The sequence below is a fragment of the Tachyglossus aculeatus genome (assembly GCF_015852505.1).
Source record: "Tachyglossus aculeatus isolate mTacAcu1 chromosome 12 unlocalized genomic scaffold, mTacAcu1.pri SUPER_6_unloc_3, whole genome shotgun sequence".
Lineage (NCBI taxonomy): Eukaryota > Metazoa > Chordata > Mammalia > Monotremata > Tachyglossidae > Tachyglossus > Tachyglossus aculeatus.
In genome coordinates this window covers 739220-811308 of record NW_024044830.1, presented here as the reverse complement: position 1 = coordinate 811308, position 72089 = coordinate 739220, and the positions used below count along the sequence as shown (strand labels likewise).

The 72089-nt window shown below is 47.7% G+C and overlaps 1 pseudogene; it reads right to left on the bottom strand.

The window, feature by feature from the left end:
* Positions 1-47554: 47554 nt before the first annotated feature.
* Positions 47555-54907, bottom strand: LOC119921545 (annotated as a pseudogene).
* Between the last annotated feature and the right edge of the window lie 17182 nt (positions 54908-72089).

Sequence of the window (72089 nt, the reverse complement as noted above, 5' to 3'; positions counted from 1 at the left end):
CCGGCCCTCACAACCTAAAACACTGCCCATTCCCATGAGGTTCCCACTCTGGAACTCCTTCTTGGTATGATGTCAACGGACTAATGATCACTTCACAGGTGGACCTGAATAGAAACTCATAATAATTATATTAATAATAATGGTATTTGTTAAGCACTTACTATGTGCCAGGCATTGTTCTAAGGGCTGGGGTAGATTCAAGGTAATCAGGTTGTCCCACGTGGGGCTCATTGTCTTCATCCCCATTTTACAGATGAGGTAACTGAGGCCCAGAGAAATTAAGTGACTTGCCCAAAGTCACACAGCTGACGAGTGGCGAAGCCGGGAATAGAACCCACGACCTCTGACTCCCGAGCCCCGGCTCTTTCCACTAAGCCACGCTGCTTCTCCATGAGGAGAATAATGAGGCTGGGGTCCCAGGCTGACCAGCTGCACCCAGCCAAAGCTGCTTTGCATGCTGATGACAGCAGCGAAGTCCGAGGGAGGAATCTATGAAAAGCAGCGTGGCTCAGTGAAAAGAGACGCGCTTTGGAGTCAGAGGTCATGGGTTCTAATCCCGGCTCTGTCAATTGTCAGCTGTGTGACTTTGGGCAAGTCACTTCACTTCTCTGTGCCTCAGTTCCCTCATCTGTAAAATGGGGATCAAGGCTGTGAGCCCCCGGTGGGTCACCCCGATCACCTTGTAACCCCCCAGCGCTTAGAGCAGTGCTTTGCACATAGTAAGCGTTTAATAAATGCCATTCTTATTATTATTATTATTATTACCTCTTCTGTAAAATGGGGATGAAGACGTGAGTCCCACGTGGGACAATCTCATTATCTTGTATGCCTCCCGTACGCCTAGAACAGTGCTTGGCACATAGTAAGGCTAAACAAATGCCATCATTACTATTATTATTAGGAAAGTAGAAAAGAATCCTCTGTCCTCCACCAGTTCCTCTCCAATTTTGCTGGCCAGGTCCTCCTCGGCCTTCCATCCTGTAACCCTGGGGGTCCCTCAAGCTTCAGTTTGGGGTACTCTTCTTCGTTGACTGGTTGAATGATTTCCTCCCAATCTCTCTCTCTATCTATCTCTCTATCTCTCTATCTCTCTATCTATCTATCTATCTATCTATCTATCTATCTATCTATCTATCTATCTATCTCTCTCCCTCTCTCTCTCTCCCCTCCCAGATCTTCCCCCACAGCATCTCCATAATCCGTCCTTCCTTCTCCATCCAAACTGCCTTTCTGCTGGTGCAAATACTAATCGTGCCTCCTCTCGACTACTGTATAAGCCTCCTCTCCGACCTCCCTGCCACCAGTTTCTTACCTCTCCAGTTCATACCAAGCCCTGTTGTTTGGATGATTTTTTTCTAAAACATTGTACTGCATATATCTCTCTCCACCCCCGTGAAAATCTCACTGGCTGTGCATTCCCAACTGCAGGAATTTATGATAATCGGTTCTTTCTTCACAGTTCATCCTCTGCCTCCCCCACTACATCCCAAGAACCACACTTTACTACTCTCAATTTAATCTGCTCACTGGGACTTATTCTCATCTCTTTCATTACCTGTTGCTTTCCCACACACTCCCTTTTGCCTGCCCCTCCCCTACCCCCAACTACCACATCGTTACTTCCCTGTCACCCTAAGCACTTGGATATCGACAATCTCCCTCATTGTTCTTCTATACATATCATTATAATGTTTCGCTTTCCCCTACCTGTATTTTATTTTAGTGTTTAAATCCACCACTAGATTGTAAACTCTTTGAGAGCGGAGCTCACGCCTACCAACTCTATCATACTTTTCCATGAGCTTAGTATAGTGCTCCACACAGAGTAGCCACTCAATAAATCCTACTGATTGGTTGACTGCGATTCAGAGTGGGGGGTGTTCATTTTAAGCATCTGAGAGTACTGTAATGTGCAGGTGGTTGCTAGGAAATGAGTGGATTTGGGAAGGAAATAATCATTCATTCATTTAATCCATCGTATGTATTGAGTGCTTATTGGGTACCTTGCATTATTTCTCCCATGAAAATCTAACAGAGATCGAGGAAAGATATCTAGATCCTGATCATGAAGAATGGCCTTCTCTGCCACAGCAGCTGTAAATCTGGGCAAATACGTGGACAATCCTTATGACAACGGCTGGGATCATTGGCACGGCATTTAATGCCAGAGAGGGAGCTGGGAGAGTGCACCCTTAAAGACTCTCCCCTGGGCAGATTTCACATCTTTATTCCTCAGGCTGTAGATGAGGGGTTGAGGGTCGGGGGCACCACGGTGTAGAACGTCGACGACAGCAGATCCAGCGTCGAGGGGACGTCTGAGTGCTGTTTGAGGTAGGCGAAAGACCCGATAGAGAAAAAAGCAATGACGACGGCGAGATGGGGCAGGCAGGTGGAGAAGGCTTTGGCCCGGCCCTCGGTGGTCGGCATACTCAGCACAGCCCAGAAAATGCGGATGTACGAGACGACGATGAACACGAAGCAGACGACGGCAACCACTACCCCTAAGATCATGCTCATGTCCGTGACGACGTGGTCCTCGGAGCAAGAGATCTTCAGCAGAGCGGGGACGTCACAGAACAACTGGGGGATGACATTGTACTCGCAGAAGGACATGGAGAAGGTCGAAGCTGAAAACAAGAGCCCAATCAGCCCTCCTCCGAGCCAGGAGGCGGCGGCCATCTTCCCACAGGCCCCTCGATCCATGATGACCTCGTAGCGCAGGGGGAGGCAGATGGCGGCGTAGCGGTCGTAGGACATCACCGTGAGGATGAAATACTCAGAGCCCGCAAACATGATCCACATAAAGAGCTGTGCGATGCAGCCTCGGAAGGAGATGGAGTTATTATTGGTCAAAGAATTGCGGATGGAGTTGGGGACGATGATGGAGATGAAACAGAGGTCGAGGACGGACAGATTCCTGAGGACGAAGTACATGGGGTGTGGAGGTGCCGGTTGCGGGCAGTGATGGTGTCGATGAGGAGATTCTCCATCAGGGCCGCCAGGTAGGCCAGGAGGAACACCGCAGCATGGACCAGCTGCAGCTTCCGAATTTTCGAGAATCCCCAGCAGCAGGAATTCTGTCTTCATGGTGGCATTGGTCATTTTCTGGGAATTGACACTGACTGACTAAGGACGTTAAGAAAAGAGAAGTAGATTCAAATATGGACGAGAATGATCCAGAGAAAAGTGCACAGAAGAGGAGAAAATCTTTGTGTTGGAAAGAATCTCGGGGGTTTCTTTATAACATTTGTTAGATTCTTACTATGTACTAAGCAGTGTATTAAGCGCTAGGGTGGCTAGAAGCTAATCACACTGTTCATCTCCATAATTGAGAAGCAGCCTAGCTCAGTGGAAAGAGCACGGGTTTGGGAGTCAGGGATCATGGGTTCAAATCCCGGCTCCTCCGGTTGTCAGCTGTGTGACATTGGGCAAGTCACTTAAGTCTCTGTGCCTCAGTTACCTCATCTGTAAAATGGGGATGAAGATTGTGAGCCCCACATGGGACAACCCGATCACCTTGCATCCTCCCCAGCGCTTAGAACAGTGCTTTGCAAATAGTAAGCACTTAACACATACCAAAATTGTTATTACTTCTAGACTGTGAGCCCATCGTTGGGTAGGGACCGTCTCTATATGTTGCCAACTCGTACTTCCCGAGCGCTTAGTACAGTGCTCTGCACACAGTAAGCGCTCAATAAATACGAACGAATGAATGAATGAGTAAAGTTCACCTGCCTGTTATCAGGTCAGCACAGAAACCATTCCTGACTCCTTGGTGCCTATTCCAGCTGTAATTCTATTTATTCTGACAGTTTTGACACCTGTCTTACATGTTTGTTTTGTTGTCTGTCTCCCCCTTCTAGACTGTGAGCCCATTGTTGCCGTTGTCGCCTGTCCCGCCGTCGACCCCCGGCCCACGTCATCCCCCTGGCCTGGAATGCCCTCCCTCCCAACATCAGCTAAACTAGCTCTCTTCCTACCTTCAAGGCCATACTGAGAGCTCACCTCCTCCAGGAGGCCTTCCCAGACTGAGCCCCGTCCTTTCTCTCCCCCTCGTCCCCCTCTCCATCCACCCCGTCTTACCTCCTTCCCTTCCCCACAGCACCAGTATATATGTATATATTTTTGTACATATTTATTACTCTATTTATTTATTTTACTTGTACATATCTATTCTATTTATTTTATTTTGTTAATATGTTTGGTTTTGTTCTCTGTCTCCCTCTTCTAGACTGTGAGCCCACTGTTGGGTAGGGACTGTCTCTATATGTTGCCAACTTGTATTTCCCAAGCGGTTAGTACAGTGCTCTGCACACAGTAAGCGCTCAATAAATACGATTGATTGATTGTTTAGGGACCATCTCTGTATGTTACCGACTTGTACTTACCAAGTGCTTAGTACAGTGCTGTGCACATAGTAACCTCTCAATAAATATGACTGAATGACTGAATGAAATATCTGCAAGGATCGTATTCACAAAATCCCACATCATTTGAGAAGCAGCACAGCCTAGAGGAAAGGGAATCAGAGGACCTGGCTTTTAATCCCCACTCTGTTATTTACCTACTATGTGATGTTGGGCAAATCAATTCACCTCTCTGGGCCTCAGTTCCCACATTTGCAAAATGGGGATTCAGTAACTGTTTTCCCTCCTATTTAGACTGTGGGGTCCATGAGGGGCCTGATTATCTTCTATCTACCCCAGAACTTAGTAAAGTACCTACCACATAATACATGCTTAAAAAATACCACTAATATTCTATTATTAGTATTATGAACCAGTCAAATCTCTTCTTATCCTTTTATTCCTATTCAATAGCCTCTTTACCTTTCATATCTATTGGCCTCACCTTCTATTCCCCAACATATCATTTTAATTCATCCCTGACTAATCTTCTAGCGTTGCTTCACTCTCATTACTCCTACATCTTTCCTCTCCCTCGGGCTGTTCCCCCATCTTAGAACTCCCACCCCTTCAAATAACAATTTCACTATGTGCTAAGCGCTCACTATTGCGAAGCGCTCACTATGTGTGAGTCACTGTACTAAGCGCTAGGGCGGATACAGGCAAATCTTGTTGATCCCACGCGGGGCTCACAGTCTCAACCTCCATTTCTCAGATGAGGTAACTGAGGCCCAGAGAAATGAAGTGACTTGCCCAAGGTCACGCAGCAGAAACGTAGCGAAACTGGGATTAGAACCCATGACCTTCTGACTCCCAGACCCGTGGTTTATCCCTTCCATCATGCTGCTCCTCCTGACAGACCACACCTCTCCCACGTTCCAAATCCCGCACAAATGCCCTTCTCCTCCAATGAGCTTTTCCCAGTTAACTCTCAGGAAGATAAATCCATCCACCATCTCCACCCATCATGGACGGACTGGTACTCTTCCTTGGCATGTATATTATTTTACTCTATTGCACAGCCAACTCTCTAGATTGCTCTGCTGTAAATGCTTCTATGTCTATCTCCCCTTTCCTTTATTTTTATTAATGTCTGTCTCCCCCTTTTGACTTTAAGCTTGTGGGCAGGTAACATGCCTACCAGCTCTGCTCTACTGTATTCTCCCAAGTGCTTAGAACAGTACTCTGCACCCGGTCAGCGCTCAATAAATGCCATTGATTGATTGACTGATCAGAGTCTCAGCTCTTTGTGGGAAGGGAATGTGTCATTATTGGTCGTATGCTTCCCAAGGGCCAATACTTAATTATGACTTCTTCCTCGTCCCTAAACCAGTCCTAAACCAGAAGACAACCTTAACCAATCAATGGTAATTATTGAGCATTTACAGGGCAGAACACTGTACTAAGCACTTGGGAGAGTACAATACAACATGGTTGGCAGACAACTTCACCACCCACAATCAAACTATTAATCAATCAATGGCACTTATTGAGCACTTACTGTGTGCTGATCACTGAACTAAGTGGCTGGGAGAACGCTATATAACGGACACGTTCCTGCCCACATTCAATCAGTCGATAGTATTCATTGAGTGCTTACTGTGTGCAGAGCACTGTACTAAGCGCTTGGGAGAGGATAATGCAACAGAATTGGTAGATTCCCCTACCCACAATGAGCTCTGTCTAGAGACCAGTTTAACTTAATTCTATCTCTCACCCTAGGCTCAAACCTGCCCCTTTTCTTTACTTTACAATTTGCAAAACAGTAAGATGCCTAGAGGATTTTATAAGCACTATAATAAGAATATATATATTAATATAAGATATAGATGATATAATAACAATAATTGTGGTATTTGTTAAGCAGGTACTACGTGTCAACAATTATATTAATTCCTGGGGTAGATGCAAGACAATCAGGTCCTTTTTAGGGCTCCCAGTCTCGGTAGGAGGGAGACCTGATGTTGAATCCCCATTTTGCTCCTACTGTATGCCAAGAAATGGGGTAGGTATGTTGGACACAATATCTGGTATGCCTGAGGCTTACAGTCTAAGAGTGAGGGAGAGCAAAAATGATATCCTTTCCTTCGAGGAGTTTACAATATATTGGATTGTTCGATCTCTGCCCAATGATATCTAGTGAGCACTTAACGGGTATTAAGCACTGTACTAAGCACATAGCAGATAAGGAAACCGGAGTACAGAGAGATTAAGCGGCTTTCCCGAGGTCACACAGTAGGCCAGTGGCAGAGATGGGGGTCTTCTGAGTCTCAGAACGTGGCTCAGCCACTGACAACTGATTGGTGGCTGAGTTCTCTTCACTCACAAAAATCCCCGCCCCCTCATCTGGCCCTGGTGGGGGTACTAACTGGAATGGTTCATTTCTCCTCAGGGAAGTAACGTAAAAGAATAGGAGAAATTCTAACTTTGATCCTCTTATTCTGAGTTCACATTGACAATTCCCTTCCCTGGCCCTCACCTTTCTCCTGCTCCTCTCCGGAGTCACCGGGCCTGTCCTAGGCTGGGGTGCACTGAACTTTGCTGAGAAAGAGGCTTACTTCATCTCATCGGTCCTGGACGCGGGTGGGGGTGACAGGAACGTCTGGACGAGGGATGGGGGCTGTCAGTATCCTCCCTCCCCCTCTCTGCTCTCCAGATGGCTGCGCCATCCCCTCAGATAACGGCCGGGCTATTTCCTGGGAGATTCCCCGTGGTGGGGGGACGGGCCCAGGGCTCCACTGAGATGGCTGACCGTCAGGGAATCTCGGAAGGCCGGGATCTTGGGTTCTCTGTGGTCCCGATCCTCATACCCTAAATAAACCCTCAGTCCGACGTGGTTCCCACTTTGGGACTCCTTCTTAGAACAACCTCAACAGACTCATCGTTCTCTTTGCATGATTAATAATAGCTTTCTGTTTCAACTCTGGGAATTGGAGAGATATTGTGGTAGGGAGAATAGTCACCCTAGCCCATTTGGTTAGTCATGGTTGAATCCATTAATCAGATTGGCTTGGCAAAAACAAAAAGAAAAGGACCCCAAGATCTCATTCTAATTTTGACACTGAATGACTGGAGGTCGCAGGCAGCTGTAACGTTTTTGAAAGGTGTACACTCTTTGAGTGCAAAGAATGTATCTTGGCCTTCTGCTGTACTTCAATTTGATTGATTGAATTAATACTTAAATATTGAAGTTCATTATATAATAAATGACAATAGTAGCAACGGTAAGAGTAGGAGGAGAAATCAGTGGTTTTTACTGAGTGACAACTGAGAGCAATTAGTGGTTGGAAAAATTCAACCTCTTCTCCTGCTCCTGGTTTCTGGGGCAGATTTGAATATCAAAATTAAGTCTAAAACACCCTTCAGAAGCTAACGCTTCAATTGTTATTAATGGTATTAAGCACTTACTACCAGGCACTGTATTAATCACTGGGATAGATACAAGCTAATCAGGTTGGACACAGTCCATGTCCCACATGGGGGCCACAATATTCATCCCCATTTTACAGATGAGGGAACTGAGACTTAGAGAAGTGAGGTGACGTGCCCAAGGTCAGACAGCAGACAAGTGGCAGAGACAGGAATAGAACCCAGATCCTTCAGACTCCCAGGCCCGGGCTCTTCCCTCTAGTGGTGATGAATTAAGGGGATGAATCCAGGTGCAGGGATCCAGGCCCAGGAATGGGAATTAGATTTAAACACCAGTCAAGAACAGCTGGATAAAAACTCTTCTACCAAACTAGTCAAAGCCACTGATAATAGGCAGCCAGGAAAAGTCTCTAATGACAAATATCTCAGATCTTTGCAGGCCACCCAAGTCTGTATAGAGTCAATCCACGAGGAGAGAAGTAACATGTCAGAGCGTGAATTGAAATTTTCTATCTCTGGAGAAAAGACCCACAACAAGAACCCTCCCGATCGCCATCTTCACGTCCTTGTTCCTCAGGCTGTAGATGAGAGGGTTCAGGGCAGGAGGCATCACCGTGTAGAACATGGACACCAGCAGGTCCAGAGCTGAGGAGGAGCCTGAGGTTGGATGTAAGGTACCGAAGGCAGCCGAGGTGAAAAACACGGTCGTGACGGTGAGGTGGGGCAGACAGGTGGAGAAGGCTTTGTCCCGGCCCTAGGAGGTCGGCATCCTCAGCACGGACCGGAAGATGTGCACGTACGAGACGACGATGTAGACGAAGCAGAAGACACCCGAAAGGGCCCTGGTGACTTCGATCACAGCGATGACGAGGTGCTTTACGGAACAGGAGATTCGGACCACGAAGGGGATATCAAAGAATAACTGTGGGATCAGGAAGGACCCGCAGAAGGGTAGTAAGAAGACCCAGAGGATGACATCATTGCAAACACCCCCCCGCCGAGCCATGAGGTGGCCGCCACCTTCCCACAGGTCCCTTGGTCCATGAGGACCTCGTACCTCAGGGGGAGGCATATGGCGACGTAATGGTCGTAGGACATCGCTGTGATGAGGAACAGCTCGGATCCGGCAAACAGGACCACCGAGAAGAGCTGAGTGTCACAGCCCAGGAAGGAAATGGATCTCTTGTTGTTCAGGGAGTTGTGGATGGATTTGGGGACGTTGATGGAGATGCAGCAGAGGTCGAGGACAGACAGGTTCCTGAGGAAGAATTACATGGGGGGGTGGAGGCGCCATTCGAGGACGGTGACAGTGACGATGAGGAGATTCCCCATCAGGGCCACCAGGTAGACCAGGAGGAACAGCGCGGCGTGGACCAGATGCAGCACCCGGACCTCCGAGAATCTCAGCAGCAAGAATTCCCTCAAGGCCGTGTAGTTCACCATTTCCTCAGGATTGCTGAGACCACCTACAAAAAACGATGAGGTGGAAGCTATTTCAGAACCTCAACAGACAATGACAGTCAAATCAATCCATCGATTGTATTTATTGAGCACTTTCTTTGTACAGAGCACTATAGTACGAGATTGGGAGAGTATAACATAACAGGGTTGGCAGACATATTTGCTGCCCACGAGGAGCTTACAGGTTAGAGGGGGAAACATATATTGAAATAAATTTCACGTCTGTACATACGTGCTGTGGGGATGAGGGTGGGGAGAATAAGGGGTGCAAATCCAAGTGCAAGGGCAAGGCAGAAGGTAGATAATGTAGGGAAAATGAGGGCTTATTCGGGGAAGGCCTCTTGGAGGAGATGCGATTTTAAGAAGTTTCTGAAAGTAAGGAGAGCGATGGTCTGTCAGAGTAAACAGCTAGGCCTAGTGGAAAGAGCAAGAGCCTGAGAGTCTGAAGGACCTGGGTTCCAGTCCAGGCTCTGCCACCTACCTGCTGTGTGAATTTGTACATATTTAGTATTCTCGTACATATTTACTATTCTCTTGTACATATTTACTATTCACTTGTACATATTTACTATTCTATTTAGTTTGCTAATGAAGTGCATCTAGCTTTACTTCTATTTATTCTGATGACTTGACACCTGTCCACATGTTTTGTTTTGTTGTCTGTCTCTCTCTCTTATAGACTGTGAGCCTGTTGTTGGGTAGGGACCGTCTCTATATGTTGCTAACTTGTACTTTGAAGCGCTTAATACAGTGCTCCGCACACAGTAAGCGCTCAATAAATACGATTGAATGAATGAATGAATGAAAGTCACTTCATTCATTCATTCAATGGTATTTATTGAGTGCTTATTATTTACAGAGCACTGTACTAAGCGCTTGGAAAGTACAATTCAGCAACAGAGAGAGGCAATCCCTACCCAACAATGGGCTCACAGTCTAGAAGGGGGAGACAGACTAAACAAAACAAGTAGACAGGCGTCAATACCATTAAAATAGATAAATAAAATTATATAGAGATAAACATCATTAATAAAATAGAGTAATAATTATGTACAAATATACACAAATGCTGTGGGAAGGGGAAGGGGGTAGAGCAGAGGGAGGGAGTAGGGACGATGGGGAGGGAAGAAGGAGCAGAGGAAAAGGGGAGTTCAGTTTGGGAAGGCCTCCTGGAGGAAGTGAGGGTTTGGAAAAGAGAAAGAAAGCTAGTTTTGCAGATGTGAGGATGGAGGGCATTTCAGGCCAGAGGTTGGACGTGGACCAGGGGTCGACGACGGGACAGGCGATAACGAGACACCGAGAAGAGGTTGGCGGTGGCAGAGGAGCGGAGGGTGCAGGCTGGGCTGTAGAAGGAGAGAAGGGAGGTGAGGTAGGAAGGGGCGAGGTGATGGAGAGCCTTGAAGCCGGGAGTGAGGAGTTTTTGCATGATGCGTAGGTTACAGTTCACAGTCTTAATATCCATTTTCCAGATGAGGCAACTGAGACCCAAAGAGGTTAAGTGGCTTGCCCAAATTCACACAACAGATACGTGGGGGAGGCGGGATTAGAACCCACATCCTCTGACCCCCAAGCCCGGGTTCTTGCCACTAAGCCATGCTTCTTCTCATGTTGCTTCTCTGGGTTGATTTCTGCAAGCCAGTCCGGGGGATGGTCTTGGGCTGGATTTAGAGTAATTTATCGTTCTCTCTAGATTTGCAATCAGAAGACATCAAAAAATACAGTTAAGTAAGTGACCGATTGATTGTTAGAGGTCGTGAACAAGGTGAACAAGATGAAACTCAGAAAAGCAGTGTGGCCAAGTCGATAGAGCGTGGACCTGGGAGTCAGAATGACCTGGGTTTTAATCTCGGCTTTATTACCTTTTTGCTGTGAGACCTTGGACAAGTCTCTACAATTCTTTGGGTTTCAGTGACCTCGTCTCGAAAATGGGGTTGAGACTGTGAGCCTCATGTGGGACAGGGACTATGGCTAACCTGATTAGCTTGTATCGAATCGCAGGATTTAGTAAAGTGCCTGGCACATAGTAAGTGCTTAAGAGGTATCACTGAAGAAAAATGAAAGAAGCTGAAGCGCCCACCCGTTGACCCAAATGGTCACTAACAGCAGGAACCATTACGATGTCGTTGCCATGGGAACCCTGCAGACAAGTGCCATCACCGGATCCTCATCCCTATGGGGACTCAAAGACTGTCATCATCATCATCAATCGTATTTATTGAGCGCTTACTATGTGCAGAGCACTGTATTAAGCGCTTGGGAAGTACAAATTGGCAACATATAGAGACAGTCCCTACCCAACAGTGGGCTCACAGTCTAAAAGGGGGAGACAGAGAACAAAACCAAACATACTAACAAAATAAAATAAATAGAATAGATATGTACAAGTAAAATAAATAAATGAATAAATAGAGTAATAAATATGTACAAACATATATACATATATACAGGTCGTCCATACAAGACTGTGTGGACGATCCACTGTGATCCGGTCCTCCAGGTCCCCCCCTCAGTGGATTGGTGGCTTTATCTAAGGGGACGGCGGCCCTGTCTGGAAAGCGGGTCTCAATGCCCGCGGGGGAGCAGAGAGGGGCTAATGGCTCCTCTCCGTCCTTCAGGATAGGGACATCCAGGGGTCCGAGGAGAGAGGGGGGACAAGCCCAGCCCAGAGAGGTTCAGGGCTTGTCCTGTACTCCAGAGAGTAATTAAGGGTGGGGAGGGACAGGTATGGACCATCAGGTTAATCAATGTGTGTGTGAGTGTCACTCTGGGAAGACGTTCATACCCGTGTCCAGGGTGGGGTTGGAACCAGGACTATGTACACAAGCAGAGAGAAAACATTTGCCCCTATGGTAGCCCCCTGGCCCCCTCCATCCACCTCCCAAACCCCGGCTACCATGGCTGCTGGGCCAGGACGTTATGGCATGGCATCAGTCCCGGGCTGTGGTGACTTCAACCATCAGCTCAACCCTCCTGGCAGGGACAAGAGGGTATGACTGAGAATGCACCAGCCAAATGCTTCAGCACTAATTCCTCCTCACAGGACTCCCCCCCACCCGCCGACCAAATCTTGGGCGGCTGCAAGAGAGAAGCAGTTCGGCCCAGTGGATTCAGTGTGGGCCAGGAGTAAGAGGCCTTGGGTTCTAATAGGGGCTCTCCCTCTTTTTTATTTAATGGTATTTGTTATGCGCTTACTATGTGTCAAACATTGCTCTAGGGACTGGACAAGTTGATCAGGTTGGACACAATCCCTGTACCTCATGGGGCTCAGAGTCTGAACAGGAAGAAGAACAGTAGAAGTTAGGCACAAATAAGATAAGTGACTTGCCCAAGGTCACACAACAAGCAACTGGCAGAGCTGAAATTAGAGCCCAGGCCCATGCTCTTTCCACTGGGCCAGGCTGCTTCTCTTCTGGGTGATTTGGGGCAAGTCACTTTGCTTCTCTGGGCCTCTGTTAACTCATCTGTAAAATGGGGATTAAGACTGTGAGCCCCACGGGGGACGATCTGATTACCTTCTATCCCCCCCAACGATTAGAACAGTGCTTGGCATAGAGTAAGCGTTTAACAAATACTATCGTTATTATTATTACTGCTTGATAATTATATTTTTGCATGCTTAATATGCAGATGCATTAAGTCTGGAGATGGTCACTGACAGATAGTGGGAAGAAGTGAATTAGCTAAATCCTCCTTGAGAAGGTGGAATTCCAGAGGGTTTTCGACGGTGGGATATTTTCGGGCAGGAGAATTTAAAAGGGTTGATTTCTAGGCGGCTAAAGGGTGGCTGGGAGCCAGAAGTGGGAGGAGGAAGAGTCAAAAATGAGTCACGGTAAGAAGGTTCTTTTTGGAGGGTTGGTTGAAGAGAGCGGATAATGAAGAGAGTTAGAACAGGTGGATGGCACTAAATCCAGTGAAATCAACCCAACTACAATCCGTTATTCCTCTAGATTGTAAACTCGTTGTGGGCAGGGACTGCGACTGTTTATTATTCTATTGTATTCTCCGCAGCATTTAGTACAGTGCTCTGCACACAGTAAGTGCTCAATTTAACTACGATTGACCGAATTCATTTTCCACCTTACAGGAGCTGATGCAACAAGGCTCCCTGTGCTAGAAGCTGTGTGTGTATGTGTGTGCATGCAAAGTATTGGGTAGTGGAAGCAGCGAACAAGTTCAGGCAGTGGGGAAGGTTGGAGACGAAGATAGAAAAAGATCTCCCTCCAGATTGTAAATTCAATGTGGGCAGGGAATGTGTCAACCAACTCTGCTGGGGTGGCAGAGGGGAGGCAATCTCAGGAATTCCCTTTAAATTGACGAAAATAGCGTGAAAATCTGAATCGTTCTTTATCCCTGCTGAATATGAAACTCAAAGATCATTTTGAATTCAATAACTGTCTCCTTTCCAGAGAGAATCACTAACAAATGTCTTGTCAGTTTCTTCACTCATCCCATCAATGGACTCTAACTTTGACTCCTCCCTTATCCACTGCAAAAAGTCAATAGTGCCTCCCCAAAATGCCCAACGTCTCCATGGTGACGAGATTCCTCCTGCTGGGATTCTCCGAAGTCCAGGAGGTACAGCTTGTCCACACCGCGCTGTTCCTCCTGTTCTATCTGGCGGCCCTAACGGGGAATCTCCTCAACGTCGCCGTCACTGCCCTCAACCGGCGCCTCTTCACTTCCATGTACTTCTTCCTCAGTAACCTGTCTGCCCTCGACCTCTGCCTCATCTCCGTCACCGTCCCCAAATCTGTCGCCATCTCCTTGACTAATAACAGCTCCATCTCCTTCCTGGGTTGTGTGGCACAGCTCTTACTGGTGATCTTGTTTGCCGCTTCGGAGTATTTTATCCTCACGGCGATGTCCTACGACCGCTACGCCGCCATCTGCCGCCCCCTGCACTACGAGGCCATCATGGACCAAGGGGCCTGTGAGAAGATGGCTGCCGCCTCCTGGCTCAGCGGAGGGTTGTTAGGGGTCCTATTTTCAGCTTCGACCTTCTCTCTGTCCTTCTGCGTGTCCAACGTCTTTCAGAAGTTTTTCTGTGACCTCCCCTCCCTGCTGAACTCCTGCTCCGAGGACCACGTCACCATCGATGTGAGCGTGACCGTCGGGATAGCGTTAGCCGTCGTCTGCTTCGTCCCTATAGTCGTCTTGTACCTGCGCATCTTCCAGGCCGTGCTGAGGATGCCGGTCGCCGAGGGCCGGGCCAAAGCCTTCTCCATCTGCCTGCCCCACCTAGGCGTCATCACTCTCTTGATCATGACTTGTTTCTGTGTTTACTTGAAGCCTCTGTCAGGTTCCCCCTTGACGCTGGACCTACTAGTATCCGTGCCGTGGTTCCCTCCGCCCTGAACCCCCTCATCTACAACCTGAGGAACGGGGACATGAAGGCCGCCATCGGGAGAGTCATAAAGGGGAGATTTTCCCACCATTTTCTCTGGAAAAAAAACAGTCTCCTTGTGTTGATATTGCCATCGCTCACCTCATTAAGACACCCTACAGAGGAATGCATGTGAACAGTTGTTTTTTCTGCTGAAAGGAGGCTTTCTCAGGGTCCGGAGGGACGTCTGATACAATCATTGTGTGATGGACAATCCCACCAAAGAGGGCATTGCGCTGGGGTCGATACAAGCTAACAGGTTGGACACAGTTTATATCCCACAATGGGCTCAATCTTCATCCCCATTTTACAAAAGAGGGAACTAAAACCACGGAGAAGTGAAGTGACCTGTCCAAGGTCCTACAGTAGACAAGTGGCAGAGCCGGGATCATCACCCAGGTCATTCTGACTCCCAGGACTTAACACTATCCACTTGTCTAAACTGCTTCTCTTGGGTAAGTCATTTAACCTTCACAATTAGCGAACGTATTTTTTCCTTCCCAGACCCCTGAAACTCTCCAAAATCTATCAGTCTCACATTATGTGGAAAAGTTCCCTCCTTGTGTTGCATTTCTTAATATCGTTGTCTTCTTGAGAATAAAGTTTATCTGTCCGACTTGCTACTTTTCCTTTCTGAGAGTGAACATGTTATCAGTTTTGTGACTTGTGAAGTAGGGTGATCTAGTGAAAACAGCATGGGCCTAAGGGCCATTCATTCATTCAATCAATCGTTTTATTGAGTGCTTACTGTGTGCAGAGCACCATCAGAGCGCCTGAATAGACTGTAAACTCATCCAAACTGCCAAGGCTGTGCCACAGTGCCAAAGCCCGGCAGGCGGCTGCCTGGGAGCCATGATTGGGCATTGGATAATAATAATAATAATGATAATAGTGATAATAATAATAATAATAATAATAATAATAGTATTTGTTAGGCTCTTACTATGTGCTCGGCACTATACTAAGCAATGGGGTGGATACAAGCCAATCAGGACGGAGGGGCTTGTGATGGTTGGGGTCATCGCAGTGGACAATGTCCCCCTCCTGCAATCCCCCTGATCGGTCGGGGGACGCAGCCCTGTTCTGAACCCCAACATAGTTCCCGAGTGTTAGCATCTCCCTAACCGCCTCCTATCCCTCCCTGTCCCTCCACCCCCTTCCACAAAGGTCACACTCACTGGGGCAGCCTGGGTCTGAGGGGCCCTGACCTCCATCTCCCCTTGGTGTTCTGGGTGGGGCAGACCACGAAGTCTCCAAAACGCTGGCTACCACACTTGGCACACAAGATGCGTTCATTAAATTCCGTTGATGGACTACTGGATGGATGAATAAATGGATGAATGGATTGATGGTTGGATGAGAGGAGATGGATCTGAGCAGTTGGATTGGATTTGTATCCGCCTTTTACTCTTCTTCCTCCAACGGTCGCACCTACCATAAGAGTGCGTCTTATTCTCCACCTCTTCAAAGCTTTACTGAAGGACGTCTCCTCCAAGAGGCTTTCCCTGACTATGCCCTCTTTTCCGTTTCTTCCACTCCCTTCTGTGTCACTCTGACTTTATCTCTTTATTCACCCCCCTCCCAGCCCCACATCACTTATGCCCATATCCATAATTTATTCATATTAATGCCTGCTTCCACTCCAGAATGTAAGTTCATTGTGGGCAGAGAATGGGTCTGTTATATTGTTATACTATACTCTCCCAAGTGCTTAGCCTTCTCTCTGATCTCCCATCCTCGTGTCTCTCTCCACTTCAATCCATACTTCATGCTGCTGCCCGGATTATCTTTGTCCAGAAACGCTCTGGACATATCACTCCCCTCCTCAAAAAACCTCCAATGGCTACCGATCAATCTGCGCATCAGGCAGAAACTCCTCACCCTGGGCTTCAAGGCTCTCCATCACCTCGCCCCCCTCCTACCTCACCTCCCTTCTCTCCTTCTACTGCCCAGCCCGCACCCTCCGCTCCTCCACCACTAATCTCCTCACTGTACCTCGCTCTCGCCTGTCCCGCCATCGACCCCCGGCCCACGTCATCCCCCGGGCCTGGAATGCCCTCCCTCTGCCCATCCGCCAAGCTAGCTCTCTTCCTCCCTTCAAGGCCCTGCTGAGAGCTCACCTCCTCCAGGAGGCCTTCCCAGATTGAGCCCCTTCTTTCCTCTCCCCCTCGTCCCCCTCTCCATCCCCCCGCCTTACCGCCTTCCCCTCCCCACAGCACCTGTATATATGTATATATGGTTGTACATATTTATTACTCTGTTTATTTATTTATTTATTTATTTTACTTGTACATTTCTATCCTACTTATTTTATTTTGTTGGTATGTTTGGTTCTGTTCTCTGTCTCCCCCTTTTAGACTGTGAGCCCACTATCGGGTAGGGACTGTCTCTATGTGCCAATTTGTACTTCCCAAGCGCTTAGTACAGTGCTCTGCACATAGTAAGCGCTCAATAAATACGATTGATTGATTGATTGATTGATAGTATATTGCTCTGCAGACTGTAAGCACTCAGTAAATACGATTGACTGACTCCTAAATTATTTTTATTAATCATCATCATCCTCAGTCAAAAGTATTTATTGAGCACTTACTATGTGAAGAGCACTCTACTAAAATCTTGGGAGAGTACGATATAACAAAATCAGCCAGCACGTTCCCTGTCCATAACAGACTAGCAGTCTAGAGAACGCAGTGTGGCTCAGTGGAAAGAACACGGGCTTGGGAGTCAGAGGTCATGGGTTCTAATACCGGCTCTGCCACTTGTCAGCTGTGTGACTTTGGGCAAGTCATTTGACTTCTCTGGGACTCAATTACCACATCTTTAAAAATGGGTATTAAGGCTGTGAGCCCCACGTGGGACAACCTGATCACTTTTTATCCTCCCCAGCGATTAGAACAGTGCTTTGCACATAGTAAGCGCTTAACAAATGCCATTATCATTATTATTATTATTATTATTATTATTTTTTTTTTTTTTAGAAGACCATCTAATTGAATATTTGGTCAACACACTGGATAAAATCACCCATGCCTGGGACAGTTGGAAGGGTGAACTGTCTCGGATATTAGATCGGGATTCCACAGATGAATGGCTATCCCTCCTACCCCCAATATTTTAGGAAAAATCAAAGGAATACAGGGAATCATTGTGGTCCATCCATCCGGATTCTAATCCCGGCTGTGCCACTAGTCTGCTGTTTGACCTAGGACAAGACCCTTCACTTCTTTGGGCCTCAGTTACCTCATTTGTAAAATTGGGATTGAGACTGGAAGCCCCACGTGCGACAGGGGACCGTGTCCAAAACGATTTTCTGTGTCCATCCCAGTGCTTAGTACAGTGCCTGGCACAAAGAAAGTGCTTAACAAATACCATAATAATAACAATAATAGCTATTATTATTATTATCAATGAACCTGGAAGATACCCAAGAAAGCAATTACAAAATCCCTCTAAATGTACTGTTGCAAGGCTCTTCAGGGAGTAGCTAGATCTAACCCAGGAAGAATAAATTCATGGGCTCCTGATCATAATCATAATTAATTATCATAATTCTAATTATCAACATTATCATTATCGTCCTTATTAACAGTTTACATGCAAAAGGCTGTAACAAGTGCTGGGTAGAATCAAAATGATTAGCTCATAATAAATCCCTGACCGCAAGAGGCTCAGAATATAAGAGAAAGTATGTAGCAAATCCACGTGTTGCAGAAAGGCCGAGCCCAGAGAGGTTAAGCTGCTCACCCAAGATCACACAGCTGGTCAGTGTCAGGGTTGGCGTTAGAACTCGTGTCATGGCTCCCGGTGGCCTGATCAATCCCCTCTAGCCTGTAAACTCCTTGTGGGCAGGAAACGTGCCTTCCAAATCTTTTCTTTATCTTCCCCTCCAAGCCCCATCCTCCCCTTGATTTTCCCATGACCGTAGATAACCTACCATTCTTCCTGTCTCATAAGCTCATAATCTTGGCATTATCCTCGACTCCTCTCTCTTATTCAACCCACAGATCAATCCATCACAAACTCCTATCAGTCCCACCTTCACAACATCGCTAAAATCTGCCCTTTTCTCTCCATCCGAACTGCTAACACGTTAATCCAATCCCTTATTCTACCCCACCTTGATTACTTTATCAGCCTCCTTGCTGACCTCTCATGCTTCCTGTCTCTTCCCACTCCAGCCCACAGTTCATTCTAATGCCCAGATCATTTTTCTATAAAATCTTTCAGTCCATATTTCCCCACTCCTCAAGAACCTCCAGCGTCTGCCCATCCACCTCTGCATCGAACGGAAAGTCCTCACCCCTAGCATTAAAGCCTTCAATAACATGCCCCCTCCTATCTCACCTCGCTACTCTCCTACTACAACCTAGAAATCATGCTTCAGTCCTGTAGTAAATATGATTGATTAACTGAAGGATTGAATATCAGCACAGGAAAACGGACATTTCGGCCTACAGAGGAGTCCCGGGGGAATCTCCTTTTTAAGACTGTCCACAGAGCAGCTTTCAAATCCCGGTTCCTCAGGCTGTAGACGAGGGAGTTCAGGGCCGGGGACACCACGGCATAGAACGCGGACTTCAGCAGGTCGAACACCAAGGAAGAGTGTGAGGGAGGCTTGAGATAGCCAAACACGCCTGTGGAGAAGAAGACGGTGAAGACGATGAGATGGGGCAGGCAGATGGAGAAGGCTTTGACCCGGTCCTCAGCGGCCAGCATACTCATAACGGCCCGGAAGATGCACAGGTACGAGGCAACGTTGGAAATGGAGTTTACGGCACTTATGGTTAGCGCAAAGCTCACGCTCACGTTGATAGAGGAGTGGTCTTCAGAGCAGGTGATCTTCAGCAGGGAGGGGACATCACAGAAGAAATGCTGGACAAAGGTGGATCCGCAGAAGGACAAGGAGAAGGTCGAAACTGTAAACAAGACCCCGAACGGCCCTCCACTGAGCCAGGAGGTGGCCGCCATCTTCCCATAAGCCCCTGGTTTCATGACGACCTCGTAGCGCAAGGGGAGACAAATGGCGATGTAGCGGTCGTAGGACATCACCGATAGGACGAAAAACTCCGAGGCAGGAAACAGGTCCACCAGGAAAAGCTGAGTGGCACAGCTCAAGAAGGAGATGGATCAGCAGTTAGCCAGGGAGATGGTAACGGATTTGGGGACGGTGATGGAGATGTAGCAAATGTCGATGAGGGCGAGGTTCCTGAGGAAGACGTACATGGGGGTGCGGAGGCCCTGGTCGAGGGCGATGATGACAACGATGAGGAGATTTTCCATCAGGGTCGCCAGGTAGACCAGGGGGAACAGCACGGCGTAGACCAGCCGCAATTCCCGGTCCTCCGAGAATCCCAGCGGAATGAATCCCCTCACTGTGGAGATGTTGGCCATTTCTGGGGGATGATGTCGACTCCCTGCCCAGGAAGAGGGAAGACTTCAATTTACAGGCCTTGATGGCATCCATAAAGGAATCCACATTAATTGCCGAAGGAGTAAATCGATCATTTGTACGTACTGAGCAACTACAGAGTTCGATAGCATTAATACAAATGATCCCTCGAGGCTCAGTGGAAAGAGCACGGACATTGGAGTCAGAGGTCATGGGTTCAAGTCCCGGCTTCGCCACTTGTCAGCTGTGTGACTTCGGGCAAGTCACTTCACTTCTCTGTGCCTCAGTTACCTCATCTGTAAAATGGGGATTAAGACTGTGAGCCTGCCATGGGACACCCTGATCACCTTGTAACCTCCCCAGCGCTTAGAACAGTGCTTTGCACATAGTAAGCGCTTAATAAATACCATTATTATTATTATTATTTTCCCTGCTGCCAAGGAATTCCAAGCTCACAGTCTCGTAGGAGTGGAATAGTGTATTGGAAAAGTCACAGTCCTTGGAGTCGGAGGACTTGGGTTCTAATTCTGGCTCTACCACTTGCCTGCTGTGTGACCTTGGGCAGCATACGTAACTTCTCTGAGCCTCAGATTCCTCATCTATAAAATGGAAATCCAAAGCCTGTTCTCCCCTCTACTGAAATTGTGAGCCCATTGTGGGGTAGAGATAGTATCCTACATGATTACTTTGCAACTACCCCTGTACTGTGCTTGGTGGACAATTAGCATTTAACAAGAGCCACAAGTATCATTATTATTTGGGGAGACAGAAACTAAAAAAATTGCAGATAGGAGACTACCAGAGAGGATAAAGACTTGAACTTGGCTGATATGAAATGCTGTAAGTCAGTCAATATATTTATTGAGCAGTTATTGTGTGCAGAGAACTATACTTAATGTTCAGGAGAGTCCAATATAATGGAGTTGGTAGGTATGTTCCCTTCCTCCGACGAGTTTATAGTCTAGAAACGATTTTATACTCAACCTAATATCCTCAGCCCCTCTCAGGAACGCACCTGGAGAGTTTCCAGCCCTCTACCAGTCTCGACTACTGGAGGAAAAGTCAAACAAAGGTATACCCACTCCATTCCTAGCTTGGGTAGTGGCTAGCGAGTGGAAGGTAATCTGCTAAAAGGGAAAGTCAAACAAAGGTATACCCACTCCATTCCTAGCTTGGGTAGTGGCTAGCGAGTGGAAGGTAATCTGCTAAAAGTCAAAACTCACCTGTGCTGGGCAGCGACGGCGCGGGAGAGAGTAGAGGGTGGAGACTCAAGTTTACCACATGGAAGAAGGCAATGATAAATCACTGCCATGTGTTTATCAACAAGTCTTTATGGATAAACTACCAGTAGTCATTCTGGTATGTGTATCTATAGAGTTTTCATGGTAAACATAGAGTGGTTACCATCGCCTCCTTTTGCGCAGTGAATTCCTTAGCCTCCACCGTTGTCTTTGATCCACATTTTGATCATTTGTCCTTCTGCTTTTGACTCTTTCCCATGCCACTGCTGCCCAGCACAGGTAAATCAACTTTGTCTGACGCTTCCGCTTAGACCTTTCCATTATAGGTAACCTTAGCGAGAATATCTCTCAGTGGCATAGCTCTAAGCTTCATTGGTGTACGCAAACTCTCCTGCCACGGTAAAGCATTGATTCGTAGGAGAACCTGGGTTCAGAAGAATTGATGATGGTACCGGGGTTTTTCCCAGAATCAGGCACGCTCTCTCATTCCTGACAATCACGTTACCGCTGAAAACGTTTTTGACATACAGGAACCACTGACAGCCGAAGTGACTGCAGCATGGGGCCGATGCTTGGTTGTAGCATTCGAGCCTGGCAGACAGTTGCCATGGCAGCCAGGGTGGGGATGCCTGAGGGAGGATAGCTGTATCGGCGTTGGGGTCATTGGTGAATAGAGCACGGGCCTGGGAGTAAGAAGGATGTGGGTTCTAACCCCAGCTCCCTCATAAGCCTGTTGTGTCACCTTGGGCAAGTCACTTCACGTCCTTGTGCCTTCGTTACCTCATCTGTAAAATGGGGATAAGAGTGTGAGTCCCATGATGGACAGGGACTATGTCCTCCCTGATTAAATTGTATCTAACCCAGTGCTTAGAATAGTACTTGGCACACAGTAAGCGCTTAACATGTACCAAGATTATTGATGATTTATTACTGCTGGCAGGCCATTCCCCTCCTACAAGCCTGCCCTTTTTGGGGTACGGTCTTGGTCTGAAATGATCTAGACTGTGAGCCCGTTGTGGGCAGGGTTTGTCTCTATTTGTTGCTGAATTGTACTTTCCAAGTGCTTAGTACAATGCTCAGCACATAAGCGCTCAATAAACACTACTGAATGAATGAATGAACTCTGTTCTCCGAGTGCGAGAATCTCCCCAGAATGGCTCCATCTCTGGCTTCATCCTTCTGGCTCCATCCTGCCCTGTCACTCTCACCAGTGCAGCTGGGGCTGGCGGGGGTCACTGACCTCCTATGGACTGGGCTGGTCTCCTCTTTCTCCTCGGATTCCTGGGTTCGGTCAGCAACAAAGGGACGGCCAGGAGTCCTCAGCCACTCTCCGCTCTCCCATGGATGCCGATCTGTTCTCCAGGCGGGCGCCGTCCCCGAAAATAAAGCAGTCACTGCTCTGAGGGGATCCCTGGAGGACCGGTCTGGGCCCCTGTGGAGGGATGTTGTGAGCCAGGCGATGCAAGAACCCTCTGGAGGTAGGAACCTGGCACTCCAACTGCAGCAACGGTCCTGGCCCGTGATGTTCACATGGCAACAACAACATCTTCTGCCACATAAGTACACCCGTATCCAGAGAGAGCGAGACAGAGAGAGAGAGTGGTATTCTTCTGAATAGGAGAAGCAGCATGATTTAGTGGAAAGAACTTGGGCAAGAGAGTTCCAGCTCTCCCGAATGCTTCCCGGGTGACCTTGGGCAAGTCACTTCACTTCTGTGGGACTCATTTTCCTCAGCTGTAAAATGGAGATGTAATACCTGTTCTCCCTCCTACATAGACTGTGACCCTCATGAGGGACAGCGATTGTGTGTAACCTGATTGATTTGTATCTATCTCAGCGCTAAAACAGTGCTTGACACGAAGTAAGTGCTTAAGAAATACCTTATCAAAAAGAGAATATATCCTCAAATCCTCGCTGGGGGAGTACGATTGGTTACTCAGAGTCACCAATGGAGAATCAGAGCCCTCAGCGCAGAGGTAGAGAGCGACAGATTGGCAAGCTTAGTTAGTGTCTGGAGACCTTCCTTCATTCATTCAATTGTATTTATTGACTGCTTACTATGTGCAGAGCACTGTACTAAGCTCCTGGGAAGCACAATTCAGCAACAAATAGAGACAATCCCTGCCCACAACGTGCTCACAGTCTAGAAGGGGGGAGACAGGCATCAAGTAAAGTAAACAAGTAAACAAGTAAACAGGCAGTCAAATGTGGGGAACAGTTTCCATGATTGCATCCCTTCTCTCTTGTCACCCTCTGATTTTCTGATTTTCATAACCACCAAGAGTGATCTTAAAATTCATAGAATTACTGTTATTATCAGTAGTAGTATCAATATTACCATTATTGAAAATATTAAGAATTTACTTGCAAAAGACAGCCAATTGCTGGAGTAGGAAAAAATCTAATCAGATTGGACACGTTTCCTGACCCACAGGGACTTAGATTGTTAGAGAAAGGGAGAGCACATATTGAACTCCGATTTTACAGAGAGGCCCAGAGATGTTACATGGCTGGACCAAGGCCATACAGCAGGCTGATGGTCGAACTGGGCAGACATTCCAAATCTCATGTTTCCCAGCCTCATGCTCATTCCATTAAACCATGTTGCCGCCCCAACAATCATTTGTCAGTCATTTATTCATTCATTCAGTCATATTAATTGAACGCTTACCATGTGCAGAGCATCTTACTAAGCACTTGGAATGTACAATTCAGAATAAAGATCCCTGCCCACACCTGGCTTACAGTCACACACGGTTTATCAACCTCTGTCCCAGACATTGACAAGTCCTCAGGCTCTGGACTTTGTCTTTTGACAGCTCTTTATATGGATACTCCCAGGGTCAGAACCATGATGAGGAATGGGATAGTCAGCAAAGGGAAAAAGGCATTCTGTCCCTTAGAAAAGGGAGGAGGAATCTCCCTTTATGGACTCTCCCCAGGGCGACCTTCATACCCCGCTTCCTCAGGCTGTAGATGATGGAGTTCAGGGTAGGGGACATCATAGTGTAGGACATGGACACCAGCAGGTCCAGGGTCGAGGGGTAGTCTGACACGGGCTTGATGTCGGCGAAGGTTCCTGTCAAGAAGAAGACAATGACGACAGGCAGGCCTTACAGGTGAGGCAGGCAGGTGGAGAAGGCATTTGCCCGGCTCTCGGCGGCCGGCATCCTCAGCACGGCCTGGAAGATGCGCACATAGGAGACAACGATGGAGACAAAGCAGACGTCACATCTTGTGCTCATCACATAAGCTCACATCAGTGATGATGTGGTCCTCGCAGCAGGAGATCTTCAGCAGGGAGGGGACGTCACAGAAGAACGGCTGGATGATGTTGGACCCACAGAAGCTCAGGGAGAAAGTCGAAGCTGAATACAAGACCCCAAACATCACCCCGGTGAGCCAGGAGGCGGCCGCCCTCTTTCTACAGGCCGTGTTGGTCATGCTGAGCTCATAGCACAGGGGGAGGAAGATGACGACGTAGCGATCACGACATCGCCGTGAGGACGATCAGCTCTGAAGTGGCCAAAACGACCACCAGGAAGACCTGGGCGGCACAGCCCAGGAGGGAGATGGATCTCTGATCGGTCAGGGAGATGACGGCAGACTTGGGGACGGTGATGGAGATGTAGCAGAGGTCGATGATGGACAGGCTCCTGTGGAAGACTTACATGGGGGTGTGGAGGCGTCAGTCGTGGGTGGTGACAGTGACGATGAGGCCCCATCAGGGCCTCCAGGTAGACCAGGAGGAACAGCGCGGAGTAGACCAGCTGCAGCTCCCGGATCTCCGAGAAACCCAGCAAGATGAATTACTTCACCGTGGAGACGTTGGGCATTTTGGAGAGGCACCATTGACTTTCTGCATGTGATGAGGGAAGAGCCAAAGTTAGAATCAATTGATGGGATGAGTGAAGGAACTGACAGGACACTTGCTGGTGATTCTCTGTGTAAAGGAGAGAGTTATTGGATTCAAAATGATCTCTGAGTTCACGGTGGAGACATTGAACATTTCTGGGGAATGATGTCGACTCCCTGCACAGGAAGAGGGAAGACATCAATTTGGAGACACTGATGTTGGGGGTGAAGGAATAGGACTAAGTCAGTCAATTCTATTCATTGAGTACCTACAGAGGACACGGTATTAATACATACAATCACTGCCCCCAGGGAGCGTTCATTCTATTGGAAACACCAAGCTTCGAACTGTATAAAAGCAGAGTGCTATTTATTCATTCATTCATTCATTCAATCATATTTATTGAGCGCTTACTGTGTGCAGAGCACTGTACTAAGCGCTTAAATGCTACTTTATGCTACTAAATGCTAGGCACTGTACCAAGAACTGTGATGGATACAAGCAAATAGTGTTGGACACAGTCTCTGTCCCACGTGGGGCTCACAGTCTCAATCCCCATTTGACATATGAGATCATTGAGTCCCAGATTTTTGAAGTGAAGTGACTTGTCCAAGGTCACCCAGCAGACAAGCGGGTGTTTGACTTGTGCCTTCCTTCGAACGGTGGCCTTTAGCTCAGGAGGCAGAAGAAGATTCCAGTCTTACCCAATCTGTCCGTGGAAACGAGGAGCGTGATCTAAATAAGTGCTATCTATAGATGGTTTTACCTTCCCCTAGGGTGCTCTTTCGGTGAAACACACAAAGATCTGGTCTCTGAAAGATGCTGGGGTCATTCCCTGTGGCCATCTTAACTCCAGCAGGCAAAGAATGGTGACTTCACGTCCCCAAGAAGGAGGTCATTCCCTGCCTAGCCCCCTCCCTATGGCGGCCTTCATGTCCCTGTTCCTCAGGCTGTAAATGAGGGGGTTCAGGGTGGGGGGCACCACGCTATAGAACAAGGACACCAGCAGGTCCAGTAATGAGGGGGAATCTGAGGGTGGCTTGAGGTAAACAAAGAAACAAGTCATGACAAAGAGAGTGACGACGCCGAGGTGGGGCAGGCAGGTGGAGAAGGCTTTGGCCCGGCCCTCGGCGGCCGGCATCCTCAGCACGGACCAGAAGATGCGCGCGTACGAAACGATGATGAGAATGAAGCAGACGACGCCTATCGCTAACCCGGCGGTGATGCTCACGTCGATGGCGACCTGGTCCTCGGAGCAGGTGATCTTCAGCAGGGAGGGGATGTCACAGAAAAACTGCTGGACGACGTTGGACCCGCAGAAGGACAGGGAAAATGTCGAAGCTGAAAGCAAGACTCCAAGAAGGCCCCCACTGAGCCACGAGGCGGCAGCCATCTTCCCACAGGCCACTCTGTTCATGACAACCTCGTAGCGCAGGGGGAGGCAGATGGCCTCGTAGCTGTCGAAGGACATCACTGTGAGGACAAAATATTCTGCCCCTGAAAAGACAACCACCGAGAAGACCTGGGTGGCACAGCTCAGGGAAGAGATGGATCTACGGTCGCTCAGGGAGTTGTGGATGGATTTGGGGACGGTGACAGAGATGTAGCAGAAGTCGAGGACGGACAGGTTCCTGAGGAAGAAGTACATGGGGGTGTGGAGGCGCCGGTCGAGGACAGTGATGGCGACGATGAGGAGATTCCCAGTCAGGGCCGCCAGGTATACCAGGAGGAACAGTGTGGTGAGGACAAGCTGCAGCTCCCGGATCTCCGAGAAACCCAGAAGCAGGAATTCCCTCACCGTGGAGATGTTGAGCATGTCCTGCAAGATGTCCTTGGGCATCTTGATAGGACCTAATTTCAGACAGGGATTAAAAACATTCAGGGAGAAATTCTCATGGCAAGATAATGTCTTTGCCCAGGGATTAACCTCAATCAATCCATTAATCAATCAGTGGTATTTACTGAACACTTACTGTGTGCAGAGCACTGTACTATAAACACTTGGGAGAGTCCACTACAACAGAGTTGGTAGACGCGTTCCCTCCCCACAACCACCTTGCAGTCTCGGAGGGGAACCTCACCTCGTCATCTCGTCCTTCCTCCTATCTTAATTAAGGACAAAACGGAAAATTTCCACATCGATGATGTTTGTTTTATTCTGAAACATCAGCAGAGATTGTGTCTAGTGTTCTGCAAATGGTAAGCGCTCAAAATGTTCCATTGATTGATTTAGGCTATGAAAATCTAGAATGCAGGGGTTGTATAATCACAAAAAGATTTGTTTAAGGAAGGCTGGTGCTGAACAATTCACTTTGTCAGACACTTTACGCACAAGCCATTTCTTCTTGCAACACAACACACTGCGTCCAAACAGACTCGTAGTGTAGACTGGAAGTTGGCAAATTCTCAGACGGCTTCCTAGCCAAGACAGGTTCCAGCCAAAACAAAATTGAGTCTATCAACAAGCTCTTACTCTCAGAGTTTTTTGTGGTATTAAGGGCTTACTATGTGCCAGACACGGTACTAAGCACTGGGGAGGAAATAAAAGCAAATCGCGCTGGACACAGTCCCTGTCCCGCATGGGGCTCACAGTCTTGATCCCCATTTTACGGATGAGGTAACTGAGGCACAAAGAATTGAAGTGACTTGCCCAAAGTCACACAGCTGGCAGGTGGCATAGGCGGGATTAGAACCCGGGTCCTCTTGACTCCCGGGGCCGTGCTCCTTCCACTAAGCGAAACTGATTTTAATTTAGAGAAATTGTGACTCTGACTCTGGCCATCCCAGTTCCCTATTGAAATTTCCCTCACCTTTCACCTGCTCCTCCCTGGATTCATCGGGCCTGTCCAGGGCTCGGGAGGGCCTACCTCTGCTGAGAGAGAGGCTCGCTCCATCCCGTCGGTCCTGGACGCGTGTGGCTGTGACAGGAAGGTCTGGGCGAGGGGTGAGGTCGGTCAGGATCTTTCCTCCTCATTTCGGCTCTCCGACTGGCTGTGCCTTCCCCTCAGACGACGGCCGGATTATTTCTTGGGAGATTCCTCGTGGGAGGAAGAGCCCCGGGCTCCGTCGAAACGGCTGAAGGTCCGGGGATCTCGGAAGGCCACGATCGTGGACTCCCTGTGGTCCCAGCCCCCACAACCTAAATAACTGCCCATTCCCGTGGGGTTCCCGCTCTGGGACTCCTTCCTACGACAACATCAACAGACTAATCATTATTCCCTTTCTGTGATTAATAATAGCATTCTGGTTAAGCTCTGAGATTTGGAGCTTCATCCCATGCCAGGGCTTTGGACCATCTGAAATCTGCAGCAATCCAATTTAGACATTTCCCTCAAGCCTATAAACCCATCATGGGCAGGGAATCTGGCTACCAACCCTGTTATATTGTTATACCGTACTCTCCCTACCTCTTACTACCAGGTCTGCACATAGTAAGAGCTTAATAAGTGCGATTGACTGAATTCTCCATTCCTCCCAAACTCACCATATCACTGTGCCTCGTTCCCAACTCGCCTGACCCAGATCCCTACCTCACCACCTTTCCTCCGCTGGGAATTCCCTCTCCCTTCATATCCACCAGACCACAGGGCTTCCCATCTTCCAAACTCCTTCCTGAAACTCTATTGAATCCATAGAACCTTCCCTGATTATGTTTTTCATAATGGTACGTGGTAAGTATTTACTATTTTCCAGGAACCATCTAAGCACTGAAGTACCCACCAACTAGTCAGGTTGGACACAGTCTCTGCCCCGCATCGGACTTCCAGTCTTAATCCCCATTTTACAGGGGAGGTAGTTGAGGCAAGAAGTGAAAGGACTTGCCCAAGGTCACATGGCAGACAAACGGTGGAGGCGGAATTAGAACCCAGTTCCTCTGACTCCCAGGTCCATGCTCTATCAACTGGGCTATGCTGCTTCCCTGTGCTTCCGTGTCTCAGGGTGCTTAATTGTCTCAGTTTGGGCCTGTGTAAAAAGCACCCGTCCCCATCCTTAATAATAATTTTCACATTATTTTGGTCGATTTAAAGGGAATTCCTGAGTTTGCCCTCTTCAGCCACCCCAATAGAGTTGGTAGACACGTTCCCTACCCACATCGAGTTTCTAGTCTGGAGGGATTTTTTTTATCTTTGTCTTCGACCCTCCCCACTGCCTGAACTTGTTCGCTGCTTCCACTACTGAATACTTTGCACGCGCGTGCACACACACAAACACACTCACACACACACACACACACACACACACACACACACACACACACACACACGGCTTGTAGCACAGGTAACCTGGTTGCAGCAGCTCCTGTTAAGTGGGAAATGAATTCGTTCAGAAATATTTATTAAGCGCTTACTGTATACAGACCACTGTACTGAATGCTGGGGAGAGTACAATAGAATAATAACCAGACACAGTCCCTGCCCAGAACGAGCATACAGTCTAGAGGAATAACGGATTATAGTTCGGTTGACTTCAGTGAATGTGTGATCACTGGCTTCAGTGCCATCCACCTGTACTAACTCTTCTCATTATCCACTTTCGTCAACCAACCCTCCAAAAAGAACCTTCTTACCGTGACTCGCTTTCGACGCTTCCTCCTCCCACCTCAGGCTCCCACCCTTCCTTTTGCCTGGAAATACACCCTTTTCAATTCCCCAGCCCGAAGATATCCCACCCTCGAAAACCCTCTGGAATTCCACTTTCTCAAAGAGGATTTAGCTAATTCACCTCTTCCCACCATCTGTCAGTGACAATTTCCAGACTTAATGCATCTGCAGACCCTCAAGATATTGATGCTGAAGGTAAGGTTCATTACTCTAGACTGTAAGCTCCTTGAGTAAACATGTCTACCAACTCTTTTATTCCTCCAAGAATTTAGTACAGTGTTCTGCATACAGTAAGCGCTCAATAAATGTCTCCGATCGGTTGACTGATTAATGCCTGCTTCCCCCCTAGACGGTGAGCTCCTTGTGGGCAGGTAACATGTCTACCAACTCTTTTTAGGGTGCTTTTCTCAGCATTCAGTTTAGTGCTCTGCACATATAAAACACATATGATTATCAACCACTAATAATAATAATAGTATTTCTTAAGCGCTTACTATGTGCCAAGCACCGTTCTAAGCGTTGGGGGGATAGAAGGTAATTAGATGGTCCCACAAGGGGCTCACAGTTTTAATCCCCATTTTACAGATGAGGTAACGGAGGCACAGAGAAATTAAATGACTTGCCCGAAGTCACACAGCTGACAGTTGGCGGAGCCAGGATTAGAAACCACGACCTCTGACTTCCAAGCCCGGGTTCTTTCCACTAAACCAGGCTGCTTCTCATCCACATATCCACTGTTCCATTTTTTTCTCCTCCCAGTTGTAAATTACATTTTCCCTATCTAGCCTATTAGATTGGGAAGTCTTTGAGGACAGGGATCAGGCCTTTTACCTCTCTATTTATGGTATCTCTTAAATTCACATTATGTTCCAGGCACTGTACTGAGATCTGTTGTGAATACAAGAAAATTGGGTGTGTCGCAGTCCCCGTTCCACAAAGGGCTCACAGTCACAGTCCCCATCTTACAGATGAGGGAACCCAATCACAAAAAAGCAAAGTGACCTGCCCCAAATCACCCAGAAGAGAAACAGCCTGGCCCAGTGGAAAGTTCATGGGACTGGGCTCTAATTCCAGCAGTGCCAATTGCTTGCTGTGTGACCTTGGGCAAGTTATTTATCTTCTCTGTGCCTCAGTTCTCCTGTTCTCCTTCCTGCTCAGATTTTGAGCCCAATAAGATACAGGGATTGTGTCCAACCTGAATAACTTACCCAGTGCTTAGAACAATGTTTGACACTTAGTAAACACAGAGCAAATGCCATTAATAAATGAAAAAGAGGGGGAGCATAATTAAAACCCAAGGCCTCTGACTCCCAGCCCATGCTCTATCAGCTAGGCTGCACTGCTTCTCTCTTTCATCCACCCACGATTTGGGGTGGAAGTGCTGTGAGGAGGAATTGGTGCTGAAGCATCTGCCTAGTGCAGTCTCAGTCATACCCTCTTCTCCCTGTCCGGAGGGTAGAGCTGATGGCTGAAGTCATCACGGCCCGGAGCTGACGCCATGCCATAACGCCCTAGGCCGGCAGCCACGGTAGCCAGAGTTTGGGAGGTGGATGGAGGGGGCCAGGGGGCTATGGCAGGGGCAAATGTTTTTTCTCTGCTTGTTTATACTGTCCTGGTTCCAACTCCACCCCGGACACTGGGTATGAACGTCTTCCCAGAGTGACCCTGCCACTCCCATCGATTAGCCTGATGGTCCCTCCCTGTTCCTCCCCACCCCCAGTCACACTCACCAAGACAGCGTGGGGCTGGGAGACCCCTGACCCACTCTGGGCTGGGCTGGTCCCCCCTCTCTCCTCGGATCCCTGGATGCAGTGGCCACGGAGGGGCGGTGAGAAGCCATCAGCCCCTCTCTGCTCTCCTTCTGACACTGAGATGCGCTTTCCAGACAGGGCCCCCGTCCCCCTAGATAAAGCCACCCACTGACCCGAGGGGGGTCCCCGGAGGACCTGATCCTGGAGACTCGCCCCCACACTCCTTGAGTCCCCACAGAGATGAGGATCCGGTGATGGCACTTGTCTGCAGGGTTCCAATGGCAACGGCATCTTAACGGTTCCCGTTGTTAGTGACAATCTGGGTCAATTGTTAGGCGCTTCAGCTTCTTCTTTTTCTTCGGTGGTACCTGTTAATCGCTTACTATGTGTCAGGCGCTGTACTCAGTGCTGGGATTCGAAACAAGCTAATCAGTTTGGACATAGTTCCTGTCCCAGATGGTGCTCACAGTCTCAATCCCCATTTTACAGAGGAGGGGACTGAAGACCAAAGAAGTGAATAGACTTGCCCAAGGTCCCAAAGCAGAAAGATAGCAGAGCCGAGATTAGAACCCTGGTCATTCTGACTCCCATGTCCACGCTCTATCGACTAGGCCACGCTACTTCTCTGAGTTTCATTTTGTTCTTGACCTCAAACCATCAATCAGACATTTAATCAGTTGTATTTTCTGACGTCTTCTGATTGCAAATCGAGAGAGAACGAGACATGATTCTAAATCCATCCTAACACCCTCACCCAGCTGGCTTGGGGGATCAACCCAGAGAAGCAGCATGAGAAGCAGCATGGCTAGTGGCAAGGGCACAGACCTGGGAGTCAGAGGACGTGGGTTCTAATCCCAGCTCTGCCACTTGTCTGCTGTGTGAACATGGGTAAGCCACTTAACTTCTCTGTGGCTCCAGTTACCTCATCTGGAAAATGGGGATTAAAACTATGAACCTCAGGTGGAATAACCTGATTAAGTTGTATCTACCACAGCCCTTAGAACAGTGCTTGATACATAGTAAACACTTAACAAATGCAATTGTTATTATTGTTATTATTATTATCAGCTTGGGAGGGACTGAGGGGGTCTGAGAATCGTGTGATAGGAAGAAATCACTGATACTGGGTGTGTGAACACGACGGGAAAATCCCTGGTTTCAGAAGGAATAGGTTTAGGGTTCTTCCTTTTCTATCTCAGAACTTGGACATTGTACCAAACTGGTTTGAGGAGGTCACTGCATTCACTCTGAATGGCCCTGTCCCCTTTCAAAATATCTCAGTGAAGGAAAATGGGGAAATAATCTGTCAACACCATTTAATAATAATAATAAGAAGAATGGCATTTATTGAGCGCTTACTGTATGCAAAGCACTGTTCTAAGTGCTGGGGAAGTTACAAGGTGATCAGGTTGTCCCACGGGGGGCTCACAGTCTTGATCTCCATTTTACAGATGAGGTAACTGAGGCACAGAGAAGTTACGTGACTTGCCCAAAGTCACACAGCTAATTGGCAGTCAGGATTTGAACCCATGATCTCTGACTCCCAAGCCCATGCTCTTTCCACTAAGCCTCGCTGCTTCTCTCCCCGCTCCCACTTCATCGGAGCACAGCTTTCCCCATCTTCAAGTCCTTTCCGTCATCCTGCCACTTCCAGGATGCCTCGCATGGTTCACTTTTCTTCTCCCTAAGTCATCTTCTCAGAACTAACAATCAGCATTTTAGACCACTTCTCCATTTTTTCACTCACACCCACCATTATAGTTCTCTACATTGTGGCTTTTATGAAATATACGCTTGAAGCACGTAGTCATCTATTTACCACTCCTCCCATTCTCTTCTTTCTCCTCTCATTAATTAATTCTGTGTCTATCTCCCCTGTTAGATTTTAAGTTCTTGGAAAGCAGGGATGGTGTTTAATTTATTTTGATCTCTCTGAAGTGTTCACTACAGTAATAATAATAACGATGGTATTTATTAAGCGCTTACTATGTGCAAAGCACTGTTCTAAACGCTGGGGAGGTTACAAGGTGATCGGGTTGTCCCACGGGTGGCTCACAGTCTTCATCCCCATTTTACAGATGAGGTAACCAAGACACATAGAAGTGAAGTAACTTGCCCAAAGTCACACAGCTGAAAATTGGCGGAGTCAGAGTTTGAACCCATGACCTCTAACTACAACGCTAGTACTTTACACCTAAGATGCATTCAACAAATATCATTGATTGATGGATGGATGAATTCATATATGGATGCATGGATGGGTTGTTAGATGGATGGATGGATGGATGGATGGATGGATGGATGGATGGATGGATGGAAGGGTGGGTGGGTAGATGGATGGATAGATGGATGGATAGGTGGGTGGATTATCTTCTGTGTGACCTTAGGCAGGGCACTTCACTTCTCTGTGCCTCAGTTATCTCATCTGTAAAATGGGAATTGAGACCCCAGTCACCATGTGGGATAGGGACTGTGTAAAACCTGATTAGCTTGTATCCGCCCCAGCATGTAGTACAATTACTGGCACACAGTAAGTGCTTAACACATTCCACTATTATTGTGGATGGATGGATGGGTGGATGGATGGATGGATGGATGGATGGATGGATGGATGGATGGATGGAAGGATGGATGGATGGATGGATGGATGGATGGATGGATGGATGCATGGATGGTTGAACAGATAGATGGATGGATGGTTGGATGGATGGACAGACAGATTGGTAAACTGAAGGATGGATGGTCAGACGAATGGTTGGATGGATGAACGAATGGATTCGGGGCAAGGATTTGATCATTCAAATTCATTCATTCATTGATTCCATCGCATTTATTGAGTGCTGACGGTGTGCAGAGCACTGTACTAAGCGCTTGGAAACTACCATTCATCAACAAATAGAGATCATCCCTGTGGAAAGGTTTCCATGATTGCGTCCCTTCTCCCTTGTCACCCTCTGATTTTCCGATTTTCATAACCACCAAGAGTGATCTTAAAATTAATAGAATTACTGTTATTATCACTAGTAGTATCAACATTATCGTTACTGAATTTATGAAGAATTTACTTGGAAAAGACTGCCAAGTGCTGGAGTAGAAACAAACTAATCATATCAGACACGTTTCATGACCCACAGGGGCTCAGATTGTAAGAGAAAGAGAGAAAGAGAGAGCACATATTAAATCCCGATTTTTCAGCGAGACCCAGAGAGGGTTACGTATTTGGACGAAGGTGATACAGTAGGCCTGTGGCAGAACCGGGCAGACATTTCTAATCTCAAGACTCCCAGTCACATTCTCATTCCACTAAACTATGATGTCACCCAAACAATCACTTGTCAGTCATTTATTCATTCATTCAATCATATTTATTGAGTACTTCCCATGTGCAGAGCACTGTACTAAGCTCTTGGAAAGCACAATTCAGAATAAGGAGAGGCAGTCCCTGCCCACACCGGGCTTACAGTCACACACGTCTGTCACAGACATTGACAAATCCACAGACGCTGGATTTCCTCTTTGGACAGCTCTTTGTATGGCTATCTCCAAGGTCAGAATCCTGATGAGGAGTGGGGTAGTCAGCAAAAGGAAACAGACGTTTTGTCCCTTAGAGGAGGGAGGAGGAATCTCCCCTTTAGGACTCTCCCCAGGGCGGCCTTCATGTCCCGGTTCCTCAGGCTGTAGATGAGGGGGTTCAGGGTGGGGGGGCACCACGGAGTAGAACACGGACAACAGCAGGCCCAGCTTGAAGGGGGAACCTGACGGAGCCCTCAGGTAAGCGCAGAAACAAGTCATGACAAAGAGATTGATGACGACAAGGTGGGACAGGCAGGTGAAGAAGGGTTTGGCCCGGCCAACGGAGGCCGACATCCTCAGAACTGCCCGGAAAATGCGCACGTACGAGCGGATGATGAGAATGAAACAGACGACACCTAAAGCTATCCCACCGGTGACGCTCACGTCGATGGCGATGTGCTCCTCGGAGCAGGAGATCTTCAGCAGGGAGGGTACGTCACAGAAGAACTGCTGGATGATGTTGGAAGGACAGAAGCTCAGGGAGAAAGTCGAAGCTGAATAGAAGACCCCAAACATCACCCCGGTGAGACAGGAGGCGGCCGCCATCTTTCCACAGGCCTTGTTGGTCACGACGCAGGGGGAAGCAGATGGCGGCTTAGCAGTCGTAGGACATCGCCGTGAGAAGGCGAATCTCTGAACCGGCAAAGAGGACCACCAAGAAGACCTGAGTGGCTCAGCCCAAGAAGGAGATGGAGGTGAAGTTGGTCAAGGAGTTGAGGATGGAGTTGTGGACGATCACGGTGATGAGGCAGAGGTCGGGGACGAGCAGGTTCCTGAGGAAGAAGTACATGGGGCAGGTTCTTGAGGAAGAAGTACATGGGGGTGTGGATGTTCAGGTCGAGGGCAGAGCCCTCGACGGCGATGATGAGGAGATTCCCCGTCAGGGCCACCAGGTAGATCAGGAGGAACAGAGCGGCGTGGACCAGCTTCAGCTCCCGGACTTCCAAGGATCCCAGCAGGAGGAATCCCGTCACCGTGGAGACGTTGGACATTTTTGGGAGACAGCATTGGCTTTCTGCAATGGATGAGGGAAGAGCCAAAGATAGAGTCAGTTGATGGGATGAATGAATTGACAGGACACTTGCTGGTGATTATCTATGGAGAGGAGACAGTTATTGAATTCAAAATGATCTCTGAGTTCACCGTAGAGACCCTGAACCGTTCTGGGAAATGATGCTGACTCCTTGCACAGGAGGAGGGAGGGAAGACTTCAATTTAGAGACGTTAATGTTGGGGGTGAAGTAATAGGACTAAATCAATCGATTCTACGTATTGAGTACCTACAGAGGACACGGTAGTAATAAATGTAATCACTGCCCCCAGGGAGCTTCCATTCTATTGGAAGCACCAAGCTTCGAACTGTTCAGAAACAGGGTGCTATTGGGAAGAACACAGGCCTGGGAGTCAGAGGACCTGGGTTCGAATCCCACCTCTACCAGTTCTCCGGTGCAAAGTCATGGGAAAGTGACAATATCTCAACACCTCAGTTTTATCAATAGTAAAATGAGGATACGATATCCATTTCCCTCCTACTTAGTCTGTGAATGCCTCGTGGGACACGGACCTGTGTATACCAGGTTGCCCTGAATCTCCCCCAGCACGTAATGCTTACCTTGGCACATAGTAAGCACTCAATTGATATCAAGAGAATTATTTTTGGTTGAGGAGATAGAAACTGAAATGAATAGTCAAGGTCAGGGAACATAAAGGTATGTTCATGACTGTTGTGAATTTTTTTTTGCTGATTCTAGAGTCAAACAAAAAGTGCCTTTACATATAAATTCATCCATTAGTGGAGAGAGAATGGGCCTAGTAGACGGAAGGACCTGGATTCTAATCCTGTCTCCGCCCCTTGTCTGCTGTTTGACCTGGGGCCAGTCACTTACTTTCTCTGTGCCTCAGTTACCTCATCTGTAAATTGGGGATTATGACTGAAAGCACTAAAATACATCAAACTGATTCCACTTGCTCAATATCTGCATTCACACTTGAACTCACACAAGACAAGCTTACCTCTTCATTCACCTAGTCCTTTCCTAAAGCATCCCTCAGCCTACATCTCTCCTCTCCTCAGCCTAGTCTCGTGACAAGTTGTGTCTTTTCACAAGGAACATAAGCTCACAATCGGTTTGTAACCTTTCCACCCTATGACTGCACTTCACCCCCTTTCCATCGTTCAACAAGTCTTCTCAGCTCTCAAAGCAACTTTCTCGTTGTTATTCACTATCGACTCTCCTATTTCCATCCTAGCCTGGAACTCCCTCTCTCATCGGCTCAAAATCAGAGAGAGTACTGTTCTTTCCGAATTCTGAGCACTGCTGAAATCCCGCCCGCTCCTCCTACCAGCTTCCCCGATTAATTTCTCAGCCCCCTAAACCGACGTCACCTACCTCAAGCGCGAATCAACTCATTTCCATCCTTATTTAGTGGAAAAAGCATGGGCCCAGGAGTTCTATTCTTGACTGTGAGCTCCCTGTGGAAAGCATACACATCTCTAAGCTCCGTTCTATTGTACTCCTCCAAGCATAGCTTAGTGGGAGTCAGGTGACTTGAGTTCTAATCCTGCCTCTGTCCCTTTCTATTGTGGGACCTTGGACAAGTCGCTTCACTTCTCTGGGCCTCAGTTTCCTCAGCTGTAAAATGGCACCCAATAATTGCATATTCATCTTTCCATTCTTTCTTTCCTTCTAGAAGGGGCAGGGAATGTGTCTGATATGGTGTTCTAAAGTAGATAGAGCACGGACATTAGAGTCAGAACGACTGGGTTTTTAATTCCGGCTCCGCCTCCCATCTCTGTGTGACCCTGGGCAAGTCATTCAACTTCTCTGAGTCTCAGTTACCTCATCTGTAAAATGTGAGCTCCATGTGGAACAAGGACTGTATCCAACCTTCTTAACTTGTATTTACCCCAGCGCTTAGGAGAGTGCTTGGGACAGAGTAAGAGTTTAGCAAGCACAGCTATTATTATTATTACTCTCCAAGTGCTTAGTGCATACACTAAGCACTCAATCAATATGACTTAAGATTAAGTGATTGATAGTAAATAAGACTGTGTGAACCTAGCCCAGTAGTCTGGAAAGCCCATGACGGTAGGGATTCCAACCTTTCCCACTATATGTCTTCTCCAAACATTTGGGAAGAAATCTTACGGGGACGAATTGCTGATAGTGCCAGTGGCTGTCCAAAGCTGGTCACGTTCTCTCGGCCCTGCCTGTCACTTACCCTCCGCAAGGGATTCTGGAACCCACTGAAGACCCAAGTGACCATCCAACGTGCTGAAGCTGTGCCAGAGCACTGTAGCCCGGCGGATAGTTGTCATTAGAAAGGTTTGAGGAGGAAGGAGGAGAGGTGTGTGATGGTGGGGGGTTACTGAACTGGAAAATACCTCCCCTCCTAATAGCACCCGTGCCCCCCTGGGCGCCGCGGCCCTGGTCCGAACCCCAGCTTCGGCCCCAGACTGGCTCTACGTCTTCCATCCTCATTCTCGTCCCCCTCTCCCCTCCATCCCACTCACCCCTGGTCAGTCACCAGAGCAGCGTGGGGCTGGGTGTCACTGACCTCTGCAGGACTGGGCTTGTCCCCTCTTTCCCCTCAGACTCATGGGTTTGGTCAGCCAAGAAGGAACAGAGAGGAGCCCTCGATCCCTCTCTGCTCTGCCTCAGGCCCCGAGAAGCTTTCCAGATGGGCCCTCGTTGCTGTAGATAAAGCAGGAGCAGCTTCGTGGGTAATCCCTGGAGGATGGCTCGCGGCCTTGCTGAGGGAACCTTATGATCTGAACGAGCCAAGCACTCTATGGTCACGTGGTTCCCGAAGCTTCTGGGAGACGAAGGCCCGGTCTCTGCAGCATGAGCGGTGGTGCCGGCCCCCGGGTTCCCATGGGAATAACGGCATCTGCATCCCAGCGTTCCAACGGTTCCTGTTTTCAATGACCGTCTTTAGCCACTGTGAATGGTTTCACCTTTGTCTAATTCAGAACCTGAGACACGCAATCTGTCAGTCAATCAGCCCACCGTAACTTTTTCTTCTGGCCTTTGGGAAGGGCTTATTGTTTATCAGGCACCATACTAAGTGCTGGAGTAGAGACAAGCTAATTCATTCATTCATTCAATCATATTTATTGAGCGCTTACTGTGTGCAGAGCATTGTACTAAGCACTTGGGAAATACAAGCTAATCAGATTGGACCAAGTCCATGTCCCCCGCGGGGCTAACATCACAATCCCCATTTTACAGATGAGGAAACCGAGGCCCAGAGTAGTGAAATCACTTGCCCAAGGTTACACAGCAAACGAGTGGTGGAGCCAGGATTAGAACCCAGGTCCTTCCGTACTCTCTCCAATAGGACGCATTGCTTCTCCTGGAATTCAGGGATCAAGATACCCGGTCTCCTTACCTGAGCGGGGCTTAATTGGAGTGAAGTCCAGGCAGCTTCCCTGAGAATCTATGGAAAATCTATGTTGGAGCCAGGTGATTCCTTTTTCCAGATTGCAGTTATTATTCGGTAGCTCTGAATAATCAAAAACCGGCAGACTACCAGAAAGGTGAACCCTAACACCATTTGCCAGTTCAATATCAGAGGCGTGTTTCTTTCACATTGAATATAACACTCAACATGATGGACGGTCGCGCATAAAAGAGGCCATAGAGGGCAACCAGGGCTACCACTGTCTTGGCCGCCCTGACCTTGGGCATGGCCTTGGGGGAGCATCCGGGGCCGTGGAGGTGGCAGGGCCGCTCTTGGTTGTCTGTACAGGATAATCACCAAGTAGCGGCTGGGATTAGAACAAAGGACCTTCTGAGTCCCAGGCCCGGGTTCTACTGTGCTGTATGACCTGGGGTAAGTCTCTTAACTTCTCTGGGCCTCAGTTACCCCATCTGTAAAGTGGGGATGAAGACCGTGAGCCCCACGTGGGACAACCTGATTACCTTGTGTCTACCACAGCACTTAAAACAGTGCCTGGCACATAGTAAGCGCTTAACAATTATTATTATTATTATTATTTGCCTTTGGTAAGACATGGCAATATCAGAAGAGCAGCCTGCATGTTTCAGAAATGTCACAGGCCTTACTAAGTGAGGTATTTGTTAACCTCTTACTAGGCGTCAGGCACTGTACTAAGCACTGAGGTAGAAACAAGCTCCATTTATTTATTTATTTTACTTGTACATATTTATTCTATTTATTTTATTTGATTTATGTTTTGTTTTGTTGTCTGTCTCCCCCTTCTAGACTGTGAGTCTGCGTTGGGTAAGGACCGTCTCTATATGGTGCCAACCTGTACTTCCCAAGCGCTTAGTACAGTGCTCTGCACACAGTAAGCGCTCAATAAATACGATTGAATGAATGAATGAATGAATGAATGAATGAACGAACAAGCTGGATGGAAACAGTTCACATCCCAGATGGGGCTCACAGTCTTCATCCCCATTTTACAGATGAGGTAAATAGAGGCCTAGAGAAGTAAAGCGGCTAGTCTAAGATCACATAACAGACATGTGGCAGAGCCGGGATTAGAATCCAAGTCCTTCTGAGCCGCAGGTGTGGGCTCTAACCATTAGGCATTGCTGTTCCCTCCCAGTTTGGGGAGGACCCGTGACCTGAAACAGGTAGATAGCCCAGTTGGCCCGGGGCCGGAGATCTGCAGAGCCTTAATGAGGCTCCCTGGTGCAGGCTTAGGACTGGCCCTATTTGTCGGACCCTCCCAAGGGCCCCGCACCCCCGGGGCTGTTTGACAGACAAGACCGGTCCAGTCAGAGAACAGTACTGCCCCTGGGGGAGAGTCCGTCATGGTTAAAATCCGAGTTATTTTCCTGTCCTCCACCTGAAAGAGCCAGTATTGACGGATCTAAGACCAACCGATTGGCGAGGAAAAAGAGAAAGCAGCGGAGACCAGAAGACTCAAAACTACAGCAGGTAAGTGAGGTTAATCATTGTCGATGGTATTTATTGATTGCCTAGTGTCTGCAGAGTACTGTAATAAGCGTTTGGGAGAGTACAATAGAACAGATTGGTAGACACATTCCCTGCCCGCAACGAGTTTACAATCAGGAAGGTGAATCTGAATGGTAAGAGGTTGATGAGTTGGTTATGATATGTATCATACTGGGTGGTAATTCAAGCAGCCTAGCCCAGTGGAAAGAGCCCAGGCCTGGAAGCTGGAAGACTTGGATTCTAATCCCTTCTCCACCACTTGTCTGCTGAGGAACCTTGGACAAGTCACGTCACTTCACATCTCTGTGCTTCGGTTCCCTCTTCTGTAAAAGCAGTTTGGGGTTGGTAGGAAGTAATGTGGGAGTTGATAAGGGGTAGCCGGCTTGTTAGAAGAGGTGAGATTCTAGGGAGACCGAAGTCTGGTGGATTTTTGAGGGACGGGACTTTCAAATTAAGGACACTGTGAGGCTGGAGATGCAGGAGAGAGGATTAAAAAGGAAGTACAATTAGGCAGTTAGATTGCATGGAACAAAGAGAGAGAAGAGAAATGATGTGTAATAATTGTGGTATTTTATTAAGCGGTTACTGGGTAACAAGCACTACCGTAGATCAGATCAGACAGACTCCATGCCAGATGGAGCTCAGAGCCCAAAAGGGAGGGAGAACAGGTATTGACCAACATTTTACAGATGAGGAAACTGAGGTACGAAGAACTTGGGTGAGTTGTTCAAGGTCATACAACAAACAAACAAGTGGCCCAGCCAGGATTGGGACCTAGGTTCTCTGACTCCCAGGACCTGACCATCCTAATTGGGTTGGACACTTCAAAAAAATGAACTACTAAACAGTGGCGAAGGATGAGGATGGAGGCAATTCATTCAGTCGTATTGATTGAGTGCTTACCGTGTGCAAAGCACTGTACTAAGCGCTTGGGAGAATACAGTACAACAACAAAGGGCACATTTCCTGCCCACAACAAACTCACACTCTAGAGGCAATGTGGTGGAGGGCTGATACAATAAGTGTAATGGCTATAAAATGAGAGCTTGTATTAGGGTGGTAATTCTTTGGGTGAGGAGAGAGTCTGGGAACTGTTGAAGAGAGGCAAGGTTTATCGGGAAATTGCATTTCAATTTCCTCCCTGAATGAGGATCAGGGAGGACTCCAGGTTTTGGGGACAGAGAGAACCGGTGTCATTTTCAGAGAGGGGAAAGTTAGATATGGGGACGGGCTTAAATGAGTAGCTGAGATTAGTAGCGGGGTGGAAGATGAGTAGCTTGGTTTTAAAACAGAAGCAGTGTTCCCTAGTGGAAAGGGCTGACTGTGTGACCTTGGGCAAGTCACTTCACTTCTCTATGTCTTAGTTGTCCATTTGTCCCTCCTATTTAGACTGTAGGCCCCTTGTGGGCCAAGGACTGTGTCCAACATAAATTTTATCTAGCCCAACGTTTAGAAGAGCGTCTGACACATAGTAAACGCTTAACAAATACCATTATAAATGTCAAGTAGGAAGTAGTTGGATATTCAAGGGGAGGAGTTTGGAGCCAAGAGATGTGGGATTGGGGAGACAGATGAGGAATTCTACTACCCAGGTATTTCTCGTGATTTTCTTGGCGGGAACAGAGATGGCCCTGCTGACCGTCAGGTCCCACGACCGGTTCGTGGCCATCGGCTGTCCCTGCGCTATGACACCATAATGTACCACAGGGCCTGGGCATTCATGCTGGCCTCCTCCTGGCTCAGCAGCGGTCTGAACGCCTCCCTATACATTAACAGCGTCTTCTCCCTGTCCTTCTTTGTCCCCAAAGTCGTCCACCAGTTCTTCTGCGACGACCCCAGTTTCTGAGGCTTGCCCTCTCCTCTAGCCAAGGCGCCAAAACCCTGAGTTTAGCCACAACCGTCATTTTACCCTTTTTCTGCTTCGTGCTCATCGAGGTCTCGTATGCGCGCATCTTCCGGGCCGTGCTGAGGATGCTGGCCTCAGAGGGCCGGGCCAAAGACACCTACCTGCCCCACCTCTCCATCGACACCCTTTTCTTCACTTCCGGCTCCTCTGCCTACCTGAAGCCAACATCCGATTCCCCCTCGGCGCTGGACCTGCTTGTGTCCGTGTTCTAATTTGTGGTGCCCCCCAGCCTCAAACCCCTCATCTACAGCCTGAGGAACCAGGGCATGAAGGCCGCCATGGAAAACCTTTTAGGGCAGAAGCCGCACCAGGGAATTTTCCTTTAGATTGTCAGCTACTTGGGAGCAGGCCTGCTGTCGACGGACGATGCCCTGGCATAAAAATAATAATAATTAATAATTACGGTATTTGTTAAGTGCTTACTGTGTACCAAGCACTCTTCTAAGCGCTCGGGTAGGTCCAACGTAATCAGGTTGTCCAACGTGCGGCTCACCATCTCAATCCCCATTTTACAGGTGAGGTCACTGAGGCACAGAGAAGTTATGTGGCTTGCCCAAGGTCACGCAACAGACAGGTGGCGGAGTCAGGATTAGAACTCACGTCCTCTGACTCCCAAGCTCGGGCTCTTTCCGCTAAGCCACGCTGCTTCTCATGAAATTCATTCATTCAGTCGTATTTATTGAGCACTTACTGTGTACAGAGCACTGTATTAAGTGCTTAGAAAGTACAATTGGACAACAGAGACAAACCCTGCCCAACAACGGTCTCTTCACCTCAACAGATTTCCAGGGAGCCTTGATGAACCTTGGACAAGTCACTTCACTTCTCCATGCCTCAGTTACCTCATCTGTAAAATACGAATGAAAACGGTGAGCCTCACATGGGACACAGACTGTGTCCACCTGTATCATCTGATATTTATCGCAGCACTTAGTACAGTGCCTGGCACATAGTAAGCGCTTACAGATATCATTACAAGAAATATATTGCACATTAAAAGTACCTTTTCCACTCTAAACCATCAGGGCATTATTGAGCAGGGCACAGACACTGAGATTTCTTCTCTGTTTTCCGGCAGCTTTGTGAGTCCCGAAGAGAGGTGGAAATTCCAATTCTGTGGAAAGAAGCGCAGTCTTGCATGTCCGCAGCGTTCAGAGGGAATCAGGAACGGAGCGTATATGTTCATGGGCTGGAAAAGCAGAAATCCATCTGTTAATTGTATTTATTGAGCGCTTACTCCACTCAACTAAGATCTTGGAAGAGTACAATACGAGAGAATTGATAGACATGTTTCCTTCCCACAAACAAGAGCCAAGTGGAAATAATATATTCATTCATTCCATCGTATTTATAGAGCGCTTACTATGTGCTTACTGTGTCTACTAAGCTTTTGGGAAGTACAAGTCGGCAACATATAGAGACGGTCCCTACCTGGCAACGGGCTCACAGTCTAGAAGGGGGAGACAGACAACTAAACAAAACATGTAAACAGGTGTCAAAACCGTCATAATAAGTAGAATTATAGCTATATGCACATCATTAACAAAATAAATAGAATAGTTAATATGTACAGGTAAAATATAGAGTAATGAATCTGTACAAATATATACAAGTGCTGTGGAAAAGGGAAGGAGGTAGGGCGAAGGCGGGGGGCGGCGGTGAATGGGGAGGAGGAAAGGAAAAAGAGGGCTCAGTCTGGGAGTCCGAAAAGCCTTGGGAGTCTGAATCAGTCAGTCGGATTTATTGAGTGCTCACTATGTGCAGAGCACTGTACTAAATGATAGGGAGAGTCCAATGTAACAGCAAACAGACACTTTCCCTGCCAGACCTGGGTCCTAATTCTGGCTCCACCACTTGTCTGCTGGTTGGTCTTGGGCAAGTCACTTCACTTTTCTGTGCCTCGGTTTCCTCACTTGTAGAACAGGGATTCAATGCCTCTCCTCCTTCCCCCTTAGACTGTGAGCTCCCTGCAGGGGGAGAGGGATCGTGTTTGACCTGATTACCGTGTATCTACCCCAATGCTCAGCACAGTGCTTGGCTCAGAGTAAGTGCTTAACAAACACATTTATTATCTTTCCTGAAATCAAAACCCTTGTTGTCCCAGTCTTTTGCTTAACGATCTTCATGACCCAGGAGCAGCATGGTGCAGTGGATAGAGCACATGCCTGGGAGTCAGAAGGTCCTAGGGTCTAATTCCCGCTCTACCACTTGTCTGCTGTGTGACCTTGGACAAGTAACTTCAGTTCTCTGTGCCTCTGTTACCTCATCTGTAAAGTGGGGATTAAGACTGTGAGCCCCACATGGGACGGGACTGTGTCTAATCCGATTTGCTTGTATCCACCCCAGCGTTTAGTACAGTACTTGGCACATAGTAAGCTCTTAACAAATACCATTATTATGACCAATGATCATTAACCTTTTGTTGACCTCCCACGTCCCACCTCTTGCAAATGGGTCACACGTTCTTGGGGGACAGAGGCAGGAATTTTTAAAATAGTATTTATTAGGTGCGTACTATGTGTCAAACGCTCTTCTTAAAGCTTGGATAGATACGAGTTAATTAGGTTGGACACAATCTCTAGCCCACATGGGGCTCACAGTCTAAATAGGTGGGAGAATGGGAGAAATGAAGCACAGAGAAATGAAGTGACTTGCCCAAGGTCACACAGCAGACATGTGACAGAGCTGGGATTTCTAACCCAGGTCCTCTGTCACCCAGGCCTGGGCTCTTTCCACTAGGCCATGCTGCTCATCATGGTAAAACCTCACGAAAGGCAATGACTATCAAATCCACATTGACACGAGTCATTCGTGTCCACCTATTAGAAACATTTCTAGCCACTCACAGATTTATTTCAAAAGAACGCATTGAGTTAGGGCTGAGACCAAAATTTCAATTGTTTTCAATTTTCAGGATTGAGAACAGATTGAGGAATTGCAAATGAACTGCTATCTCTCTGTCATTGAAACTTTAATCCATTAATCAAATCACCTGTAAGTAAGGCACATAAAATAATGGAACAGGTCGGTCCTATAAACAATATTATTATTATCATCATCATTAATAAGAATAGTAATATGTACTATTTACCAGCGCTTAGGACAGTGCTTGACACATAGTAAGTGCTCAACAAATACCATGAAAAAATTATCCGACACTTACTATGTGCTAGGCTCTGGGGTACATACAAGGTTATGAGATTGGAAATAGTCCCTGGCTCACACGGGGTTCACAAAATCTATCTTAACCCCATTTTACAGATGAAGAAACTGTGGCCCAGTAAGGGAAAATGACTTGCCTAAGGTCACACAGTAGACCAGAGACTTGAACAAGGGACTCTTGAATCTCATGGCCACTAGGCAACCCTATCAATAAATCAATGAATCAATGGTATATATTGAGTGTTTACTGGGCGCAGAGCATTTTACTAATTACTCGGGAAGGTCCAGTGGAACAGAATTCCTACTATTCTCTGCCCTACTATTTCTGCATTTTCATTGAGTCTCACACCATAGCAGATATTTCCAGGATATTCATCTCGATAGCTACATTTTTAATAATGATGATAAGGATGGCATTTGTTAAGCGCTTAATATGTACTAAGCACTGTTGAAGCACTGATCATTTTACTGATCATTTACTGATCATTTTGCCGCTAAGCATCATTTTACCGAATGATGACCTATAATAAACTCTTCCAGGCTTACCTACTGTAATCAGTCAATGATCATTGATATTTATTGAGCACTTATTGTGCGCAGAGCACTGTAGTAAGCAATTGGGAAAGTACAATACAACAAAGATGGTAGACACCTTCCCACAAAAAGCTAAGAATCTTCAGGACAAGACAGGCATAAAAATAGACTGCAGAAAGGGGAAATAGTAGAGTATTAAGGGTATTTATAGTAATCAATTAATAATATTTATTGAGCACTTACTGTGTGAAGAGCACTGTACTAAGCGCTTGGGAGAGCACAATGAAACAGAGTTGGTAAAAATATTCCCTGCCCACACCGACCTTACAGTCCACAGGGGGAGACAGACATTAATCTATCCATCAATGGCATTTATTGAATGATTACTGTGTGCAAAGCACTGTACTAAGCACTTGGGAGAATACAATATAACAGACACCTTTCCTGCCCACAAGAAGCCTGCAGTCTAAACGGGGAAGCAGGCTTTAATCATAGCGAAGGTAGGAAAGTTGATGAACACACATCCTGTAGCATACATAGAGTGTCTTATCAATGGATACATATGTCATCAACGGATACATACGTCTCTGAGTGTAATTCAGAATATGAAGTTTAAGATTCCTTGGATGTGTGCCCCCGGGAGTATTTTAGAGAAGCAACCAGGCCATGGACCTCGGAGTTCTAATCCTGACTCTGCCACTTATGGGCAGTGTGACCTTAGGCAACTCACTCTCCGCGCCTCAGTTCCTCGATACCTGTTATTCCTCCTACTTAGACTGTAAGCCCTATGTGGGACCCGCTTATCTTTTTCCTAACCCAGCGCTTAGTTCAGTGCTAGGCACGTGGTAAGCGCTTAACAGATACTACAGTTATTCTCACTGTATGTTTCCTGTCCAGATATCTGTTTTCCTTCAGTGGAGAGTTGTCTGTTTTAGCTGCTACCTTTCCCGCCCTTCTCAAGAACTCTAGACAAATTTGATTCAAGATGTCAGCCCTTTTCTGAAATCTGGTCTTTTCCCAGAGTCCTCCTCACCGCCCCCTTCACGTCCTTGTTCCTCAGGGTGTAGATGAGCGGGTTGAGGGTGGGGGTTACCACGGTGTAGAGGAGGGTCAGGAACTTGTCCAAAGTCACAGAGAAGGAGCTGTTGGGCCACATGTAGACCAGCGTGATGGACCCGTAGAAGAGAGTGACCACCAGGAGGTGGGACCCGCAGGTGCCCAGGGCCTTCCTCCACATCTGGGGCGACTTGATTCTCAGCATGGCCCGGGCAATGGACCCATAGTAGACCGTGATCATGCTCAAGGGCAGGAGATTCAGGACCAGAATGCCCACGAAGAGGTGGATCTCACTGTCCCGTACGTCCACACAGGCCAGCTTGAGCAGAGCGGGCATCTCGCAGATGAAGTGGGGAAGTCGCTGGTGTCCACAGCGGGACAGGTGGAAGATGACGATGGCCTGAATCGCGGTGTCCCCCACCCCGCTCAGCCAGGCTAATCCCACCAGGGCCTGGCAGAGCTGCGGGTGCATGACGGTGGTGTAATGAAGGGGTCGACAGACGGCGGCGTGACTGTCCAAGGCCAAGACGGCCGGAAGGACGCACTCCATCGACCACAGGACCAGGGAGACGTAGAGCTGGACCGCACAACCGACCATGGTGATGGTCTTGGAGGGCCACCGGTGGTTCCATAGAAGTAGGGGACGATGCTGGTGGTGAAGCAGAGGTCCACGAGGGGGAGGTGAGACAGGAAGAAGCACATGGGCATATGGAGACGGAGATCCAGGCGTGTCACCAAAATGAAGGCGGTGTTGCCCACCAGGGCTAGGAGGTAGAAGATCAAGACACCCACGAAGAGGATCTTCTCGAACTGTGTCTGAGTAGAGAAACCCGCCAAGACAAAGTCTTCCCAGCAGTGTCATTCGGCATCATCCTCATGCTTGTAGGAAGAGCGAGGGAGGCAGAGAGGGAGAAAGGATGAGAGAAAGAAGAAGAGGGGAAGAGAGGAAGGAGGAGAGAAAAAATGAGAGAGTGAGGGAGGCAGGGAGACAGAGAGGAGGATTGAAAAAGGGAGTGGGAAAGAGGAAAAGGGGGGGAAATGTGAGAGAGGGAGTGAGGGAAAGAGAGAGAAAGAGAAAAGTGAGAGAGAGAGAGAGAGTGAGTGAGGGAAAGAGAGTCCAAGGAAGAGAGAAAGCGAGAGAGAGGAAACCAAGGGAGTGGGATAAAAGGTGCGAGAGTGAGAGGAAGAGAAAAATGAGAGAGAGAGTGAAGAGGAAATCATAAAAGAAAGAAAAAGCAAGTAAGCGGGCGTGAGCGAAAGCAAGTGACAGGGAGAAAAGTATGAGAGAGAGTGAGGGGGGAGAAAAGCAGGGGGTGTGAGAGAGCATAAGGGAGAGAAAAAGTGAGAGAAAGGGGAAAGAGTGAGAGGGAGAGAAAAATGGGACAGAGTGAGAGGGAGAAAACAACGTGAGCAGGTAAAACAGGAGATGGAGAGAGCAAGGAATAGAGAGGGAGAGGGAAAGAAAAATTGAGAGTGGGAGAAAGAAAGCGAGAGGGAGACAAAATGCAAGAAAGAATGAGATGGAGAGAAAAACGAGAGGCAGAGAGTGATAGAGAAAAATAGCAAGAGGACGAGAGAAAAAATGAAAGCAAGCAGGAGGAAAAGAGAGGGAAGGAGAAAAGTGCATGAAGGAGTGAAAGGGAGAGAAAAACAGGAGAACAAGTGAGAAACAGAATCAGAGAAAAAATGTCAGTAGTAGTAGTAATAATAACAATAACAATAATGGTATTGTTAAGAGCTTATTATGTTCCAAGCACTGTTCTATGCGCTACGGTAGATACAAGGTAATCAGATTGTCCCACGTGGGGCTCACAGTCTTCATCCCCGTTTTATAGATGAAGTAACTGAGGCACAAGGAAGTTAAGTGACTTGCCCAAGGTCAACCAGCAGTAATAATAATAATGGCATTTATTAAGTGCTTACTATGTGCAAAACATTGTTCTAAGCGCTGGGCACTGTTAGCATTGATGGAGCCCCCTGTGCAGGTACAGTGACATTCTGATGTAGTAGGAATGGCATTTGTTTCACTTTTACTATATACAAAGCACTGTACCAAGGTCTAGGAGTGAAATAGTTTGGGTCCTTGGCCTCCAAGGAGCTCCGATTCTAAGGTAATAATAATAATAATAATAATAATAATAATAATAATAATAATAATAATAATAATAATAATAATAATAATAATATTTGTTAAGTACTTATATGTGCCAAGGGCTGTTTTAAGCACTGGGGTAGATACAAAGTAATCAGGTTGTCCCATGTGGGGCTCAGTGTCTTAATCCCCATTTTCCAGACGAGGTAACTGAGGCCCAGAGAAGTGAAGTGACTTGCCCAAAGTCACACAGCTGGCAAGTGGCGTAGCTGGGATTAGAACCCATGACCTCTGACTCCCATGCCTGGGCTCTTTCCACTGAGTCATGCTGCTGTTCTGGGTCCCCTTCTGGACACCCCGGCTCCAGAGAAATGTGGAAGGATGTGGAGCGGGGCGAGAAAAGGGGAGGAAATTCGATCTCTCGAAGAAACATGAAGTTCTTTGAATACCTACCCTGGAGAGGAGAATCTTCCAAGGGTTCTTCTCAGCTCAGAAAGGGAAGGGTTTTCACTCTGCCTCCTCCTGAGCCAGGATAAGAGTCAGTAGCTGTCCCTGAAGCAGAAGAGATTGAGGGTAGATTCCTACAAGGAATTTCTGGTGGTGTAACACTGAAAAGGGAGAAGTAGGATATGTACTCTGCTTCCCAACAGGTTCTAACAGAAATAGAGAGAAACTCGATTTTCTGTCTATTTTTCTTGCGCGTTCCCTCTCTGTCCCTCCTTCACATCCTCCTCTGGTCCCTACCACTTTTTCTGGAGACCAATATGTCGATCCGGTCTGCTATATTGGACTCTCCCAAGCACTTAATACAATGCTTTCTTCAAAGTAAGTGCTCAATAAATACCACTGATGGATTAGCTCTAACTCGTTCGCACAATCAATCGTATTTATTGAGCACTTACTGCATGCACAGCACTGTACTGAGAGCTTGCGAAAGTACAATTCGGCCACATTTGGAAACAATCCCTACCCAACACCGAGCTCACAGTCTAGAAGGGGGAAACAGCCAAGAAATACAAAACGAGTAGACAGCACTTGTTAAGTGCTTTCTATATGCCAGGCACTGTACTAAACGCTGGGGTAGACAAAAGATAATCAGGTCCCACATGAGGCGCATAGTTCAAGTAGGAGGGAGAACACGTACTGAATCCCCATTTTGCAGATGGGGAAACAGAGGCATAGAAAACTGAAGCGATTTGCCCTAGCGTTACACAGCAGACGGCAGACAAGTGGCTGAGGCATGATTAGAACCCAGGTCCTTCTGACTGCAAGGCCTCATCTCTACCCGCTAGCCCACGCTACTTCTCACCCCTCAGCTCTTCCTTAGCGCCTTCCACCCCTCAGTTCCCCGAGGTCGATGGGAAGCTCAGCTCATACTCCTTGTTCCCTTGACTCTCTCCCAGACCACTCCTGGACTCACATTTAGAAGTGGGCCATCTCTGGCTGGGTCAGAGCTCGTAATTGTGGGCTAGTGATGGCCTAGGCTTTCTCCCTGATTTCTTCAGCATCTGGGATTTTGCAGTTTTGAGGCAGGGCCAGGAATAATCCACACAGGGCAGACTAGACCTTAGGCTCCTCAAGAGTAGGGATCCTGCCCTATATTGCACTTTCCCCTGCTCTACACAGAGGAGTGCTTAATGAATAATCTGGATTAGTAGCCCATATACCCAAATTCCAGGTTCCTAAATACCGTCGAGGCTACAGATTGTACGGGTGTGTATGGGGGTGTCTCTGTTTCACCCCTAATCACCAGTCGTGGTGCAAAGAAAAGGCAAACAGATTCTCACTCTGGTTTGGAGAAACGATTCCCCTGGATGGGCTGAGTAGGACTCAGTGTTGGAGATTCAATCCTTAGTCTCGTGAGTGAGGAGGTGAGAAGGAAGCTGAGCTGGAAAGAGCTGAGCTGGGATGCAGAAAAAAGATTGTCCCCCAACACCTTTTTCCAAATCTCTTCAGGAGCGGGTGGCCGGTGGAAAGACGGTCAGGGATCGGACCGACGTCTGAGGAAAGTTAATTCCTACCGTCGCCTCTGCTCTACATCTTTTTGCCTTTCCAGGGTATTACTGCCCTTTCTGTAGGATCTTGGGGAATTGAGAGAGGAAATCAGGAGATAAGGACCGCAATGTCTCTCCAGGTGCTCTTCATATCTGGGGCTTGGGGGAACCAATATTTCTGGATCCCGGGATCACCGAAGAGAGAGATACATTGGCACAGATGGTGAGGGTCCCCCTGGGATTCTCCCGCCCTCCAGCTGTAACATTTAGTCGGGCACAGAGGCGACCAGTGCAGGGACTCCTGGGAGAGAGCCTTGCGGAGAGAGATGCCTTAGCTATCAGCTTCCGAGCACTTCAAAGCATTCTCAAATTCATTAATCCAGGTTCTGCCACTTCAGCTGTGTCACTTTGGGCAAGTCACTTAACTTTTCTGTGCTTCAGTAACCTCATCTGTAAAATGGGGATTAAGACTGTGATCCCCACATGGGACAACCTGATAACTTTGTATCTGCCCCAGCACTTAGGTCAGCGCTTGGCACATAGTAAGCACTTCATAAATACCATTATTATGATTTATTACTATATATGATTGAGTGAATGAATGAATAATGGCATGGACAGCGTGACAAGGGTCTTCTCCTTGATCTTCATCCTTCATTCATCCATTCATTCAATCGTATTTATTGAGCGCTTACTGTGTGCCCAGCACTGTACGAAGAGCTTAGAAATACAATAAAAAGAGACAATCCCTGCCCACACAGGGCTTATCGTCTAGGAGGGGGAAGACAGATATCAAAACCAGTAAACAGGCATCAATATAAATAGAATTACACATAAATGTATATAAATTAGAGAAGCAGCGTGGCTCAGTGGAAAGAGCACGGGCTTGGGAATCAGAGGTCATGGGTTCAAATCCCGGCTCCGCCACTTGTCTGCCGTGTTACTTTGGGCACTCACTTAACTTCTCTGTGCCTCAGTTACCTCATCTGGAAAATTGGAATTAAGACTGTGAGCCGCATGCGGGACAACCAGATTACCTTGTATCTACCCAGCTCTTGGCACATAGTAAGCGCTTAACAAGTACTCAAATTATGAAATTATTATTATTATTCAACTGCATATTTTTGCTGGACCTCCATATTTCTCAACTGTCCCTCCCACTGCTTATGCCAGATCCCAATTCTTATGAGCCCTACTGAGAGCTCACCTCCTCCAGGAGGCCTTCCCAGACTGAACCCCTTCCTTCCTCTCCCCCTCATCCCCTTCTCCATCCCCCACATTTTACCTCCTTCCCTTCCCCACAGCACCTGTATATATGTATATATGTTTGTACATATTTATTACTCTATTTATTTATTTATTTATTTTACTTGTACATATCTATTCTATTTATTTTATTTTGTTAGTATGTTTGGTTTTGTTCTCTGTCTCCCCCTTTCAGACTGTGAGCCCACTGCTGTGTAGGGACCGCCTCTATATGTTGCCAACTTGTACTTCCCAAGCCCTTAGTACACTGCTCTGCACACAGTAAGTGCTCAATAAATACGATTGATTGATTGATTGATTGATTATGGCTGCAGGCTCTCTTTCCCTCCTTGGCTCTTGTTTCGCCTAGCATTAGCAGAACTGTGCTGTTTGTGTGGATTCCTGGGTGCATTGCAAAAAGTTTAGAGTCTCTCATTTCCATTTATGACTTTAGTTTCTGCTGAGGCAAAGGCCAGTCTGTTTACAGACACACCCTTGACTGCTTCTGATTCTTTCTCCTGCTTCTTGTTGTTGTTTTTACTATGGGCCAGACACTGTACTAAAGGCTGGGGTCGATGCAAATTAATCAGGTTGGGTGCAGCCCCTGTCCCACGTTGGGTTCACAGTCTTAATCTCAATTTTTCACATGGGGTAACTGAGGCCCGGAGAAGTGAAGTGACTTGCCCAAGGTCACACAGCGGGCAAGCGGTGGAGCCGGGATTAGAACTCAGGGCCTTCTGACACCATGCCCTGTGCGTTTTCCACTTTTTACACTGCTACTCAGTCGTGTATGCTTTGCTCTAGAATTACAGGTCTGGGTGGTTTAATTCATGGGTTCCTGCTAACATAGGTTGTGAGCTCGATGTGGGCGGGAAACGTTTCTACCAATAAGGTTGTATTGTCCCATGTGCTTAGTGCAGTGCTCTGCACTGTAAGAGCTCACTAAATAACATTGATACCGTTAAATGGAGTTCGTTCCAGGGTTCCACTAGAGAACTGGGAGTGATTACCATGTGGGACAGGGACTGTGTCCAACCTGATGAGTTTGCCTCTACCCCTCACTTAGTTCAGTGCCTGGCACATAGTAAGTGCTAAACAACTACCATTAAAATTTTTGAGAGTTCAATTGAATGATTGATTGCCTGAGCCTTCCCTAGAAGAAGAGTTGAGAAGCAGCATGGCTTAGTGGAAAGAGCCAGGGCTTGGGAGTCAGAGGTCGTGGACTCTAATCCTGGCTCCGCCACTTATTAGATGTGTGACTTTGGGAAAGTCACTTAACTTCTCTGGACCTCGGTTCCCTCATCTGTAAAATGGGGACTAAGTCTGTGAGCCCTACGTGGGACAACCTGATGACCTTGTATCAACCCCAGCGCTTAGAACAGTGCTTGGTACATTGTAAGCGCTTAACAAATACCAACAATATTATTATTAAGAAGGTGACATGTTTCCTATAGGATTTTCCCCCAAAAAGTACCCGTCCCCAGAATGAACATCATGTATCCCTGTTTCTCAGAGCCATCCTCTCACTCCCAGCACCCTCCTCGGGGCGGCCTTCACGTCCTGATTTCTCAGATTATAGATGAGGGAGTTCAGGGCAGGGAGCACCACCGTGTAGAACATGGACACCAGCAGGTCCAGCGTGAAGGAGGAGTCTGAGGGCGGATGGAGGTGGGCGACACTTCCCGTGGAGATGAATAAAATCACCATGGCGTGGTGGGGAAGATGTGCACGTACGAGACGACGATGGAGACGAGACATGAGATGTTCAGAATGGCAGAGAAGACGTGACTTCAATCTCCTGGAGGCTCCCGCTGGGGCCTGAAAGTTCCATCATTTGGGGAGTGACACAGACGAAATGGCGGATCACGTTGGACCCGCCCAAGCCGACGGAGAAGGTGGCAGCCGCGTGTGTAGCTGCGCTCAAGGTACCACCCAGCCAGGAGGCGGTGGCCATCTTCCCACAGGCCCCTCGGTCCATGATGACCTCGTAGCGCAGGGAGAGGCAGATGGCGGCATAGCGGTCCTAGGACATCGCCATGAACCACTTCGACACCCGCAAGGGTGAATACTAAGAAGACTTTAGAGATGCAACCTGGGACAGAGATTTATCTGCGGTCGGTCAGGGAGTTGTGGATGGATTTAGGGACGGTGACGGAGATGTAGCAGAGGTCGAGGATGGACAGGTTCCTGAGGAAAAATTACATGGGGCTGTGGAGGCGCCGGTCGAGGGCGGTGAAGACGACAATGAGGAGATTCCCCGTCAGGGCAGCCAGTTAGACCAGGAGGAAATCTGGTCCGTCACCGCCGTGCCGTTGGCAATTTCCTTCCCAGAGATAAGATGTCCTAGCTGTGTAGGAGAAGACGGTTTTTAACCATTACACATCTGTCAAATCATCCCACAGTAAGCTCTTTGTAAATACTTTTACTACTGTTCCTACATCCTTCTGGTGGGCGAGATCATGGTGACACATATTTTACTCTCCAAAGCTCTTAGTACAGTTCTCTGTACATGGTCAGCGCTCAATACATACCACTGATTGATGGCTGGATTAATCAGTGGCTGCTTCCCCTTCTAGACTATAAACTCCTTGTGGACAAAGGAACATGTCAACCAACTCTGATGTACTATACTCTTCCTAGTGCTTATTACAGTGCTCTGCACTTCATAAGGGCTCAATAAATACGATTAATTGATATCGCTCAATAAATGCCATTGATTGATCGATCGATTGATGACACACAGCCAGTCTGTTACCCATTTTCTGTTAGACTGTAAATACCATAATAATAATAATATGTTCGATTCACCAGATTTGAATACTACTTGTGGCATTTGGTGAGCAAGCAATGCAATGGATAAAGTCCAATCGTGGCTTCGTGGAAATAGCTCGGGCTTGGGAGTCAGAGATCATGGGTTCTAATCCCAGCTCTGACACTTCTAAGCTGTGTGACTTTGGGCAAGTCACTTCACTTCTCTGTACCTCAGTTACCTCATCTTTTAATTGGGGATTAAGACTGGGAGCCCCACGTGGGACAACCTAATTACCTTGTATCTATCCTAGTGCTTAGACCAGTGCTTGGCACATAGTAAGTACTTAACAATTATTATTATTATCATTTTCAGATCAGATGCAGTTCCTGTTCCACATGGGGCTCATGGTCTAAGAGAAAGGAAAATAGACATTTTAGTGCCCATTGTATAGATGAGAAAACTGAGTCATAGAGAATTTAAGTGATTTATCCAAGATCACACAGCAGGGAAGTGACTCCCAGCTCTCTGCTCTTTCCACTAGTATAAATCCTTTATCGCCACATCAATAGCGATCAAGCAGAGGTATTTATTGAGCGCTCAGTGTGTGCTATACTAAGCACTTGGGAGACTACAACAGAATTGATAGACACATTCCCTGACCTGACTGAGCTTGTCTTCCCTCCTACTTAAACTGTCAGCTCTATGTGGGACCATAACTGCATCCAAACAGATTCACTTGTATCTACGAGAAGATACAAGAGCCAAGAGAAGCAGCGTGGCTCAGTGCAAAGAGCCTGGGTTTCGGAGTCAGTGGTCATGGGTTCAAATCCTGGCTCCATCAATTATCAGCGTGACTTTGGGCAAGTCACTTAACTTCTCTGTGCCTCCGTTACCTCATCTGTAAAATGGGGATTGACTGCGAGCCCCCCTTGGGACAGCCAGACCACCTTGTAGCCTCCCCAGCGCTTAGAACAGTGCTTTGCACATAGTGAGCACTTAATAAATGCCATCTTCTAGACTGTGAGCCCGCTGTTGGATAGGGACCGTCTCTATATGTTGCCAACTTGTACTTCCCAAGCGGTTAGTACAGTGCTCTGCACACAGTAAGCGCTCAATAAATACGATTGAATGAATGAATGAATAAATGAATGATGTCACTTCACTTCTCTGGGCCTCGGTTATCTCATCTGTAAAATGGGGATTAAGACTGTGAGCCCCCCGTGGGACACCCTTATCACCTTGTAACCTCCCCAGTGCTTAGAACAGTGCTTTGCACATAGTAAGCGCTTAATAAATGCTATTATTATTATTATTATTATTATTATTATTATTATTATTATTATTATTATTGAGACTCTCTGGATTCTTTCAGGAAAAACGTATTTTTTATGGAATATGTTTAGTACGTACTATATGCCAGACGTTATACTAAGCGCTGGGGTAGATTCAAGCTAATCAAGTCGAATACAGCTCCTGTCCCACATGGGGCTCACAGTCTTAATCCCCATTTTACAGTTGAGGTCACTGAGGCACAGAAAAGCCAAGTGACTTTGTCCAAGGCAGACAGCAGACAAACGTCAAAGCCGGGATTAGAACCCAGGTCCTTCTGGCTCCCAGGCCCGGGCTCTTTCCAATAGGCCATACTGCTTCTCCGCTGTGGCGGCTAAACCCCACACCCAACACTTTTCCTGACAACCTGACAAGTGATAGAATAGGACATAGAGTTCTCACGTACCGGTCACCAACTGAGATGGGAGGGATGGAGTCGACCAATCTCGTCTGCCTCCTCTTTTCCGAACGCTGGGACCCCAAGAGAAAAACTCTGATTTTCACTTCCTCTCCCTTCGACGAGAAGCCGGAACGAACCGAGCCATGGAGGGGGTGGGATATTTTATCCCTCTCCTGTTGGGAGGTGTTGCGGGGCATCTTTGTATCACTATATCTATCCCTGTCACCGCTTTTACTAGTTGGGCTGCTTGTCTAGGGAGGGCCAAGGAGCTCAGAGACAGAGTGAAACCACCTGAGACACCGCACTTCCTGCCAGGCCTTTGCTAATCTCCTGGCACACCTGGAGGTTTTTTTTTTTTATTTGTTTGTTTTTTGGAATTTGTTAAGCGCTTACTATGCGAACGCTATTCTAAGAGCTGTTTGGGCAATCCACCTAACCTGTGGTCCAGGAATTCACGTTCAGGTACATAGTAGAAGTCATAATTGCATTCATTAAGTGCTTACTTGGTGCATGGCACTGTACTAAGCTCTTAGTGCAGTGCTTTGCACACAGTAAGAGCTCAATTAATACGACTGAATGAATAAGAGAAGCAGCGTGGCTCAATGGAAAGAGCCTGGGGTTGGGAGTCAGACGTCGTGGGTCCCAAACCCAGCTTCGCCACCTGTCAGCTTTGTGACTTTGGGCAAATCACTTCACTTCTCTGGGCCTCAGTTACCTCATCTGTAAAATGGGGATTTAGACTGTGAGCCCCATGTGGGACAACCTGATTACCTTGTACTCCCCCAGCGCCTAGAACAGTGCTTGGCACATAGGAAGCGCTTAACAAATGCTATTATTATTATTATTATCATTAATGATAGGAGAAAGTACACGGGTGGGGAATTAAACAGTCTCTATCCCTCATGCAGATTACAATCTACAAGTGGACAGAAATCACATCTACCAACTCTGTTGTATCGAAAGCTCCCAAGCGCTTAGTACAGTGTTCTACATCATCAACATCATCAATGGTATTTATTGATTGCCTCCCACGTGCAGAGCACTGTAGTAAGCACTTCATTCCTTAGTAGATACCATTGATTGATTGATTGTTGTCCTTCATCCTCGAAGAAGATTCCACAACGATAAGACTATTGTAAGTACTTAACAAATGCCATAATAATGACATAGTGAGTGCTTAACAAATACCATAATAATAATACTATAATTGCTTAACAAATGTCATAATAATAATAATAATAGTGAGTGCTTAACAAATACCCTAATAATAGCATAGTAGGTGCTTAACAAATACCCTAATAATAGCATAGTAAGTGCTTAACAAATGCCATAATAAGAATATAATAAGTGCTTAATGCTATGATAATAATATGAGTGCTTAACAAATACCACAATAATAATGATATAGTAAGTGCTTAACATATGCCATAATGATATAATGCATGCATAACAAATACCATAATAATAATATAGTAAATTCTTAACAAATCCCATAATAATAATATATTGAGTGCTTAATAAATGCCATAATAATAATATAGTAAGTGCTTAACAAATGGCATAGTAAAGACATAGTGAGTGCCTAACAAATGCCATAATAATAATATAGTAAGTACTTAACAAATGCTGTAAAAATAGCATAATGAGTTCTTAATGAATACCATAATAATGATATAGTTAGTGCTTAACAAATACTGAAATAATAATATAGTGAGTACGCAACAAATCCCATAATAATATTAATACAGTGAGTGTTTAACAAATCCCATAAGGTAGTGACTGCTTAACAAATACCATAAGAATAGAGTAAGTGCTTAACAAATGCCATAATAATATAGTGAGTGCTTAATATATACCATAATAATAGCAGAGTGAGTGCTAAACAACTATCATAATAACCTAGTGAGCGCTTAACAAATACAACACCAATGATGATAATGTTAATAATTACTGTAAATCTAGGAGGATAAATCTAGGTGGACCAATCTCTCCCTTCAGTCTTGCAATTTTTCTGCTTTTAGGGTGTGTACGTAATGGCCCACTGGGAATTCTACCTTCTGTGAACAGGCGAGATCGCCAGGGGATGGGAGAAGATGAGAGTCATACGTTTTTCAGGAGTTCATAAAACCAGCTCCTCTGTTTCTGCAGAACGTTGTTCTGAAAGTATTGATCACCAGTTCTGGGCTCAGATGGGAAGACCGTCAAAGATCTAGAGTACCTTCTTGCTATATTGAGTGCGGTGGCTGAGACCCGGGTAATTGTGATAGCTAAGGAGAGAATCCATCCATCAATGGGTGCTTACTGTGTGCAGAGCACTGCACTAAGCGCTTGGGAGAGTAAACTAGTACAGAGTGGGTAGACACGTTCCTTGCCCATTGCCTGTCTACTTGTTTTGCTTTAGCCTGTCTACTTGCTTCGTTTTGTTTTCTGTCTCCCCCTTCTAGACTGTAAGCCCGTTGTTGGGTAGGGATTGTCTCTATCTGTTGCCGAATCGTACCTTCCAAGTTCTTAGTACAGTGGTCTGCACACAGTAAGTGCTCAGTAAATACGACTGAATGAAGGAATGAACGATCTTACAGTCTAGAATTAGAGGCAGACATTAGTCAAAGAATCAGTGGTGGTATCCAGCGCTCACTGTGTGAAGAGCGAGCGATTGGAAGAGTCCAATATAATAGAGTTGGTGGACATGATCCCTGACGCAGTGAGCTTACAATGTACAGGGGGAGGCAGACATAAATCAATCAATCAGTGGAATATATTAAGCGCTTGTGTGAAAAACATTTAACCTACTGGAAGAGTATAATATAACAGAGTTCGTAATAATAATAATAATAATAATAATAATAATAATAATAATGGTATTTTTAAGCGCTTACTATGTGCCAAGAACTGTTCTGTAAACACATTCCTGGTCAACAACCAGCTGACCGTCTGGAGGGAGCAAGCAAATCTCTCTCATTTCATTCCAGATATGATTCTAAGAAGACCCGTGAGGAAAGTGAACTTGATTTTACTGACTTTAAAAATAAACTGAGGAAATTGAGAGAAGTGAAGTGGCGTGCCCAAGCTCACACAACAAGTGGCTGTTTGGAGGGAGGGCATTCCAGGCAAGGGGGAGGACGTGGGCCGGGGGTCGACGGTGGGACAGGCGAGAACTAGGCCCCGTGAGGAGGTGAGCGGCAGCAGAGGAGCAAAGGGTGCAGGCTGGGCTGAAGACGGGGAGAAAGGAGGTGAGGTAGGAGGGGGAGAGAGGATGGAGAGCTTTGAAGCCAAGAATGAGGAGTTTTTGCTTGATTCGTAAGTTGACAGGCAACCACTGGAGATTTTTGAGGAGGAGGGTGCCATGCCCAGATCGTTTCTGTACAAATAATAATAATAATAATAATAATAATAATAATAATAATAATAATAATAATAATGCATTTGTTTAGTGCTTACTATGTGCGAAGCACTTTTCTAAACGCTGGGGGGATACAAGGTGATCAGGTTGTCCCATGTGGGGCTAACAGTCTTAATCACCATTTTACAGAGGAGGTAACTGAGTCTCATAGAAGTTAAGTGACTTGTCCAAGGTCACACAGCAGACATATGGCAGAGCCGGGAATAGAACCCATGACCTCTGACTCCTAAGCCCGGACTCTGTCTACTGAGCCACTACTCTGCAGAGCAGAATGAAGTGTAGACTGAAGCGGAGAGAGACAAGACGATGGGAGATCAGAGAAGAGGCATTTGTTAAGCGCTTATGTTGTGCCAAGCACTATAAGCGCTGGGGTAGATACAAGGTAATCGGGTTGTTCCACGTGGGGCTCACAATCTTAACCCCCATTTTACAGATGAGGTAACTGAGGCCCATTGAAGTTAAGTGACTTGCCCAAAGTCACACAGCTAATAGGTGGCAGATCCGGGATTAGAACCCATGACCTCTGACTCCTAAACCCAGGTGAGGTAATGTTAGGAATTTCCTAGTACCTCAGAAGGCACTGTTACCTTCTGAGGTAAGAAGGGAAGAATAAATAATGTTTTAGTGCTTACAAAGACCAAGATATTACTTGGAAAAGAATCCCACTTTACTTCTCATTTTCTACTTCCCTCTCATCCTACCAGGGTGGATAAAACCATCTTCCAGAAGGAAATGACCAATCACACGGAGGTTTCGGAATTTCTCCTGCTGAGTTTCTCGGAGGTCCGGGAGCTGCAGCTGGTGAACGTCACGCTGTTCCTCCTGGTCTACCTGACAGCCCTGGCGGGAATCTCCTCATTGTCGCCATCACCATCCTCAAACGGCGCCTCCACACTCCCATCTACTTCTTCTTCAGGAACCTTCCCGTCCTCGACCTCTGCCTCATCTCCGTCACCGTCCCACAGTCCATGCAGAACTCCCTGACCGCCCGTAGAGAAATCTCCTCCCTGAGCTGTGCTTTCCATGTGTTTGTGTTTATACTCTGTGCCTGTGCAGAGACTCCCCTGCACACGGCGATGTCCTTCGACCGCTACGTGGCCATCTGCCTCTCCCTGCTCTACGGGTTCATCATGGATGATGGGGTCTGTGTGAAGATGGCGGCCGCCTCCTGGCTCTTTGGCACGCTGAGCGCCATGATGCACACCATCGCCACCTTCTCCGTCCCCGTCTGAACGTCCAACATCCTCCTCCAGTTCTTCTGTGACATCCCTCAGCTCATCGGTCTCCCGGGACCCAGTCTAAATCTCCAGGAATTTGTGACAAAAACCGTCTCAGTCGGCCTCACCTTCGGCTATTTCCTCGCCGTCGTCGTCTCGTACGTGTATATCTTCCGGGCCGTGCTGAGGATGCCGGCCGCCGAGGGGCCGGCCAAAGCCTTCTCCACCTGCCTGCCCCATCTAAGGGTCGAGACTTTATTCGTAGCAAATGGCGCCTTTGCCTACCTCAAGCCCGTGTCTGACTCGCCCTCGACCCTGGACCGGCTGGTGTCCGTGTTCTACACCGTGGGGCCCCCCGTCCTGAACCCCCTCATCTACAGCCTTAGGAACTGGATCATGAAGGCCGCCTTGAGGACAATGATATCGTGGAAATGCCTCTAAAATGGCGGCAGGACACCCTTCTAGCCCTAATAATGGCGGGTCCCCATTCCTTGGCATCGGTCCCACGGGAGTCTCCTGTGGAGAAAAATGGCAGGCCTGGTTACTGAGACCTCAGGCTCAAGGTCCTACATGCCTAAATTGATTACCATGCCAGCCGTCTACACACAGTGGTGGCTATGGAGATTGGTTATTTGTCTGTAGTATTTGCAAATCTCTTACTACCAATCAATCGATCATTTTATTGAGCACTTCCCGTGTGCAGAGCACTGTACTAAGCGCTTGGGAGAGTACAGTACAACCATGAAAAGACACTCCCCGCCCACAACAAGTTTACCGTCAAGAGGGGGAGGCAGACATTACTATAAATAAACACATTACAGATCCGAACATAAGTGCAGGGGGGTGAGAGCAGGGTGAATAACAGGCGCAAATCCAAGTGCAAGGGCAACACAGAAAGGAGTAGAAGAAGAGGAAATGGAGGCTTAATCGGAGAAGGGCTCCTGAGGAGAGGTGTTCTTAATAAATCTCTAAAGGTGGAGAGAGTAAGAACTCAGAGGAGGGTCATATAATTATTCAGTTTGTCAGAGTCTCATTCGTTATCAGAATATCTTTACAATTTAAATTCATTGTGAGCAGTGAATATGCCTGTTTATTGTATTCTACTCCCCAAGCGTTTACTACAGTGCTTCGCACACGCCAAGCAAAGACGATTGAGTGAATTTGTGACCATGGGTATTCTCGTGGGTGAGGAAGGTAACATTAGTGGGACAGTCTGAGCCTTGCTGAACGTCGGAGATAACGTCACCTCTGGACTCCCGAGTCTTCCAGCTAAGGAGTCTCTCGGGACGAGCCCGGGACTGTTCCTCTCAGGGGATCTCCCTCCCCTCGTCCCACCCAGAATAGCGGCTGCTGTCTTCGAGGAGCCCGGAGCACTGGTTTTATGCCACACTCTTTCCCGTCCAGGTCACAGATCCACAAGAGGAAACTAGGAGGAGGAACTCAGCATCCCCAACCCTGGACCGCCCCGGTGAGTCAAAATCAATCGCTCAATCCATCCATCGTAGTTATAGAGCATTTACTGGGTACAGAGAACTGTACTGATACACCTGAGGTGATAGACAGGATCTGCACACACACTAAGTACTTGGGAGAGTCCAGCACAACAGAATGGGTAGACACAATGTCAGCCTTCAGGAAGCTTACAGTCTAGTGTGAGAAATAGATATTAAAATGAATTACAGTTAGGGGAAGCATCAGAGTATAAGAACATGTCCATGTGTGAGAAGCAACTGAAAAGTAGCGTGGCCTAAGGGAAAGACCACAGGCCTGGAAGCCAGAGGACATGGGTTCTAATTCTGGCTCCACCCCTTATTTGCTATGTGACTTTGAGCAAGTCACTTCACTTCTCTCAGCCTCAGTTACCTTATCTGTAATATGGGGATTCAGACTGTGACCCCCATGTGGAACATGGACTGTGTCCAACCCGATAATCTTGTATCTATCCCCGCACTTAGTATACTGCCTGGCACATAGTAATCTCTTACCAAATATCATCAAAAAAGGGTAGGTGGTGGAGCTGGGATTAGAATGCAGGTCCGTGCGCTTTCCATTTACGTTACGCTGCATCCCAAACACAGAGCAGAATGGAAGATACAGAATACAAATACAGGTTGTAAAGAAGGGCTAGGTAAAAAGGCAAGAAGGCAGAGAAAATGCTAGGGGAAGGCTAGGTGTGAGAGGAGCGGCCAGACTTGGGATGTGGGTGGCAAACCAGTCGATGTGGAAAAGATACTGGTCGCCCGAAGAAGAAAAGTCTCTGAGTTGGGAGGCGTGGTTTAATAATAATTACGGTATTTCTTAAGCGCTTACTATGTGTCAAGCACTATTCTAAGCGCTGGGGTAGATACAAGGTAATCAGGGTGCCCCACGTGGGGCTCACAGCCTTCAACCCTATTTTACAGATGTAGTTACTGAGGCACAGAGAAGTTAAGTGGTTGGTCAAAGGTCACACAGCAGATAAGTGGCAGAGCCGGGATTAGAAGCCCGAGCTCTTTCCATTAATCCACGCTGCTAACCTCTAGTTGAAACCGGTCGAGACCAAGCTGCCAGGATCCCAAGGCGAGGTCGAAGGACAATGAAACTGAGCTTAGAATAGCCTGGAAACTCGCTGCTGGCAGGGATTGGTTCTAGAATCCAGCTGCTCTCCCAGAATTGATTCCCAATGTTGGAGAATATTGCAACGTAATACTTGGGATGGTTGGGTTATGTGGGTTTCCCCCACCTCCTCCCACTCTATTTATTCACCGTCCCTTCTGGTTTCCTGGACTCTTAGGTCTTTGCCCCCAAGTTTTAGGATACTTACCCTACCCCAGTCCCATAGGGATTATGTCTAATTGCTTACACTCTATTGCTTCCCGCCTGTAATTCACGTCAATGTCTGCCTCCCCCATAAGATTGCAAGCCCCATGAGATAGGGATCCTGTTTAACAAGCCTAGCGTTTTCTCCAAGGGCTTAGAACAGTGCTCTGGTAGTGCTCACCAAACGGAGAAGCAGTATAGGCTAGCAGAAAGACCCTGGGCCTGGGAGTCAGAGGAACTGGGATCTAATCCCCCTTCCACCTCATTTCTGCTCTGTGACCTTGGTCAAATCACTTCTCTGTGGTTCAGTTATCTCATCTGTAAAACGGGGGTTAAGACTGTGAGCCCCATGTAAGACGGAGGCTGTTGTCCCACCTGATTAGCTTGTATCTTATACAGTGCTTGACACATAGTATGTGCTTAGCAAATTCCACAATGAATACTACTACTATAATTATTATTCTTATTATTACTATCTTCAGTGAATAAGAGGGCAACAACACAGAGAGAAGAAAGAGTTGGTTAAGGGGGGTATCCTAGATCATAAGGAGGGAATCAAAAAGAGACTCTTCATCACAAAAATGATTCCAGGTGACAGAAAATTAGCCTCTGAGGAGACATCTTAGAATGTATAAGGAGATGGTACTGGTAAAAAGAAATCATGCCAGCTTTCTCCACTTAATGCCCTCAATCTTCAATCATCACCATCAATGGTGTTTATTGAGCACGAACTGTGTGCAGAGCAATCAATCAATCAATCGTATTTTTTGAGCGCTTACTGTGTGCAGAGCACTGTACTAAGCGCTTGGGAAGTACAAGTTGGCAACATACAGAGACAGTCCCTACCCAACAGTGGGCTCACACTCTAGAAGGGGGAGACAGAGAACAAAACCAAACATATTAACAAAATAAAATAAATAGAATAGATATGTACAAGTAAAATAAATAAATAAATAGACAAATATGTACAAACATATATACATATATACAGGTGCTGTGGGGAAGGGAAGTAGGTAAGACGGGGGATGGAGAGGGGGGCGACGGGGAGAGGAAGGAGGAGGCTCAGTCTGGAAAGGCCTCCTGGAGGAGGTGAACTCTCAGTAGGGCCTTGAAGGGAGGAAGAGAGCTAGCTTGACGGATGGGCAGAGGGAGGGCATTCCAGGCCCGGGGGATGACGTGGGCCGGGGGTCGATGGCGGGAAAGGTGAGAATGAGGCACGGTGAGGACATTAGCGGCAGAGGAGCGGAGGGTGCGGGCTGGGCTGTAGAAGGAGAGAAGGGAGGTGAGGTAGGAGGGGGCGAGGTGATGGAGAGCCTTGAAGCTGAGAGTGAGAATTTTTGCTTGATTCGTTGACAGATTGGAGATTTTTGAGAACGGGAGTGACATGTCCAGAGCGTTTCCGTACAAAGATAATGTGGGCAGCAGAGTGAAGTATAGACTGAAGCGGGGAGAGACAGGAGGATGGGAGATCAGAGAGGAGGCTGATGCAGTAATCCATTCGGGATAGGACGAGAGATTGAATCAGCAAGGTAACGGTTTGGATGGAGAGGAAAGGGCGGATCTTGGCGATGTTGTGGAGATGAGGGCAGGTTTTGATGACAGGTTGGATGTGTGGGGTGACTGAGAGAGTGGAGTCGAGAATGACACCAAGGTTTCGGGCTTGTGAGATGAGACAGATGGTAGTGCCATCTACAGTGACGGGAAGGTCAGGGAGAGGACATGGTTTGGGAGGGAAGATAAGGAGCCCAGTCTTGGACATTTTGAGTTTTAGATGGCGGGCAAACATCCAGATGGAGATGTCCTGAAGGCAGGAGGAGATCCTTCGATCTGCTCGAGCTGCTGAACGCGCTGGCGAAAATCTAAACACCATGCCAACCTCGTTCACTTCAGGTTTATCCTTTCCTGCCTTAACTCAGCCCTCTCCTCTGCCAGACAAAACTATTTCTCCTCCCTTATTGACACCCATGCCCATCATCCCCGTCAGTTCTTCCGTACGTTCAACTCCCTTCTCAGGACCCCGGTTCCTCCCCCTCCTCCTTCCCTCACCCACAACGATCTGGCCTCCTACTTCATTAATAAAATTAAATCCATCAGGTCGGACCTCCCCAAAGTCACTCCCCCCCTTCTCCAACCCCCCGGCTCTCAACGCTCTCCGCTACTCTCCCATCCTTCCCAGCAGTATCCTCAGAGGAGCTTTCCTCCCTCCTCTCTAGTGCTACTCCGGCCACCTGTGCTTCTGACCCCATTCCCTCTCATCTCATGAAATCTCTCGCTCCGTCCCTTCTCCCCTCCTTAACTTCCATCTTCAACTGCTCACTCTCCACTGGTTCCTTGCCCTCTGCCTTCAAACATGCCCATGTCTCTCCCATCCTAAAAAAACCCTCTCTTGACCCCACCTCACCTTCTAGGTATCACCCCATCTCCCTCCTAACATTCCTTTCCAAACTCCTTGAACGATTCGTTTACACGCGCTGGCTTGAATTCCTCAACACCAACTCTCTCCTCGACCCCCTCCAGTCTGACTTCTGTCCCCTACATGCCACGGAAACTGCCCTCTCAAAGGTCACCAATGACCTCCTGCTTGGACAATCCAACGACTCATACTCTATCCTAATCCTCCTCGACCTCTCAGCTGCTTTCGACACTGTGGACCACCCCCTTCTCCTCAACACGCTATCCAAACTTGGCTTCACAGACTCCATCCTCTCCTGGTTCTCCTCTTATCTCTCCGGTCATTCTTCCTCAGTCTCTTTCGCAGGCTCCTCCTCCCCCTCCCATCCCCTTCCTGTGGAGGTTCCTCAAGGTTCAGTTCTTGGTCCCCTGCTGTTCTCGATCTACACTCACTCCCTTGGTGACCTCATTCCCTCCCACGGCTTCATCTATCATCTCTATGCTGATGACACCCAAATCTACATCTCTGCCCCTGCTCTCTCCCCGTCTCTCCAGGCTCGCATCTCCTCCTGCCTTCAGAACATTTCCACCTGGATGTCTGGCCGCCACCTAAAACTCAACATGTCCAAGACTGAACTCCTTGTCTTCCCTCCCAAATCCTGCCCTCTCCATGAATTTCTCATCACTGTTGACGACACTACCATCCTTCCCGTCTCACAAGCCCGCAACCTTGGTGTCATCCTCGACTCTGCTCTCTAGTTCACCCCTCACATCCAAGCCATCACCAAAGCCTGCCGGTCTCAGCTCCGCAACATTGCTAAGATTCGCTCTTTATTCTCCATCCAAACCACTACCCTGCTCGTTCAAGCTCTCATCCTATCCCGTCTGGACTACTGTATTAGCCTCCTTTCCTATCTCCCATCCTCTTGTCTCTCCCCACTTCAATCCATACTTCACGCTGCTGCCCGGATTGTCTTTGTCCAGAAACGCTTTGGGCATGTTACTCTCCTCCTCAAAAATCTCCAGTGGCTACCTATCAACCTACACATAAGGCAGAAACTCCTCACCCTCGGCTTCAAGGCTCTCCATCACCTCGCCCCCTCCTACCTCATCTCCCTTCTCTCCTTCTACAGCCCAGCACGCACCCTCCGATCCTCTGCTGTTAATGTCCTCACCGTGCCTCGTTCTCGACTGTCCTACCGTCGACTCCTCGGCCCACGTCATCCCCCTGGCCTGGTATGCCCTCCCTCTGTCCTTCCGCCAAGCTAGCTCTCGTCCTCCCTTCAAAGCCCTACTGAGAGCTCACCTCCTCCAGGAGGCCTTCCCAGACTTAGCCCCCTCCTTCCTCTCCCCCTCTTACCCCTCTCCATCCCCCTGCCTTACCTCCTTCCCTTCCCCACAGCACCTGTATATATGTATATGTCTGTACGTATTCATTATTCTACATATTTATTTATTTTACTTGTACATATCTATTCTATTTATTTTATTTCGTTAATATGTTTTGTTTTGTTTTCTGTCTCCCCCTTCTAGACTGTGAGCCCACTGTTGGGTAGGGACCGTCTCTATATGTTGTCTACTTGTACTTCCCAAGCGCTTAGTACAGAGCTCTGCACACAGTACGCGCTCAATAAATGCGATTGCTTGATTGATTGATTAACCTCTTCACTGTGCCTCGTTCTCGTCTGTCCCACCGTCGACCCCCGGCCCACGTCCTCCCCCTGGCCTGGAATGCCCTCCCTCCACACATCCGCCAAGCTAGCTCTCTTCCTCCCTTCAAAGCCCTACTGAGAGCTCACCTCCCCAGGAGGTCTTCCCAGACTGAACCCCTCCTTCCTCTTCCCCTCCTCCCCCTCCCCATCCCCTCCGCCTTACGTACTTCCCCTCCCCACAGCACCTGTATATTCATATTCATTACTCTATTCTTTTTATTTGTACATAATTACTATTCTATTTATTTTATTTTGTTAATATTATTTGTTTTGTTGTCTGTCTCTCCCTTCTAGACTGTGAGCCCACTGCTGTGTAGGGACCGTCTCTATATGTTGCCAATTTGTACTTCCCAACTGCTTAATTCAGTACTCTGCACACAGTAAGCGCTCAATAAATATGATTGAATGAATGAATGAATGAATGATACGAGTCTGGAGGGAGGGAGAGAGAAACAGGCGTGGAGATGTAGATTTGGGTATCATCAGCGTAGAGATGATAGTTGAAGCCGTGGGAGCGAATGAGTTCACCAAGGGAGTGAGTATAGATGGAGAACAGAAGGGGACCCTTAGGGAACCCCTAAAGAAAGGGGATGGGAGGGGGAGGAGGATCTCGCGATGGAGACTGAGAATGAACGGCCAGGGAGATAAGAGGAGTACCAGGAGAGGAGAGAGTCTGTGAAACCAAGGTTGGATAGCGTGTTGAGGAGAAGGGGATAGTACACAGTGTGGAAGGCAGCTAGGAGGTTGAGAAGGATTAGAATAGAGCAGGAGCCATTGGAGGTGGCAGGAAGAAGGTCATTGGTGACCTTTGAGAGTGTAGAGGACGTATGTCAGATTGGAGGGGGTCTAGGAGAGAGTTGGAGTTGAGGAATTCGAGACAGCGCGTGTAGACGACTCGTTCTAGGATTTTGGAAAGGAAGGGTAGGGGGGAGATAGGGCGATAAAGGGAAGGATCAGTGGGGTCAAGAGCCTTTTTTAGGGTAGGAGAGACGTGGGCATGTTTGAAGGCAGAGGGGAAGGAACAAGTGGAGACGGAGCGGTTGAAGATGGAAGTTAAGGAGGGGAAGAGGGAAGGGGCGAGAGTTTTCATAAAATGAGAGGGAATGGGGTCCGAAGCAGGGGTGGATGGGGTGGCACTTGAGAGGAGGGAGATCTCATCTGAAAATAGTGCTGAGAACGATGGGGAAGTAGAAAAAGTTGAGAGTCGGCGGGATGGAGAAGGAGGAGGGGTGACTTTGGGGATCTCAGACTTGATGGTGTTACTTTTACTAATGAAGTAGGGGCCCAGATCGTTCGGGGTGAGGGATGGACTAGGGGGTGGTACAGGGGGCCTGAGGAGGGAGTTAAATGTCCGGAACAGCTGATGTGATTGATGGGCATGCGTGTCAATAAGGCAAGAAAAATAGTCTTGCCTGGCAGAGGGGAGGGCAAAGTTAAGGCAGGAAAGGATCATCGCTGGAATCTCCTCTTTCCTCACACTCCAGTCTCCTCAAACTGTGAGTTTCAGGTGGGAAAGAGAGTCTATCCAAAGTGATTAAGTTGTCTCTTCCCAAGAACGGGCACCTCTCTCTCTCTCTCTCTCTCTCTCTCTCTCTCTCTCTCTCTCTCTCTCTCTCTCTCTCTCTCAATTCTATCTCTCCCCTCTCTTCCTCTCTCTCTTAAACACACACACACACACACACACACGCACACACACACACACACACAGGCCAAAACCAAAGGCATCACAGAGCCCCCCCCCCCAGGCCCAGGTCCAATCCCAGAGTGCAGCACGAAGCGGCTTCTGAAGCCACTGCCTCTGCGGGACACCACCAACCTCAGTCCTATCGCAGCTTGGGATGGACCTTAGTGCACCGTGTTTCCTCAACACCTTGGTATTTGGGGGGGGGTGCCTGTTCCCCACCCCCATGCCCCCAGGTCATGACGTGGAGACCAACAGAACGTTGTGATGGCGGCGGTTGTTCCGGATGGCCACCAAGTCGCCGGGCGACTAAAGAATGCGAGACAGCATGTGACTGCCGAAAGTTTTAATAAAGTTTTTATTGGTAAGGCCGAAGATCGAATAGGGGGTAATGCACCCGGCGGGTTCATTTCCTTAAGGGAAAAGGCCCCAAAGACCGAATAGGGTGTAACGCACCCGGCAGGCTCATTTCCCTAAGGGAAAAGACCCCAAAGACCGAATAGGGGGTAACGCCCCCGGTGGGCTCATTCCCTTAAGGGAAAAGGCCCCGAAGACCGAATAGGGGGTAACGCACCTGGCGGGCTCATTTCCTTAAGGGAAAAGGCCCCGAAGACCGAATTGGGGGTAACGCACCCGGTGGGCTCATTTCCTTAAGGGAAAATGCCCCGAGTGCCCGGTACAACGGGTTTATATACTGCTGTTGCTGATCACAGTGATTGGTAGATTTGAAAATAGTGGGGACTGGATTGGTGCAGATTTGGTACAGATTTGGTGCAGAGCTGCGCAGAGCCTATCTCCTTATTTGGTTTGGTTCACGGACCCAGCTAGTAGGCTGCAGGTTTTAAGGCCCATGCCAAATATGGCAACAGAACCGCGTACATTCAAACAATACCTGCACCCGTTCCATGGTGCATGGGGTGCCCCCATCAGTTGGAGGAGGGAACAAGAGTGATGAACTGGGACCACTGGGCAACTAGGGATGCCACCTTCGTGCTCAACCGCCCAGGATAAAACACGCAACCTGACGGACAGCGCGACGACTAATGAGGGTTCGCTCCTGTGGGAGCATCTTCGGGAGGGCCAAGGGGAGCTGCCTGGGTTAACTCGGAGCGGGCGTAGGCAAATGAAAGGATATGTTCAAACCCCTCCCGTGTAAGGGGCCCGCACTCAGTACGTGAATCCAGACCCACTGGGTGCCTGGACCGGCACCTATTTGTGCTAAACCCAAGGCGAGAGGGAGTAGGGTTTAAAGTGCCGCACTTGGAGCGAGTTGGGAGGCGAGCAGGTGGGCTCTTTGTGTCGTACGCCCACCTCACCTGGAGTGGTAGCGAGGACGTAACAAACCCCGTGATGTCTAGAATTAGGAATGGGAAAACGGACTGAGCAACCGCCTACCGCACTCCGCTCCGCTCCATTGCAGTCAGCCCCGCCGCGGGGCACGACGGGAGTGGTAGT